The sequence below is a fragment of the Phaethon aethereus genome, assembly GCF_964289735.1.
Source record: "Phaethon aethereus genome assembly, chromosome: 3".
NCBI classification, from domain to species: domain Eukaryota; kingdom Metazoa; phylum Chordata; class Aves; order Phaethontiformes; family Phaethontidae; genus Phaethon; species Phaethon aethereus.
Genome location: NC_138576.1, coordinates 118,727,394 through 118,786,006, shown reverse-complemented (window position 1 = coordinate 118,786,006; position 58,613 = coordinate 118,727,394). Strand labels below are relative to the sequence as shown.

General features: G+C 45.9%; 1 protein-coding gene across 1 annotated transcript; it reads right to left on the bottom strand.

Moving 5' to 3' along the window:
• Nucleotides 1–1,485: 1,485 nt before the first annotated feature.
• On the bottom strand, nt 1,486–27,016 carry UGP2 (UDP-glucose pyrophosphorylase 2; the record flags this gene model as incomplete). The annotated part of the gene is made up of 11 exons (XM_081998625.1): nt 1,486–1,593; nt 2,569–2,673; nt 3,111–3,353; nt 3,541–3,738; nt 4,822–5,119; nt 5,789–5,922; nt 7,382–7,567; nt 20,519–20,626; nt 21,198–21,325; nt 26,203–26,268; nt 26,998–27,016. The coding sequence occupies 11 exons, from the start codon at nt 27,014–27,016 to the stop codon at nt 1,486–1,488; spliced, it is 1,593 nt and encodes a 530-aa protein (XP_081854751.1).
• Between the last annotated feature and the right edge of the window lie 31,597 nt (nt 27,017–58,613).

Below are 58,613 nucleotides of genomic sequence, written 5' to 3'. Positions count from 1 at the left end.
TGAAGATAGTAAAAAGACTGGTGTGGGGAGGCTCCCTGCAGCTCCCCAACCCTGGACTAGGCATGGCCCTGACAGCAGGGTCAGGAGGGGGAGGCTTTCAGGACTCTGCCACTTGCTCCACCACTTCAAAGACAGAGGGGGACACAGAAAACAGAGCAGGAAGAATTTTAAAGTTTTTAGGCTGCTTATAAAAGCTTGCACTGTTGAGGGAGGTGCAACTGAAATTAATTTATTTGAGAGTTTTTAATACTACCTTTTAAGGCTGGATGCTGCCAGTACTAAGTAAAAGTGCCTGTGTACTTCACCTGACACCTCTTTACCTACCCATAGTCCGAGTGCCTGACCCTGTGCCGATGATGTACGATGGAACGGTCTGCAGTATGTGCGTGTGCCTATGGTTTCTTCAGACAGGCATGCTTATCTGTTAGCACAACAGCTGTCATTAACTGTCAGTCAAAATAAAGCTATAAAATCACACTTGTTTTTAAAGACCAACTTCTTTAATGATACATACCAGTGTTATAACTAAGCTTATAAAATAAAGTTGTCTGCATGTAAATACAAGAGAAACATTAAGAAATCAAAAGTGATCAGGACAGGGATTTCAATTCCTGTACAAATTTAGAAATTATTCAAGAGAAGATAAATTAACATACAGGGTGGTGACAATATGAACATGGGTGTAGTCAACGTGATCCATTTATTGAAAAAAGAGGGCAGATCAAGGATTAAGATATCAACAGGAGATCCAGTCTTAAATGGGATGTGAAAAGCAAACACCACACCAGTGGATACTGAGGCATTTTTCTCAAGTATTAGATTCTTTGGGTGAGTTTGGAACATCAATGCTTCCCACTCTCACAATACAGAAATGGAGGTATTGACAGCCTTACCCCAGTATCTTGACATACAATTGGGATAGGACATCCCACCTGTGGTTTGCAGGGGTTAGAGAGGGCTACAGGTCAGGGTGTTTGTGAGCACATGAGATACAGGGTGGTTTTAACAGCCCATTTAGCAGTAGTGAAACTTTTGGTTTTCAACTGTGCCTGCCACTTATACTTCATAAAAAGTCCCAGGAGTAGCTAACTCTGTTGTCCCATGTGTATCGCTTCACAGCTTTATTTCTGCAGTTACAAGCAATTCAAAACTACTAAATGTTAGAGGCGAGCCTCTAACTTCTTATCAAAGAAGATCTGTCCATCTTAACCGCAAGACAAACAGTATTGCACTTCAAGGTTATATTAACTGAGTTACAGAATCTCTTTAAGGACTGAAGCATCACTTACGCGCATCCATTGCGCTATGTGTCTGCTTAAAAAGATAAGCAAGAGAAATTAATTAAATTAATACTGCAGGGTACTGTGAAGATGGACAAAGCATAGGCCCTCTCTGTACTTATATTTCTAATGCTTAAAAGGTTCTTCCGTTACGAGGCTGGTTTAGCCCAGCAGCCTATAGAACCGACCGTGCCCTTTCACTGACTCAGTGGTCCAGGATCCGAAGATTGCCAGATACGATTTTGTTCTCTAGCAGGGCTCCAGCTGGGATGTCAATTCTGTCGCCATGGTTTGCAATGATGATAACTGTTCCCTGGATTTACAGAAAAGAAAACAAGTGATTAGAAACTTTGTATTAACTGTTGACTGACTTAGAAGGAGCTAGAGTAGCGTTGTCTGGAGGACCAGGTAGGTGTCAGTGGTAACACAGCTAGAGCCTGGAGGCATCCAGTTGTACTGTTCCTGCATAGACTTTTTTCCTTCCCCACAACAAAGGTTTTAAACAAGCAATACTGGAAACATTGTAATTACCAGCATACTAGATACTATCAGCTTACAAGCAGGGTTGATGCCTTCTTTGAAGCTACATGCTTGCTGTAAGCACTCCTATCATGTCTGCTTGCTTTTAGGTGGAAAAAAGTCACCCACATCAGTATGTCATGGCACAGCTCACCATTATATCTGTAAGGCAAATAAATAAATACACAGAAAGGGCTGGGAACAGACACATGCATGTGAGCCTGCAGTCTGCTAACAGCCTAAGCCAGTCCCAACCTTGCACTGATGTGTGTCAGCAGCTAAACTGCCCTAGACGACGGGCAATGCTCTGCTAGGACTGGCCAGATCCAGAGGAAGAACTCAAGAGAGAAACTAACTGGCTCAGCTTCAACATTTACTAAATAAATCAAGAACCCCAAACTGATGAGAAGGTGCCTGTGGCTGTAACACCAGCCTGGGAGGGGAGGTGGTATGTGCCTTGTAGAGCTAAGGGACAAAGACGTAAGCATTCCTTTGAACGCAGAGCCATGAGGTCTGTGGTGTTTTCAGGGCGCATAGATAAACCTCATCTCTCACGGCGACTATACAGAGAAGCAGCTGTAGCGGTAACACTCCTTCACAGGGGTCACTGTTCAGTCTTGGCCTCTGCAATCCTTGTACCAGTTAGTTACTTAATTCCTAGGAGTGCTTCCGTGGACTGGGCATAAAGGCACTGACTTCAGCAGGATCAATTACCAAGGAGCAGAGATCAGTCACATTTATTGTAGAAGCAACCCAATTACACACTCACCTTTAATGAAACATTCTTCCCGAATGTAACATCACCTGAAACCGTGAGATGATCCAGCTCCAGCATATCTGGAATACTTTCAAACCTCCGCAGGTAATCTTGAACCTTTTGGAGAGAGGAAAGAACAGATTCAGTTTAAAAATTGGTTTGTGGATTAAGATAAGTGTGGGAGCTTCTTAAGAACTACCTTCAGGGACCTTTCTAGAATCTACATCTGACAATGTAAGGGTTGCTACTTTGAAAGCAACGTGGTATTGTCATTTCTTCAGTGATAACTTTGAGAAGTACTAAGGGCAGAGCTTTAGAGAGCACACACAACCTGATTCACCTTCCGTTTCCTCAACAGACAGCATAAAACAGCAGTACGACATTATGTGCACATGTTAAATAGTTTGTATTCTAACAGTTCTTTACGAAGAGTAAAAGGGAATGCCCAGGTGGGCAGAGGTAGATAAAGTAAACCTCACTTTTATCTCATTTATAGTTTGGTTTTATCTCTTTGAATAAAAATACAGTCCATAGCAATAATTATAGGAGTTTACCTTTGTGAAAGAACTTCCCAGTTTGACAAGAGGCACTGTTGGAAATTCACGCTTCTCGCTCATCGTTAGAGATCCAGCATTAAGGCTGTACAAATTAGACATCACAAGCAAGAGATCTGACGTGGTCTTAACAGGCAGAAAACGACTACGAGGTACGTTTATCCCCAGCGAGTTCTCAAAACTCTTAATAGCAGCACCAACTGCGGTCTCCAACTGGATAACATTCAAGCCTCCATCCAGAGTCTGGAAGAGAAAACTCACATAAACACAACCAGCAGGTAATGGCACTCAGAACTAGAGATGAGTGCAAGTCAGAGCTCTGCAGTTACTGACAGACTGGCTCCTTTTTGAAGGCAGCAGTCCGTTTAGTTACCTAGAAACAAACAGTTCTTTTGAGTCCATTTCCTCTAAAATCTTCCTAGCTGATTACCTTTGGGTTAACAATGATCTCCATGTCAATAGCGTTTTTCTCTTGCAGCCTTTTAATCGCTGAGAGCGCAATCCATAAATTGTTGGTATTGAATATTTTGAATTTTGACACGGACTTGAACTCATCCACATGTGCTTTTGGGACCTGAGCTATCTCCACCAGCCTCAGCTTGTTTTCGTATTGCGTGAGCGTGCCACCCTGCAAGGGTCAAAGAAGAAGTTTTAAGTCCTGTTCATGAGATGCCAGAGAACCCCCTCCTCACCCCAGACGGATGCACTGCTTTGTTGGCATTTAAAGTTGAACCTCAGAGAAAACATGTTGCTTGTGTTCAGCTACCAGGTTACTAATTATAGAGTATGTTTAAAGTACAGTCAGAACTGTCAAACGATCATGTTTCAGCACTGCCAGACAGTTAATTATTTTAATGAACGTTGAGAATCTTTTGCAAGTGCTGCTGTTGTCAAAAATCACCTTCAGCAGTGCTTTGCTAGGTTACAGAGCAAAAACATAAATTAAATCTAGTAGTTCTGTATTTGTGGCACTTACTGGAGAAACAAGTGGTACTTCAGTAACCCGGACTGTATTCTTATAGTGCATTTCTGGGGTTTTATAGGAGTAAGTCAGAGCTTTCTTAGTATCTAATGAATACAGAGAAAATCACATTTCCTCCCTATGCTCATATTTAAAAGAATAGAGGCAAAGTACAGTTACATGACAAAATTACCACACGCTAAAAATATTTGATAAACATCTGACAAGCTGTCAAACCTGGACTTTGTACAAAATGGAGCGTTCAGGGCCGGAGCAGACCGGCAGCCACACCAAGCTCAGCTGTGCAATGCACACCTCGACAGCTGATTAAGTGGCTTAGGCACTTTTCAGTCAGTAGAGATACAACCAACTGCTATATCCCACGCCTCAGAGCTCTGCTTTAACCATCCCCAAGCATCTCCCCTGCATAAGTAAGTGACACTTTGGAGAAGGTACGGGTTTGTGACCTGCAACCCGCAGAAATCATTGGCGTTTTCAGTCAAGCCTAGGCTGTCCTTATCTCCTGGTTGCCCAGAACTTAGATCCAATTTGTTCCATGAATTAGAACTTCATAAACTTGCTGATTTTGTGCAGCTCAAATTAGATCACAGCTGATGTGTTAAATGGTGCCTAAAATAGCTATAAGATTAAATGTATGTCTGAATTCATGCATGCAGAAGAGACAAGAGGCTGAGATTTTCACCAGCATGCCAAGCGTTTGGACAGACTTGCACAACTACCTCCTCTTACCTTCACATCCGCCCTGGTTTTGTTTGTTACTTCCATGACAAATTCACAGCGTTTTCCATTGGGTGGGTTCATAAGATGGTTAAGAATGTAAAGGTCCACAGTGGCACCCAAGTTATCTATATTGGATACAAAAATATATTCCTTCCCCTCTCCGATAAGGTTATCCAGCAGACCAGAGTTATAGAAACTGGCGTAGATATCTCCGTGCCCTGGGGGATACCAGCACTCCGTATTCTCTCCTGAGTAAGATACATCCTTGGCTATTGGCAGCAGAGTTTCCTTGTTAATTCTAGGATATCTGGGAAGACAATGGGCTTTGTTAAGTTCTCACCCATGTCGGACTAGCATAAAGAAAACCAAAATACAATAGTAAAGGTGCAACTACATGGGCTTTTTCATACAGCTTTTGAAGGTATGCTTTCTAGATTAGTGCAAGTACTCTGAATTGAAAGACCCATCCGAATACTGAACTATCACTGAGAAGCTACAGAATGCAGTCTCTCATTCAAGGATTTAAAGCCACAGTTTTCAGACCACGCTGTAATACAGCTTTCCTCTGACATGCAGGTTCAGAGCACACCAAGCACGCCTCCGACATCGTCAGCCACTTTAGATTAGACTTTGTTCTTGATAAGGAAGCCATGTTCTGTTTTCCCTCCAGAGCCCAGGTACCCTAAAAGCAAATGCAGGAATCAAGTGGCCAGCATCCAGTGCACCATTATCCATACGCTTCTTCGAAACTGCGTCCCCCAGGCACTCCTCTCCCTAATTTTAACACATTGCCGTGAACTCTGCTTTAACACCCTGATGTTTCAGTCTTTCAAGAGGCCCAAAATAGAGACTGAACATGGGTACAGAAGACTCTATTGCTACCTCAGCATCTCAAACTAAAAACCCACACCATTTGGAATATGGAGAAATGCAAACTAGTTTTTCCTTTCACCCCAAGTGGAGAAGTTTTTGATACCTGCTTTGATTAAAAGTATATATCTTCACACGGCTGTGACTGTATTTCTGCAAGATTTTCTTTGTGTCGTCATCAGTGTTGAAGGAATTCATGAGAACAAGAGGAACATCAGTGTTGTAGGATTTGTTTAAATGCTGAGATGGGAAAGAAATGGTAAATTCAGTGTGTATTATTAGCTTTAACTCCTGACACTTAAGAATTTGGGAGAAAGAAATTAATTAAAACAGACTGGAAATAATAAATGCATGAGATGAGAGATGCGCTTATGCTGACAGAAAAGATAATAAATCAGGTAAAGGAAAACAAATCCTTGTAAGTAGTGAAGATAAGGCCCACAGCAATTAACATATAACTAATCTTTTTTTTTAAACCTGCATCGAGATTTGAAATTTGAAAAGCAGGACACCACAAAATGATTATTTTAAATTTTAGGCTACTTTTGATTACAAAAGGCATGTTCTCCCTCAAATTATCAAAGTCTGCCAGGGTGAAGTTTCAAAACCTTCTCTGCACAGAAGCACTTTTGAGCCTTCTTGGCAGGCTACAAGATGGACAATAGTATCAAAAGTACATAATGAATGAAATGCCACCATGTTAATTATTTGGGAATCTATAGAATAGAGCCGAAATACGCAAGACCATTTCCATGTGCACAGCACAGTAAAGGCAAAAATCAGCAAACATGGCAGCATTCCACCAAAAATAGAGTGTGCAGAAAAAAAAGATACTTCAGTGAGTTTTATGTTTTGGGTATCTAATTGCCCTCCTCTGCTGGGGAGTGTTTGGGATCATTACCCTCTGGTGGAGTCAGAGACTTCCACAATGACCCTTTCGAGAAAGCGCCCACACCACCAAAGGGTTAGGACTGCATTAGTTGTCTATAAACTTAAGTCTGCTATAGAACTGTCTAACATACACGGAAGAGTCACTCCAAACAAACACCACACGGAGGCAAGAATTGTTGGAGCTCTAGAAACTATGGAACAGGCACACTCGCTTTCCTACTCTAATGACCATCTTAATTATCTGCCATAACAGGAATATTCTGCATTAAAAACATATGCTGGAATGCCCTCTTCTAACACCCGCAGCTGTTATTTTCTTTACTTTTCTTTCTTCAGAGGAAAATGCCAGCAATCACTTCCAGCATGAGAGTTTTAATGCGACACGGAACTTGGAGCTGCTTGTGAAGAGCTTTGTTCTTAATGCACATAAAAAAGGCTATTAAAAAGTTAAACTTAAACTTGCACCTGGAGGAGTCGGAAACAAGCCCAGGAGCTAGCCATGCCAGGCCAGCTCTACAATTTGATTGCTCATGTTTCTGGACACAATCACCACTGTCTGCCGTGGTGTGCACAGGCTGAATTACACTTGTGATAACGTGTGTGGAGTGAACGGAGTTCAATCGCCGATTGCTCCGTCCCTTTCCTGCCTATTCTTTCCAAAGCAATTCTCTGCGTCACCACTAGCACTGTGACCAGACCTCATTTCCCTCTCCTCTTCCTTTTGGCAAGGACTGTGATCTCTCTTAAAGGGTCATACAGGAGAAAGAAAAAGAAAGAAAGAAAGAAAGAAAAGCCCATCAAAAGTTACCTCAATCTGCTGAACTGTCAGATCCAAGAAAGTGTTCTCGTTCCGCACCCCGATAAGACTTTTTGGGCCTTTACAACCCATGCTTGTGCCCAAGCCGCCATTTAGTTTCACAACCACCAGCTTGTTCAAGACAGAAGCAATGTTATCGGGCAGACCTCTGGCCTTTATCTTCTCATAGGGCTGGATCTGTAAAAAGAAACAAAAAACCCCAGCAGTCAGATATTTGGAAGGAAATTACTTTCTCCTAAAAACCTTCAAAACTTAAAATTTGGCAATAATACCCACATTTATTGATATGATTTATGACAGTAAAGAACATTTGCAAAATGAGTCTACAATAATCTGATTTGTCACAATACAAATAACCCAATTTGTTACTACAATAACCTCTTTTGTCGAGAAGTTCTACAGACTGTGACACCGGTCACAAAGCTTCACCCAGATGAAAAGATGTCTCTCTCTGCTCTTCCAGGCAGGGGGAACTGACTTGACAGTGAAGAGGGGTAAGGAAAAAATCAGGGCAGCTATGCCGCGTACCACAACCCTCCTCTTGTCCTGCGAGGAGAGGGGGTCTCCTTGTGAGCCATCTAACTCACTTCCCCAGTAAGATGATCCCCTCCAGTCAGGGCACAATTTCAGAACACAGGCCCTGCATGCAGGACACCAAACTTCTCTTCCCTGAACAGCTTAAAATCGCAGTGAACCTTTTTTGATACTTTGCTCTGAGGTTGTCAGAGGCAACATTCTTGGCAAAAGGTTGGTTCTTGCACTCAGTCTAAACAAATTTTTATTCCAACTACTAGTCCAATGTAATAATTCATCTCTCCCAATACCATGCTACGAAGTGGAAGAAAGTTCCTAGTTCTTATCCTGCTATTTTCAGGATGTGTTCATCCAGCTCACATTAAACCTTGCAGAAAGTCTTCTACCTTGGTGACAGCTATATCCTACAGGTTTAAAAAACAGAGTATGAGCTACATTTGGGGCTAGTGATGGAGACCAAAATCAGGCTTGTAGTGACAGTGTGCCTTGCATTAGGCATTGCTTGCACCCTAATCCAAAGCACCTAAGTCAAAGAAACAAAGGTAACAATGCAACGGTAGGTATCATGCCACAACTGTTAGGGCAAAATCAATACAATTACCTTTTAGCCTGCCCTTCTAGAGATTTTCTTTTGAAGAAGAAAAGCCTTAGTGTTTCACTGCTGTGTGTATTCTAGCAGCAAGAAAATTATTTTAGTTCTGATAAGAGGTGTGTGAAATCCACAGCTGATTTACAAAAACAAATACATACAGAGCAGTTTTCAGAACTGTGTTTGCTTTGGGCAAGTCAGGCTGGGGTTCAAATGGAAATTCGCATTGCACTGGAATAAGAGTCATATTTCTTACTCAGATGTGTGGGGGCAGAGAGGAGAGTTTGCGCAATTCCAGCATTCCAGTACGCCACAAGCAGCAGATTAGAGCAGATCCCTCACATTAAGGAAATTCTGCCTTATGCAGGATCTGGAAAGCTTATGATACATATTTAAAGATAAGATCACTCCACAAGTTACAGCATAATGACTAACTAAACTCCGATTACTCAAACAGTGGAAACTGGCCCAGGAAGAACATCTCGACGTAACTGCTTAAACTCACTCTGTTTAGAAAAGTTTCCCAATGCCTAAGATACGTACTCCAAAAAAGCAAGTGATTAACTTAACTTGAAAGCCCTACTTTCTCACTAAAATGTTTTTAACTCATATGAAAACATTAAGAATAGCACCAGATTCCTTGTTGAAACACTCTAGCTGTTGAACATTAAAAATATATGTCAATGTTGTGACTTAATTTTTGGTTCAGTGGGCAGTGTTAGTGGGGAACAAGAAAAATTTTGATACTTTTATGATATGTACCCATCAAAACAAAGACATGCACCTAAAATAATGAGGCTTGACGGGTAAGCCTAGTAATTACTTTCTCTTAATGCAATTTTTAAAAGCTACATTCTGCAAAAATGCCAGGAACCTCACTGCTTGTTTCTAGCAGGTACTGAGTGTTCAGGTACCAACAGACTATACTGTTCCCAGGAGAAGAGGTAACATCCAGACTTGCTTGTGACTCTGTACTAAGATTTAACCAACACATTAAAGGTAGAAATGTTTATACCTACATGCTCTTAACCAAGCTCTTGCATTCCTACCTACCAAGTAAGTTCAGACTTACCTGTACTTCTCCATGTTTCAAAAGCAGGAGAAGTCCCCTATGCCAAAAAACCCCAAGGCAGTGTATGCAGCTAAGGGGCTTCAGGAGTAATGCACAGATAATCCTAAACATAAAGTTATCATCGCATTCAAGGTAAATACAATTTAGCTTGTAAAAGTAAGAATGAAAAGGAAAACCTTATGTATTTAAGCTAAGCCACAGTTGCAGACATGGTAGTTAATTTTTTTTATCTCACTCTTTCAGTAGGCTAGAACGTGGATTTATCATGGCTCAAGCAGCAAGCAGTTACACAACCACTGCCACAGTCATCTGCTAATAATAAGGTCTCCCTAGAGAAAGGAATTAACTGATTAAACAAAACAGGTGATGTTGGCATGCTATTTCCCATTTAATCTCAGAGAATGTTAGCCACAGAAACAACATGCCATTTCAGTCATTGACAAGCACACAGATTTGTCAGTAAAATCTGCATGGATCAATAACAGACAAGGGAGTGGAAATTTGCCAGCCAAGGCTTTAACTCGAATGCTAACCTTCGGACAACCAGAACTAAATTCCCTGGAAATTCACCTACATCACCACAACTTGATTCACACATCTCAGATGTTTCAAACAAGATTTCAGGGGGGTCTCAAGCAGTTTGACAGACAGTGTCTCAGTTTCACCTTTGTATCATAAGATTATGAAATAAAACACAACACTTAGACAATAACGTGACAACAATTCACTCAAGTGACCCATGTAAAAAGTATACTAAATCAGAATGATTTCTCTGGATTTTACTACCTTGAACTGAGAATTAAAATCAGGCTCCTTCCTTGTTAACTAGCTGGTTAAAAACAGGTCTCCAAGATCCCTTCATTAAAAAGGCTGACAGCTTTAAATGCATGGCTTAACTGATAACTTCACAACTTGTTGTGAATAATTTATGCAAATCCCTATTATAGACCAAATATGTTACTGAAAGGTATCTTAGTTGGACCACTTTGCTAGGGAAGCAATATGGTGAAGTCTTCCCATTCCAGCTTTCTCATGTGAGGGTGTGAGAGCACCCTAGAATGCTAGGCAAAAAGGTTCTTTATCTAGCAGTATCAAGAAATTAAACAACTGTTCTAATCACAAACACATCTTTACAATTAGTCACACAGTGCCTAGGGATAATGGGATTGTGCTATATATTACTCCAAGAAACACAAGCAGGGTTTGAAATATTGTGAGCAGAAGGGAAATATTTGTCCATTTTTGCCTTGCTTTTTTCTCTCTCTGTGCTCTCTCCCACATTTCCTGGTTATGGTCTCTGACCAACTGCAGCCTTTCTCCACTCTCACTTTTCTACCCCAAAACCTGGCGCAGCTTCCTGCCTCCAGGTTATAAATTCTGCTCAATTGCATCATCCAAAGATGACAGAAGGTTGAAATAAGAAAGGCAAGAGACACCTGAGGTTGGTAAGAGGGAAGAAGGTGGAAGCTAGAAATGAATGGAGTCCCAGGGCAGAGGGACAAAACACCCTATACCAGACCTGAAATAACAGGAAATAAAACACAAAGCCAAATTGCCTTTTCCGGTACAAAACTCTATTACAGAGCTCGGGCATGAGGCTTTGCAGAACAGGTATGCCCAGTAACACAAATGTAAAAAAACCCAGTACATCTTATCAAAACATTCCTCCCCATATTTTAAATTAACAGCAGCATTTTGGAAGCATCTCCACAGTCCTACATCAGCAAAGGCTTCAAAGATGCATAACCCAGCATAAGCAAAATTGGGAGCAGCCAAACGTGGGTCCAGAGCAGTTCAGGTGTGACAGAGCTCCGGGATAAAAGCCCCACCATGGTGCAGCCTCGATGCCTAACCTTCCTTGAAGGAAACAGCCTGGCAGCATGTGCTGGTTTTGCCTGGGATAGAGTTAATTTTCTTCATAGTAGCTGGTATGGGGCTGTTTTTGATTTATGCTGAAAACAGTGTTGATAATTCAAGGATGTTTTTAGTTGTTGCTAAGCAGTCAAGGACTGTTTAGCTTCTCATGTGGGCCTGCCAGCAAGTAGGCTGGGGGTGCACAAGAAGCTGGGAAGGGACACAGCCGGGACAGCTGATCCCAACTGACCGAAGGGATATTCCAGACCTTACGACATCATGCTCAGTACATAAAACCAGGGAAAGAAGAAGGAAGCGGGGGGACATTCGGAGTAATGGCGTTTGTCTTCCCAAGTAACCGTTACTCGTGATGGAGCCCAGCTTTCCTTCCTGAACACCTGCCTGCCGACGCAAAGTAGTGAATGAATGCCTTGTTTTGCTTTGCTTGTGTGCGCAGCTATTGCTTTATTTATTAAACTGTCTTTCTCTCAAGCCACGAGTTTTCTCCCTTTTACTCTTCTGATTCTCTCCTCCACCCCACCAGCGGGGAGTGAGCAGGCAGCTGGGTGGTGCTTGGCTGCTGGCTGGGGTTAAACCATAACACAGGGCTGTGGTGAGATCTGGCTCCAGGTCTGCCCCATGCCAAGCCTGCTCTGCCATGCTCCGCAGTGCTGCACCATGGAGAGCAGGCACCAGTTCCTAACCACAAGCTCCTCCAGCAGCATCTGCCCTTAGTTCTCTCTGAGGTAATGCTTTTAAGAGATTTATTTTTTTGTTATTTGGGTTTGTGCCTGTAAAGTTGGGAGCTCAGCATCCCAGGAGATCTACAAAATGAGCGTGTTTGGGTGTTTAGGCAGCAATCTGTTGTTGTGCCTCTTTTTAACGCAGAGGATTCATTCATAAAGTCTAAACAACCCACAAATTATTTTTAAAAAGTTTAAGTGTACTCAGACTTTTGCTAATTAAACAGCAACATCTGCACTCATATGAAGTTGTATTGTTACATGGGGAAGATGTAAAACATCTTGAAACAAACCAGTAGCTATTGATTTCCTTGTTTTTCAAGTTGCATGTTCTCAGCATCAAAGATGCACAACACACTGGCCTCGATGTTTCCTGCTCCTTAAAGGGGTGAAGAGGGAATAGAATCAGGACCAAGCACTTCTACAGGGCTTGTATTCTTTCCTCCCCCTGACCAGAAGTGGTGGAGGAGGATGACCAGAAAAGTCCAATCAACAACAGCAGCTTAGTAAGGAAGACTAGCTGTAAGGTACGAAACTGGACCTATCCACCTGTGAGGTCTGAAGGAAATACCCCTCCTGGCTCTTCTCCATCTAGTGATGGCAGGAGACTACATTTCTCTAGGCATTCTCAAATACCGTTCTTCCTCCTCTGAAAGCGGAGCTTGCCCTCCATGGCCCTGAGCTGCGTTCACATCATGCAAAGTTTACTAAGCTACTAATACTTGTCACTTGTATCTATCCTGGTTTCCAGTGCAATTCTGCCACATCATAAACTGTTGAAAGAATACCAGGATGAGAAGGTTACTAAGTTGGGGCAGCTGTAGCAACCTAGATAAATATCGTGTTGAAGCCACTTCCTAAATACTCACATCTACCGATCTCAAAAAGGACCATTTCAGATTGCCCACACAAGCACTTTATGTTACAGAGGAACACTACGGCCCTTCATCAGGAAACTTATGACTGGCAATAGAGTTATTCAGCTAAATTAAGACAGAGAAAGCTTTCAAGTCTGCAGAGTTGTTTTATTTATAACTTAGCTGAGAAGCTTATTTCTTCCAGGAAGCAAGATGCAAAGAACTAGGAGACTAATATTTGGGGGGTTGGGGGGAGGACACACAAACAGAACATACACACACAGGGCTTACCATATATGCATGTGCTGTGTGTACACGCACAAGCTTGCTCTTTGAATTAGAGAAGGCGCTCTCAAAAATATTAAGAGATTACAGTAAATAAGTACTACAGAAGTCAGCTGTTTTGGGTATGGGGAAGTAAGAAAACAGATTATACATACAGTACTCTTCCTTAGTTGGACAAAAAGGCCAGATTATGAAGTCTGCTCAAAGTGAAGCTTGTATGGCAATCTTCACAACAAACAAATAAAAACTTCATCGCTCATGTAACCATGCCTCAAGGGACTGCCAATCAGCTACAGCTGACCTAAAAATATCACTAAACAATGGAGGTTTATGGAGCTTGTCACCAATAAACCCAAAGTTCCTGCATGGCATGCCCTCCATAAAACAGAAGCAACTGACCTAAGCAAAACACTGCACAAAGACAGCAGCAACAACAGCTCTAGCAATTAGTTATCAGCAAGCAGTTCTGCAACCGAAAAGAGGCACATGCTAGACTGGTCTTTGCGTCAGCGATGCCTTAGCCTCCCCAGATGTCTCTGTTCATGCAACAGCACATCAGCACGACTGAAATAACACATACCAAAGCCAGGGCAGCAGCACTGGCTGTATCTACCAGAAAGTCATCTTTTAAAACAGCATCCACCGTACATTTCTGTGTGAAGACTTCAATGCTCCCTAACAGGACCGTGTAGCAAATAAGATGACTTCATCTGTTCCCACAGATCATTGCCTCAGGCAGTCCAGAGCAGGATGGTTGCTGCATTGGTATTACAGTGCCATGCACACTCACTGCCATGAACATTTTCTGAGGCTGTTAGGAATTAAGCAGGTGTGAGGAAGAAAATGTGGTGGTCACAGAGGCCAGTTAACACCTGGATCAAAACCACAGCTTCAAGCTGAGCTGCAGCAACAGGTTAGCATGTCAGATGTGGCCATCTACTCATTGCAGATCCAGAGGATAGAACAAGTCAAAGGAACCTTTAACAGAACGGGACTTTTTTCATTTGAGATTTATTGCTAAGTGAAAGCTGGGGAAGGATGGAGAAAGGAAGGATACAAAGACTTGCACTATTCTGGTTCCAACTGGAAACTGTACCATTTACACCCGTCATGCCAAGCTCTCACAAAGAGAATTTAGACCTTAAGCACTACCCTACAACAGCTATGGCAATGCCAGAACAAGAATAACAGAGGCACATTCTATAAGCTTGAGGTAAAATTATTTTCATGCAGGAGGACAAAGTCCTCTGCATCTCATGCATCCCTTTCCTTTCTTTTAGCCTTCCTTTCTATTAAAAAGATGACTACATATAAGAAAATCCTTTAGCAATCTTCCAGATACTATGCAAGGATCTTTGATATAAGCAGGTTTGCAGAACGTTAAAATGCAAAAATCAAACAGAACTGAAGCTTTCTTGATCTAGTGCAATCCCTCTCTTATTCCAAATGCATACCTGTTCGGGAATACCATCTGTTCATAGTTTATTCTATCCACAGTTCATTTATTCTGCTGTATTTTCAAAAGGAAACATGCAGAATAAATGAGAGAGGCAGGACATGGATACAGCATTTCAGTGTTGCAGGATGCATCTGAACAAACTATAGAAGGTAAAAGATCCTGAAAATTACCAGCATGGATTTCTCAGAAATGCAGGGAGCTGATACAACACAAGGGGCCATGAATGTAAGAACTGATGGCAGATATCCAAGTGCACACTGAGAAGCATTAACAAACATGCACACATTCTCTCAGTTCTTATCTGAGGAGATGGCTGCCCAAACTACTACGCACTTTTTTTACTCTGTAACTACACTGATCCTTATGATCCCTGTACCCACAGACCCTTACCTCCCAAAGGTTAACACTGAAATTAGTTACTGAAGGTTCAGGGTAGCTACATTGCTGTCAATATAAGACTGCTCCCTCAAAAAAACACAGTGCTGCCATTTCACAGAGGACATAAACGGGAACTTCATTCCAATGTTCCTTGAACTTTTCAGGAATAGAAGTGTGCAAAAAGCAGAATCTTGCTGGTTTTGTCAACAACAGAGATTGTGTTCAGGCTGGGTAGACACCTTGAAAAACAACTGTTCTTCTCATTAGCAAAGAGATGATAAACACCAATTTTAATGTACTGAAGGTACATCAGAAAGGTTAATGAACAATTCACTACCACCAGGATCTGCAGAGATTTACACTCTGTGCTGGGTACAGTTTGTGAGAGAAACGTGACTGGATGCTCACTCCCTGCCATCACTTCCCATCCACTCTAAGGTCAATATCACTCCATATGAGATTGCAAACGGATTTAAAACATCTAGGTTTAAGCTTTAGTTGGGTGGAATACAAGTCATACTCCACAATGTTCAGACGCTGTCTGAACAGCCAAAAAAATTTCAACTTTCAAGTCTCCTACTTTCTTCTTGCATCACTTACAATATAGCCCTCCAAAAAGAAGAAAGTCTGGCACTAAATTCTGGGCCAGACTGACTCAAAAACTTTTGCTAAAGTGCCAACTACCTTTTTATGCCTTCACTATCATGCCTGAAACTAGCTTATGCAGAAAGCGCAGAGTAAAATCCTGATGAGGTTAATGGTTCCATCCAGGCCCTCCATCAATGATTTAGTTCATTAGGTGTTGCATTAGCTACAACACAAAATTTATAACTCAGCGTTGCTAAACTTCTCAGTTTCTTTTGGCACAGGCCTTGGAAATGACAACTTGGCAATGAAGCTTTGGATCTTGAAGGGTCTTTAATTTGGAGAATAACAAATGTCAAGAACTCAAATTCAAGCAGGATCCTTGCAGCATCAGGACTGCTGGATGCCAGTGCTATCACCTAGCAGTTCCAGTCATGTGTAGGCACTAATATGCAGAACTACCTCATCACCTATAAGCATACACAAGCACAAGAAGTACTCCACAGTAATAGAAATCAATTCTTGCTCTAAGGGTTTGGAACAGTGGACTTGACAAGCAAGTGCTGATGGGGAAATACTTCAGGAATAAAACCAGGCAGGAATGACATGGCTTACAGACGCATGACTACAGTGTTACTCATTTGAGACATGTCTCAAAACTGTGGTTTGGGATTGTTCTAAAATGACGTATCTAGCTTCTTTTGGTTTTGCAGACATTGTCACAGAAATGATTTTCAGAACAGTTTGCATGAGGCAATGTTGGTAGTTTGACTAACAGATTTCAGAAGCATACTCCTACTGCAGGAAGGTTTGGAAGAGTTTGTCAGAGAGAGATTAAATGAGTATCAGGGCTGTCATCATGGGTAGACTGGAAAGGAATACACCCATATTAGTCAATATGTACTTTCAGAACAACAAGGAAATATTTACTCAGCACCAAGGGACAGTTTTAGAAATAGCACCAAGTGAACCCTTAAAACCTGTTTCCAGAGTTGAATATTAGGAAGACATTTTGCTTTTGAGTAACAGCATGACATTCTTTTCCTTCATGATAAAGTTCATTGAGATGACAGCTTGAGCTGCAGACAAGAATCCAGCCACTGAGGACACAAACCCTCTAATAGCTAAGCTCCTTTCACACTCACTTTTCTTTGGATGCTCTCTCTACATCCCAAGAGGTTTTGCATTGCTATTCTGAGGTTAACTTGATCACTGCAGTTCCCTCAGAGGCCTCCCAGCAGGACTTTGCTATTGATTCCAACTCAAACAGATCACTGCGATCTACATCAACAGGATTAAATTAGCTCTGCCATGTCCACATTTTTTACCTCGTCTCTTGTCATCCAGCACTCTAAGTATACTTTCTTCTCTGAAGACTGTAACAGTAATGGGTCCTAACTATGCCTGCTATCATTGTAAGCCTTTGAACACATGGAAGCAAAGCATCTGGAAGGAAAAAACAAGTCAGAAGTTTACCAATATAGTGTGAAATGGGTTCAATCTTCTGTTACCTTTGCCTGGAGCTAACAATTTGCTTACCCATCGGTATTAGTTGTTACACTGAAAACATGGAGGTCAGTGATGAAATCTCCCATTACAGAAAAAAATTAAGAAATATTACATAGCAATCGTTTCTGTTTCAATTTACTGACAGGAGTCTTTACTTGTCAGTAGATGCTTCAGGAAAGAAAAAAAACTACATTCAAAGAACAAGTACAATGGATAACACATTAGATGACCCATGGAAAGCTGATCAGAAGTTCTGCTCCTGCATAGCACAGTCCCATGGCATTGGGCAAAAGCCTGAAACACCTTTCCCACCTAACCTGAAACTCAGAAGTACCTCATGTAAAATAGAAAATTAAAAGACAAAGCCTATAAATGCAATAAACTATTCATGAACTTTTTTAAACTGTTAAGAAAGAAAAAAACCACAACCAATGTTGGCACATTTTTGGGTGCTTTTATTTTTTATATAAATATGGATACACACACATACACGCATGCACATATATACCTAAACAGATATTTCATGCTCTACTAGGTATCAGCTGAAGATTACACATGCCAGAATTCTCAGTGCTTTGGACTGATCAACCAGCAAACCAATTCTCCAAAACAATCACAGGCAAATAAATTCACACTGGCGAGAGTAGGTCGTTGCTTTCTAGGCCATGATACTTGTAGTGCAAGATTCTCAAAAGCAGCCAAGCACCCCACCACCTCATAAAACAAGTTTGTCTGAACGGGCAATTATACATCACTTGCAAGATTACCCACAAACTTTCCAAACAAGCCTTGTGTGTACCATTCTCTGTGCTGTTCTAACAAGTCCAGGAGGAGAATACACTATGAGTTCTTATAGCTAGGAAAAGAAAAAACTCAACCAGAGCTGCACAAAAGCACACAGAGGAAATGTGCACATATTCACAGACAGATACCTATCCCAAAAAACTCAGTACAGCAGTCATTATTCTGAAGCCCTTCTAAAATTATCACTCTTTACCCCTTCTAAAAGTTCCTACTGTTCTCACCTATACTAGTTACACTGATAATTCTGGAATTCTGGTCTTAAATAAATCAATTTTTATCTAATAATTCCACAACTTATACCCCCCAGCAAAGAATAATTTGGCAGAAGTTAAACTGCAGGTCACCTGAAAAACATTTCATGTAAGACACCTTTCATTTTCCATGGTATGTCCCCTACATAACTGACATATTAAAAAGGTGGTGGAGGCAGGATAAATACAAGCAGCATTTGAGGTTGGCAGGGAAATCGAATTCTCATGGTCCGAAACAAAAAAAACCCAAACCTCAAGAACATTAAGTTTGCTCTTAGTTTTTAAAAGCACTCAACCCACCTCCTGTCAGATCAGGAAGTCTCTAATTATCAACTTATCCAAGGAATCCCAAAGAAAGAGATATTTATTATGAAGTGAAGAAAGTATGCAAGGATGTTTCTTTGTGGGTATTTTTCACTAACTTTCTTCTGGGACATTTATCAAGTATGATTATTTGAATTGGAGTTTGTGCTAGGAAGCAAAATTCCCTCCAAGATCATGCATGCATCTCACCTAAGCCAAAGTCACCCTATTTTGCAGGAGTCTTACCATTCCGGGTTCCCCCCCCTCCCCGGCTTTTGGTCAAAAGGTGCTACATAGCTAAGGGACCCAGTTGAGAATGAGCCAGTGCAGGCCATAAGGAAGATGAGAGATCCTCTTTCTAATCTTGCCCTCCTTCCAGCCCTCTGTGATCTTAAGTTAGACCTTCGTCTAACTTTTTTTTTTTAACAGCTTGCCTTGCCTGCAAATGTCCCATCAGTCTATTTCAGTGTCTGATCATAACCCTCCTGTTTGACTTTTGCTTCCCGCCCAATACCCACTCATTTTCAGTCCTTTACAGAACTTGAAAGTTTTTCTGCTGAAGGTGTGCAAGACTAAAAATACACAACAGCTCTCCCTCACCACAAAGCAGCCCATTCACTCGCATCAAATTGCTGTCATTTAATCCCAGGTTTTATCTTGACAGAGAACAGTTTATTCCTTTCATTGTTGCAATGACCTTTTTACATATTTAAAAGACTTACCGCTCCCCAGAGTCTCATCTCCTCTAGACTAAAAGCAACCCCCTTTTCTTCAGCCTTCCTTGTAAGTCATCTTATCTACAACTCCAATTTCTCACCTTGAAAAAAGTTAAGGCGGATTTTTCTCCCCAAAGCAACACTTCATTCAGTGTTGCAGTACAGAAGAGAGACATCACATGTTTTTGAAGTTAAAAGAAAACACTCAATCTTGGCAAAACCCTAGACTTGCTCTAAAACAGCATCATTCTTCAACACTTTAGAAAGCAGCACTGCATCTGTTCTGGAAGTAACTGGACAGCCTGCCTTTCACTTGCAAACAGAGCCTCGATTGAATCGCCCCAGAGAGGCCAAGAGAAATCACAAATGTGTGAGGACACCGGAGTCCTGCAATACGCCAAGTTCACTACACTGAGAAAAGCAAGAATCCGTAGCACAACTACACTGTTAGTTATGCAAGAGTCGAAAGACAGCCTAGGGCCACAGATGAATCAATAAAATGAGGTTAGGTTTAATAGGAAGTGTTTATTTCAGTACTACACAGAGCTGAAAAAATATTTAGTGCTTTTTCAGCAGCACCTCAAGTGGCAGGTTATAAGTTACAACAACATAGATGATATTAGAATATTGTACTCAAAAAACTCCCACAGTCAACTACTTGTTTCAGATTCCTCACTTTTACTGAGCTGCTGTAGATTACAGAAGTTGGTAAATGAGCTATATAACCCATCCCACTTGCCATATGTCCCTTTCAAATTATTTAGCAGAATGGATTGCTGCTGGAAACAGTCTCATTTGAGATGTGCAACCTTCTTTTATGGGCAAGAGGGAAAGTGGATCAACAAGGGTCCTACCTACTTCCTCTCTAACCCCAGTTATCATTTACTTCAAAGAAGGTACCAAATGGGAAGATGGCATCTGTCCCATTTTGTTCTCCTGCTCAAAGAACAGCTAACAAAATAACACCAAAGAACTTGATATGTATGTTAAGCAGGATCTGAAGGTCTAGAACACATACAACATATGTCAATAAATAATTACTTTTCAGTTAGAGCCCAAAGTGCTGTCCTACGTGATTTTACAGAACCACAGCAATTGTATCCATGCTATGGGTGACTACATCATTTGCTACAAGTAGCAATTTATCAGTTTTGTGTTCCTTACAGACTGTCACTTCATCGCAACTTACAGAATCTTCTGGAGGTCTCTGAATCTTCCCCCAATCCACAGATGGTCCCTTTTCTTGTAGGAATCTATGAAATAACTTCTTAAATCCTTCCAGGTCCTTTTTAGCGTGCTACAAAGAAGAAATGCATTAGTTAATGCTGGTATTCAAGGCACATCTATTCAATCATGGAAGCACTTCTACAAACTTGAGGTACAATCTATTAACAAGAGTAATTTTATCAGCATGGAAGTAGACACATGCTAAAATTTACGTAAAATTCTAAAAGGTACCAAAAGCTAAATTGCCACTAAAATTCAATGTAGAGTAGAGATTGGTAGAATCCAATCAACTTGGATAGCTAAAAGACAAGACTTTAGTCAAAACCATAACCATTAGAAATTGGCCCAATCTTTAGGACAACAGCTTTACCCTCCCTTACTGTAATCCGTTAAAGATTACATAGAACCTTTAATAACTAAAGATGATTAAGCACTTAATAACAACTCTGTCACCCAGTTCATATGGAACTGAAAGTCTCCTGCTGACGTTGTATCCAGGCTACTCTTCCACACAGGATCAGAGCATGTCCTAAAAATAAGGATCGTAGTATTCTGTGATTTCTCTCCCTGTATGATATTTGCCTCAATTTCCTGCATCTAATTTCTCATGTTTTGAGTTACATCCACAGCACGCTCCTTACCTCTAGCTCATTTGAAGGTGCGGTCGCAAGTATCTTATCAAGTTCTACTTTCATTGAATACTCCAGCTCTTGTCGAATGACTTCCTGAAACTGTGAAGTGCCAGCTTGAGACATTGCTTTGCTGAAATCTTAAATAAAAATAAAAACACGGGTTAAAGGAAAAAACAGAAAATTAGCTTATTTAGACTACAAATAGCTTTCAATTGTCTTTTAAAAATTAATAAACTCATATAACCTAGTCTTATGTTATTACTGTGCTAGCACTGCAGGAACCTAAATTTTTTGTTCTTAGTAACTTGGAGAATAGACCTTATATTGGGGACACAGAACACAGAACAACCATCCTTCTCTCAAAACTCAAAGAAGTCCCCAAAGACCAATGATCCATCTCAAAAGGTGTCCAAAAATCCAGCAGTACACTTTTTTGCTAGAGAGCCAAAGAATTCACATCCTCCTGCATCAACATACTTTAGCAAGTACAAGTGTGAAAAACCTTTTCACTAAAAAAATTCTTTTATGTAGAACATTGTGATTGAGGGTATCCTTCTGTTTACACAAGCAAATAAAAACATATGCTTTAATTACATATACAGTGCACTTTCACACGATCTTCAGTTTGTTCCAGTAAGTATTCCCTTACTTTATTGTATGAATATTTTCACACTACAGCATGCATTTCAGTTACTAAGCAACCTAGAAAATTAGTCTGTCTCTCACTTCAGCATTTGTTTTGCTTTTGAAAGTGATAAGCTCCAGAAACGTGAAAAAGAATAAATACACAAGTGTTCTATACAGTAAAGTCCACATCGCGGAATGAAACAGCAGATAACATGACTGTTTTCCAACAGAAAGCATTTGAAGCGAATGCGTTCTCAAAAGACATTCTGAGTATGTTCTCCAAAGACCTCAGTTAATTTAATTTCTGCCAAATCCCTTCAGTAATCACTTCTCTGTAACACAGAGAGTGATGTATTGCCAAATATAGCTGGATTTTAGAAACACCCTGAATACTAGTGCAAAAAGGGACAGGAGGAAACTTTGTAAGTGAGCAGAGTGATACTGCCAGAAAATATTCTTAGAAGAGGAACCTGCATTTAAAGTTTCTTATTTAGAACAGGCGTTAAAAGGCTTTTCTATTGAGAACATCTAGGAAAGCAAGAGGCAGTCCATTTTAATACAATTTTGGGTTTATTTTACTTTTTTAAGCAAAGTATTCCACAGCCTCAGACTCAGTGACAGTATCTAATCCTTGCTTTGAAGCCCACAGAAGCCATTTTCCTGACTGCACTGTTTTGCAGGTAGGGGAGGAAAAAAAAAAAAAAAAAAAAAGACAGACAAGTGCTGCAGTGCACATACTGTGTGTGGTGCAACACAGGGGAAATGCCAGCTCAAGATGAACAGTACAATGCACAATAGGTTCTTTTTTTAATGAAACGCTCCATTTAGTAGTAAAAACAGGTAATAGTTGAAAGCCTGTTAGGCGTATCTTTCCAGGTCAAATATGTAAAAACACAGACAGCTCTTCACTAGGAAGCACCTCCTCCTACAGAAAAATGAGGAGGTCTATACCGACTTAATGCTTTCGTACCAAACTGCTACAAGTACTGTCTTTTCATTCACACATTGTGGGGTGATGCATACTGAAATACTGTTTAAACTTCTAGAGAAACAACTGCTAGGAAATACTTTCATACGTTTGTAATCCTCCCTGCAACATGTTGTAATACACGACTTCTGTTACAGCAACAACAGTGGCCATTTCTCACAGTTCATCAGCCGGTAAAACATTTGAACCGCCCAATATGATGCAACGCATCTCTCAAGAAACTCGACAAATATCAAGTATTCAACAGAGACTGTCATTCACACTGTTAAGCACACTGAGGCTAAGTAAGGCAGAGCCAGCTAGCAACCTTCCCAGGCTGCCAAGTAAGTAGGAAAATCTTGTTCGCTCATATTAGCCAAAAGACTTCTATCTTCCAGATAAAAGCATTTAGAGATTAACTAACATCACAAACAAATCAAAAGAAAAAGGCATCGTAAATGTAAATGCGCGATAATGTCCTAGTTTGTTGGTTTTTTTAACTAATACTATAAATTTTCCACAACCTAATGAGCAAGTGCTAAACACAGTTGATCACCAACATCCTCACAAAGAAGCAAAGCAAACCTGTTGCCTTTTCCAAACACCAAGTGTCAAGCACGCAGACCGGCCAGCTAGATGGGATACTTCCCACCAAAACCCAGACTGTCAAAGCTACCAGCACAGTCGGCTGCACCCTTCACTGGCAACAGAGAGTACTTAGGCTTTACATTGACCATTCAACAACTACTGCAACCACTCAGTCTCATCCAGATTCAACATGCCAGGGCACAGTTGCTTGGAGAGAGCATTATTAGTGCTATTAGTACTATTATTATTTTGGGGAGAGAGAAAGGGCATGGCTGGAGTCCATGAAAACATGAGTTTTGCCTGGTGTAGGAAAAGTATCTATACTGCATGCGTGAGAATTTGAATACTGTAACTAAGCAGCCAAGACAAACAGCAACTCAAAGCTTTTTGGCTTTTAATGTACCATTACAAGGCAGAGGCTTTTAAGCATTTACCTTAAGAGATGTCCACCAGGATTTGGACTGGATGGGTATCTATGGCACTCTAAAGGCTCTCCAAAGCAAGATCACAAGAACTGCATTGGTGCATCTGCTCCAAACATAAACGATCTCGGCACTAGTTGTTCCCATCTTGCTACCCCTCAGTTTTTGGCAAGAAGCTGGTTTTTATAGACCTCAGCCTATCGCTAGCAGAAAAACAACTGCAGTCCTTTAACATGAGCTACTGTTAAATTTAAGAGCCGGGGTGAAGGTTTATTTCCCTTTTCACCCTAGCAGCAACAAGGAAGCCGAAACGCCAGTGCAACTGTGTATCTGAAAGCAGTTACTTCCTACACACAAGTAAAATTTCCTAAGGCTATAATGAAGAGTAGTTATTGTGCCTCTAAAAATCAGATGGGAGGCAGAGGTGTTGGATAAATTGCAGGAAAAGACTTCCAAGGGTAAACTCCCAAATTATTTTTACCAGAAATGCCTCTTCCAAGCTATTTCGCAACCAATGCCTCACATTTCAGACTAAGCCCACTTTTAGGGGATCAGTATTCTTGAACACTCATCTGAAAAGGGTGGGATAAGGTAGTTGAAGACTCTTGAGGGACCAGCCCACACAGGAAATTAGCACAGAACAGAAGAGCATGACTAAATAGTTGAGGCTTCATAAAACACTGGGCTTTGCAAAAATGACCACCCAGGATATCTTATTTTAACGTCTTCAGCAGAAAGTGCTTCCTCAAGTAGCAGAGAAAGGACAGCTCTTCAATCAAGTTCGCGGCACCGTCTGACGCGTGGAGAGTTTTACGCAAAGCCTCCTGCCCCCACTGTTATTTCTAGCATGGTTTTGGGCTCTGCTGTCACTGCTAACCTGCCCCCTGCCCTCACGGCATGAACTACAGCATGTGGCAGAGTATCTGCAGGTTTATGACACGTAACTGACATATGAAAATGCAAAATACAATAAATCAGATCAAGCTAATAAAAAGGAGGTATTCTTACACTACTAGAAACAAAATAAAAGACAGATGTCCTCAGGTAAACTGCACAAAAACAGAACAGCAGGGACCCCTTACCTAGGGGTCCGTGTGTATTTCCTTTCTGCCGTCCCACCTCTCATTCTACATTAAAAGCAGAGAATGTGTTAAGATTGATTAGTTTTGTTCATCAATTCACTCAGAAGAGAACTTCACTGCCTTGGTACTCGGTATACAAGGACCCAGCACAGGAGGGAGTTGTGGGACAAGTCAAACAAGAAGTCAAGTCCCTTCTCTTATGAAAAAATTGTGAATCTTTTGAGCTGAGGGTTATGAATTGTAATTACTTTTGCAATCCAAGTAAGTATACAGAAAGACCTACAGCAGAAAATTATTTAGGTCTCCTTGGAGCCAGACTACTTGAATAAAAATCAAGAAGGGTGGCCAGTAAGTTAAAACATGCAGCTGAACTTTAAATGCTCTATCCTTGAACTCTGCTGAGGGCACAGTGAATGCCTTAGCTTCCACCAACTCTGCTGAAAGTTCAAGGCAATTTTTATCCCTGACGAGGACAAAAATCTCTTTAAATACGCACACGATAATGCGCAACACTAATAAATATTACTTCATTTCATTTTTAGAACTGAACATACCCACTCAGCCTTTTACAAACATTTTTCTTTTCCTACTACGAGAGGCAAAATTTGTCAACGTATGTTGGACTGAAGCATACGTGAAGTGAAACCTATACGCTCGCTCTCTCTTTAACAGATAAGCACGTTAGCCTGAGCTAACGCAGAAGCTTGTGGCTCTGGAAGCCGTACTTGCCAGCTGTGCACACCAAGAGTTTAAATGTTACGGTCAGACACAGCTGGATTTCTCAGTCCAGCAGCTGATCCTCACGCTAAAAATATCACTTGACATTGGCAACATTTTATTTAGTACTACTGGCTTGATAGAAGAGCACTGCAATGGTAGATAGTTTTTTTTTTTAAAGCTTTTAGGATTGTCAAATCCTTGGTCACATTTTTAAAACTGGTTATGATCTTTACATAGGTTTCTTTACCTTTCAGTTTCATAAATAACACCACTTGCCTGCAAGATGGCTCCTTTCAGCAGTAGGCTGAGATAAGCCAATTCCATTTAAAAAGAACAATTCAGAACGTATTTTCTTGATGCATTTCACAGCAAGAAGGGGCTTATCTTGATAACTTTCAGAGAGGCCAGCTGAGCCGAAACACTTCTCCCCCTTACGGCTCTCTGCGTTTTACCCAGGTGCCACGGGACGTTCGCAGACAGTTGATGCATTTACACAGCAAGTGTTGCACAGTCCCAGACACCCACTGGGCGAGCGACAGTGATTTCCCAATGCCTGCGAAGGCCCTCAGTCTCCTGCAGCATCCAAGTTCGTACAGCAAAAGACCTACTTGTGTTCTTTCTACAGGCAGTGTTACATTTGTTGATAGGCCTGCGTGGATTTATGTTCAGGAAACCTGCAGGCACAGATATCATTACAGAAAGCACACATGCACCATTAGGAATATCAGAAAGGAGGAAAAGAAAACTGACACAGCAATGCACCAAAGTAATTTTTCTTCCTGAAATGACCTCTTGTGGGCTGGTTCCCTGTTTCGCAATAAAGGAATCTGAAACTCAGACCACGTACACACACATGCTCACACATGCAGAGAGCAAAGGAGAGTGCTGGAGCCTATCGGGATCAAAAAAAGCCAAAATACGTGCAAGCCTCTGAAAAAAAAAATGTGGACCCTCGACCTCAGTCCTCTTCCTCCCCCAACTTAGCAGAGAGGGGGGGATTTGTGTTTGCGAGATCCCCCTGTACACTCCAGACCGCGCCTGTCCATCAGCCGTGGGTAGGAGCCCTGCCGCTACAACCGCACGGTTTCACTGTATGCCTGTAACCGCAGGAGAGAGCCGCGACCCGCCGAGGTAAGCGAACCGAGCAGAGCAGAACCGGCGGAGGCCCCGCTGCCAAATAACGAATAACGCTTTGAGGAAGGGAGCCCCTGCACATCGCAACTCGGCTGCCGATCGGGCCGCTGTACCTACCACTGCCTGCGCTCTACCGGGCTGCTGGAAAGAAGAGAAGAAAAGAAAAACAAAACAAAACAAAACAAAACAGCAGAGATCTATGTATACACAGCTGAAAAGTAAAAAAAAAAAAAAAAAAAAAAAAAAAATTACGAAGCACGTCAGCTTACCTTTCGCTAAAGACGACATTTTCGCGCTTTAATAAAATAAATACTTTGCTCTTATAAACACAGACTGAATTGGTTTGGTGTCTTTTTCACCCCGGGGCTGGGGAGGGAAAGGCCGGGAGGGCAGCCTGCCTCCCCGCGCCCTGCGGAGGCTGGCCGCGGCGGCGGGGAAGCGGGAGGGAGACCGACACCGGCCCCGGCCCCAGCCCCAGCCCCGCTGGGAGCAGCCCGCCCGCCGCGCTGGCCCCTCAGCCGAGCAGTCCCTCCCGGGCCGGCGAGCGGGAGGCAAACCCCGAGGAATTTAAATTTCATCAATGAAAGAGGCGGACCCGCCGCGCCCCGGGTTTCGCCACCCCCAACCCTCCCCGCCTCTCCCCTCCCCGCCGGGCTGGGCCTCCCGCCTCCCCGGGGCTCCCGCACGGCTCCTCCCTGCTCCCGGACAAGACGGGCCGGGCCGGGCCAGCACGGCCGCCCCCCGCTCCGCGTGCCCCGCGGGGCCGTTAGGCCTGAGGGCGGCCCCGCCTCTCCCTCAGGCGGCGGGGGGGACAGCCAGGGGCCCCTCCGCGGCCGCCGCCGCCGCCTCACGCCGTCCCGGGGAGGAGATGGCGGGGGGCGGCGGCCCCGCCGTACCCACCTCGTCGCTGCCGGCACCGCGGGGGGCGGGGAGGGGCGGGGCGGCGGCGCGGAGACCCGCGTGCCGCACGCGCCCCCGCCCACCTGCCCTCCCCCTCCGGCGAGGGCGGAGTCCCGCCGCCTTCCCGGCGAGCCCCTCGCGGCGGCGGAAGTGGGCGGGGCGGCGGGGCGGGAAGGTCGCGCGGCCGCGCGCGGGACGGGGTGCAGGCCGGCGGGTGGGCGGGAACGCGCGGGGGCGTGGTGGCGGCGCGGCTCCCCGCGCAAAGCAGCCCCACGCGGCACCGGGTCCCTCGGGTGGCGCGGGCGCCGGCGGCCCTCCTTCCCGCGGCCAGCGCAGGGCGGGCACCGGCGAGCGCCTTCCGCGGGGAATGGTGGCAGACTGCGTGGGGCGCCGGAACACGGGAGCGTGCAGCGGGGGTGATAGCGAGGGTCCTCTCCGGAGAAAGCCGTGGTTGTAATTCGCCCCGCTGCTCTCCTGAGGGCCGTCAGCCCCGCGGGGGACGCGTGGAAATAAACCGCGATGGCTGGACGTCGGCGGTTCGCGGGTGGGAGCCGCGAGAAACGGGGCGTGACGCCAAGGCTAAAGGAAGTGCAGTGCGAGATGTCTGTAGTATTTCTGATGCGTCGAGTTCATCGTGAATTTAAGCACCTCCACCCATGGCTGAAAGACCTTTCGGGCCCCGATGCCCCGAGCCATCTGACGCCCGGGGCACCGGGTGGAGCATCCTTGGCGAAGGCGAGAGCATTGCTTCTGTAATTTCCCTCTTTCTTTATTATTTTCCCCGTTTTTGCTTGCACATGCTTCCCAGCAGCGGCTGGGCTTTCCCCTTCAAGGTGCTGGCACCCAAGAATGGCAGAAAAGCCTGTGCCCCTGCCCACCCTAAACAATCCCTGGCACCCCACAGCTGAACAGCAACACCTTTTTTTTTTTTTTTCTTTTTTCTTTTCTTTTTTCTTTTTTCTTTTTTCTTTTTTTTCTTTTTTCTTTTTTCTTTTTTTCTTTTTTCTTTTTTTTCTTTTTTCTTTTTTTTCTTTTTTCTTTTTTTTCTTTTTTCTTTTTTTTCTTTTTTCTTTTTTTTCTTTTTTCTTTTTTTTCTTTTTTCTTTTTTTTCTTTTTTCTTTTTTTTCTTTTTTCTTTTTTTTCTTTTTTCTTTTTTTTCTTTTTTCTTTTTTTTCTTTTGTAATGGGCGAGTGGGAGCCAGGAGCGCAGAGTCCAGCAGCCCAAAAGGGCTGGGAGCCGATTCCAACTCTTTCTAGACTCGAGGAAGGGAAACGGATCTGGCAAACACCAGGATCGGCAGCTTTGCCGGCAGGTGTTAAGGTGCGATAGGGCCGGGAGCCAGAGCATTGTCCCCGCAGCAGCGTCTGCAGGAGGGAAATGCCTCCTGTGCCGCCCTGCAGACTGACGTGTTGGCACAAGCCCACCTTCACTGGTTGCGTGGGTCAGTGCGCCCGGCTTTGCTGTGTTTTGGGGAGGCAGCAGCACTCCTTCCCTCCCGACAGCTCTATATGGACTTTATATATATATATATATGCTTGTATATAAAAATAATGATGGATGAATCATTCAGTGCAGCTCTTTACACCAATAATAAGGAAACCAAAACGTACCTGGACAGCCACTTATATCCACACTGAGCTGAACTGAAAACAAGACCGGTACCCCGCTGACACCAGGAGAGGGGGATGGGAATTGGCGGGGTACTGCTGAACCCTACTTTTAGGAGGTGGATGGGTGGCAGACACGGGCAGCCTTCCCTGAGACGGGCAGGGTGGGCTTCGCCTGCTTCACCTGGCTGAAGCTCCCTGTAGGGTCTTGTGGGAAAAGCCAGGCAACCCCCAGGATAAACCAGTCAGTTCATTTTGGGGTGAGACAACTCCCATCTGGGTCTGCCCATTTCTGCCTCTCGGCTTTAAAGAAAACCAGAAATGCAGAGACCTAAATTGCTCCGTTCATTTTGTATCCTGATCCACTCGACCTGGGAGCATCCCCTTGCGCTTTGTAACACCAGACGGGTGCAGCAGCTCGCTGCACGCTGCCTTCACCACACCAAGGAAGATGCTCCTCTTCTGCCCCAGATCCACCAGCAGGAAAGTCCTGGATTCCCTCCAGGACTTCAGCCAAGTCCTGATCCTTCTCTCCAGACATTGATGGGAGCTTGCTATTATCTTAAATGAAAAAGCAGCCCCACTCCTGTGCTTGCACTGTTAATTAAAACGCTTTGCTTTAAACCCAGAACTCCATTCCTACAGCTCAGCGCTGCTATGATCCCGCATCCAACACTTGCAAGCCAAAAACACAAGCTAGATGATCTCCAGGTTGTACCAAAACAACTTTTTCACAGTCATCCTTTCAAAGGACAATTACAGGTGTTACTTACAGGGTAATAAGCAGGGATAACTTTTTATCTGCTTGCAATGAAACTCATTCCAGTGACCTGTCTCGCTGTGGTAGAACCAGGAAGAAAACCTTCCCTCCCTCCCTGAGTTTTATGGAAGCAAGGGAAAAATCAAGGCTTGGCATGGATGGTGTTGGTCAGGTCACTGCGTCGCTTAGGATGGGGGTAACTAGAACCAACCCATCCAAAACCAGCCAATTTTGGTAAAACTCTGAGCTCCCAGAGCTCTGACGGCATCTTCTTAGGAAGATTAGGGAAATGAAGCCGATGGGGCTGTCTGTCTCCCTGCCCCCAGTGATTCCTCCCAACTCCTTCGGCAAGCATCAGCTGAAGGACAGACAGAAGACAGGCTGCACAGCACATGTCTTTGGCCTTATTTAAACAAAAAAAAAAACTAGTTGCCCGGGAGCTAGATTAAAATGGGAGACAGAAGTTTTTCTTGCAGGACACACTCAAGCTGATGGATACAGCCTCCTGATGCCACTGCTCCCAAAAACACCAACTGGGGACACGCACAGAGTGATGTGCCGGCAGCCCGTTGTCTGCACTGATGTTTCAGGTTAAGTAGCCATAGAAACGGTGACAACAGGAGGTCAAAATGGCCCGAACAAAAAATAAGCTTTTGGTCCCACCGTGCTTGATGTCACCATCTCACCCAGGGGGTTCAGCATCTTCCAGGAAGAGCGGGCTGGACCGCATCACAAACCTGAAAATGAGCAAGAATGGGAAAAAGGCACCAAACCCAAAGAGCTGCCTGGTTTTTATGTCTCATAAATAAAATGCCTTGTAAATATGCCTCATAAATAAAATAAATACAGTAATAGTGATTTCCTTTGGTTTCATCACCCAAGAAACTGATGTCAATGCGAGATGCTGCCAAAAGAGCTGGTCCTGTCCTCCCCTGACTCCAGCCCTTCTCCCCACCCTGCTTTTTGGCTCAACACTGGTGGTTTTTGGCTGCGACAGTCACCTTTCAGATGGGGTTCATTCTGGCATGGTGGGAAGGGGAGGTGAGAAAGCTGTTCTGGGTACCCAGCATCATCCCTTCACCTTCCTCTCATTTATTTCTTCCTTGGCTCTCCCTGTGTAAGTTTCCTACCGAGGACATTTATTTTCCCTCCATCAACCGTCTGTATTTCAGCCACTTAATTTCTTGCCAATTAACTGCCTCAACCGAGCTGAGCAGGATCTGCAGATTATGGAAACCTGGGTGTTTATGGGGGAAAAGACACAGCGGAAATGCCGGGGAAACATGGCCAAGAGGCACTTGGAAAGCCAAGGTGTGAACATTCTAATTTACTGACAAGGGAATAGGAGAAAAAAAACTTCTTTTTTGTTGTTGCTGTTCTCCAAACAATATAAATAGTAATGCAGATGCTTTATGGCCATTTCTCTGTTAAGCTGAAAGGTGATGCCCCAGCTAAGTTTCTTTTTTTCCCCTGCGTGGTAAAGCAGCACCCCCAGTCCCATCGCGCCGGGCAGGAGGGGACCCCTTCCCCACCATGCCTAAGCCCTGCTCCCCAGGAACCCCTCCGAGGCCATTTCAGAGCAGGGGCTTGAGCCGAATTTGTGGCATAAGGGTAGAGCCGGAACAACCCGAGGGCTTGGCTCCACCAAGGGAAAGTCCTGGCTGCCCTGGCAGGGCCTTGGTGTGCACCCAAGGCTGAGAAAAGAGGGGTGAAGGTTGCAGCATTTAATACTTTTCCTAATTGTATAGGTCAGCCCTTCCTCTGAAATGATCTACCCTCAGTTTTGTTTCCACTGGGTCTTGCTCTTAGTAAAAGCGCTGTTTAATATTCCTGGATATGTATGTGTGTGTATATAAAGAAATATATATGATTATATATATCCTATATATTTTTATACATTGTATAAAGATATGTTTATATATTTATCTATAACATAAATATACATATATAAAACCAGGAATTTTTTAATATATATAATTATATTATATACATATAATCCCAGGTGATGCGTCCGGGAATCCAGCAAAGCAGACAAGCTACGTGTGTATATATATTTTATATAAGCATATATTTATATATTCATCATATAAATCTATATTATTGATCTAATTATACATTCTATATAATTTTTCATTTTTATATAGTAAATACATTCATCTGTAATATGATGTGTGCATATAAATATTTAATGTATAAGAATCTATACAATATCTACAATATATGTAATCGCAACTAGTCATACATTATTTGAATAGAATTTTAATTATTATTGTCTTTAAATCAGGGTTTTGGCAGGAAGAGACAGCGAGTGGCTGAGCGACGGCAAAAATCAACCCCTGCGCCGCCTCGGCTGGGGCGCCCGGGGCGCGCTCCGCCTGAGCTCCGCCGCCTCCTGCTTGTCCAGCGAGGGCAAACACCCGCCCGACGGATTCCCGGGTTGCTCTGGAGACTCGTTTCCTGTGACCAACACCCAGTCGCAATATTTCATAACGGGAAGAGGCTCATCGGGATAGAACCGTCGGCCCCACTCCCGTTTCCCCTTCAGGCTGCCTCTGCTGGCTGGGGAGCCGCCGAGTTAAAACGCTACGTGCTCAGGCGTCGGCCCAGGAGGACGTAAAGCATCGCATTAATAAATTTAATAGCCCCAAACAGATCAACGCTTCCAAATCGCGTCATTAAAAAATATCCCTCTGAGGCAGCGGTGCATGGTACCCCAGGGCTCTGACGTGGGGTGCAGAAACCTGCGACTTAACATTCTTCGGAAATCTTTCCCGGGCATTTAAAAAGGTATAAAAATCCACGACCTATGGCCAGCAGCGTACGGCTGCTCCAGCAGTGAACCAGGTGGAGCTGTGCGAGGGCTGTGCGAGCTGGGCGTGGGCAGGGACACGCCGTGGGCAGGGCTGAGCATCCCCGGCAAACTGCCGAGGCGCTTCAGCCAATCCTCGTCCGGGCTTTTCCTCTCCGTTTTTTAAAATTAAATTAATTTTTTTTTTTAAAGTAAAATACATTAATTAAAATTAAATTAAATTTATTTTTAATTCTATGGCTTTATCTCGCTTTCTTTTACACGCTTAAAGCACGGAAGTGCAGCACAGCTTTGGGGCAAGAGCTGAAAGCCACTGGATCAGAAAGGAGCCCAGTCACACCGAGAAATCCCCCGTTAACCACCGCAGCGGGGACCGTCCGAAGGCTGCGGGCGCTCCCGCTCAGAGCTGCAGCGCTCTTCAGCGCCGTTTTTGTAACGTAGCGACCCGGGAGCGCAGCAGAGGCAGCAGGGGCAGGGTCTCCCCGTTTTGGGGGGGGGGTGGGGGGGTGGTGCTCGGTGGTGGTGGGATTGGCTGGAGCTTGCTCAGGCTGCGGCGGGGGGACGGGGTGTTATTCCCACCGCTGTGGTTAATGGCGACTCAGGTGTCGGGCGGGCTCCGGGGGACGCGGCCGCGGCAGCTCGTGGCACCGTGCTCTTCCGTGCAGGGCTGGAAGCCGAGCGGCGGGGAGGCGGGAGGGGAGGGGAGCGGCGCGTTACGGCTGCGGCGGGGTGAATGCCTCCCCCGTTCGCCCTCGCGCGCTCGAGGCCGGACCCGGGACACCTCAGAGGAGGTGGCTGTGGTTGGACATCTGTAATAGGGTCAGGCCGGTCCCCTGCAACCAAGGGCGTGGTGGACCTTGGCGTGGGGACGTCGTGCTGGCGCTGCGGGGCCTGACGTGGGTCTGGAAGCGATAGCAGTGCCTTGTGTCTGCAAAGGATGGGGCTGAGCCACTGGGTGGTGAGTCTGATCATCCCTCGCTGCCCTGTTGAGGTTGGCTGGGGGTGCTAGCACCAAAACGTCCTCCTCTGAGGTTGTAGGTGAAGCCCGGAGGGCGAGGAGGCTCTGGCTAGAGAGGTGCAACAGGGCAGCAAAACAGAGAGGAGGAGCGGAGGAGGCCATCACCTCCTCACCCCGTGTCCATGCTTGACTGGCCTGCAGGTTCTCCCTCCATGCCAGCAGACCCACTCCGGAAGCAAAGAGGTACAGCAAGGAGCGCAAACCTCAGCGCTCACCCAGAATGAGGAATTACACAGCTATGCTACTAAGCACAGCTCGTCCTGGAGCCCCGGGTAGCCTGACACCCTGGGCATGGCACCCTGTGGGCCAACACAACCACGTCCATGAGGTTGCAGTGGCCTCGTGGGTCCCCTACATAATGAGTGATTATACGAGCCCCAGTAGACCACTGTCACAACCTACAGCTTGTCCTTTCTAGTGATGAACTATCCAGGGCCCTGTTTGGGCCTATTGGCTTAATCAAGTCAGCACAGAAATTTTGATTAAAGTCCTAGCCCAGAGGACTAGGCCTAGGGCTAGCCCTGCTGGTGAGTTTGCCCATAGGTTTGGTGAAACATCTCAGGAGGATTTTGGTGACTGACCAGCTGACAGAGGCGAGGGGAGAGAAAGGGTTACCCAGTCCTCCCTTACTCCACCTGGCCAAGCCAAACGTGAAGAGACGTTTGACTGGCAAGTAATTACGTCTTAAATGTTGAACCTGCAGAAAGAAAGGACATACACTGGGGCATGGTGAACTTGGCCATGAAAAAACGAACACATTGGTTAAGAACAAAGTTAAAGGAGTCATTATAACTTTTCCGGTTTCTCCAGAACAGACCATGGGTTTTTCCTGAAGAGTCATTGATCTTGCAGAACAGAGGCTGGTGGGGGCCTCTGGAGCTGGGACCTTTGGAGTTCCCTCCTCCAAGCCCTGGTAGATCAGGCTGCTCAAGGCCAAAGTTTGCATCTCCGAGGACACAGATGCCACAGCCTCGCTGAGCTGCAGTGTTGGATCACCCTCATGAAGAACACATTTTTTCCTAATGTCCAACTGGTATTTCTCATCTTCCACTTTCTGCCCATTGTCCCTCATCCTTCCCCTGTGCAACCTCCAAGAAGAGCCTGGCTCTATCTCCATCTCCACTACGGCATTTGCCTTTGCAGGGCTTTGTGAGGTCCCTGCTGGGCTATTTCTTTGGGCTGAAGTTGTCTGATCTCCTCTCTGGATAGCTCCTATTCTCATTCTTGTGGGAGTTACTGAAACTACCGAGGCATTTTAATACAAAATAACAGATTATGACAACAGGAAATGCTGTCAAGTAGTTAAGAGATAGATGCCTAAATACAGTAGTTTATGCTTCATGCAATGAGATTCACAAAATTGTAGTATAAAATTCACAGAAAAATTCACAGAAATTCACATAATTTTAGGTCGATGTGAGGAAAAGACTCGTAACATTGAATCTGAACGAGAAGAAAAATATGCAATCTTCTCACAGAGGCAGACAGAAGCAGAGGCTTAAGGTGAAGGGGAAGGATAATCCTTGCTTACAAGGAAATATAAGCACAAATTAGAATGGTAAATTTATCTATGGTAAAAACATCCATCTCCTATCCCCAACCACCACAAAAAAAATTAATCTGGATGTATACTTACTTAACAACCACTTCTGTATCTACTTCTTCTGTCTGCAATATCATATTAACCACGCACTGTCAAATTTAGAGAGGAAAAAAAAACAAAACAAAAAAAATTCCTAGCTTCCTGCTAACTGCTGCCAAGTTTCATAACACACACAATAATCCTCAAGTTAAATAAGGAAAAGAAAGAGATAGAAAAGACATAATCACATCGTCTAACAACGTGTTTGTCTAGCAGCCCAAACCTGCGCAGCAGCCCTGCCCTCCAGTGTGCTGGGGACCGTGCCCTGGGCTTCTGCGTCAGCCCCAGCTCTGCACAGTTGGCTTCCCACCAAATGCCCCGTCCAGAGACATGACCTTTTTTTCCAAATTTGCATATTTTTAAATTTTTTTTTTTTTTGCATGGTTACCCAAGCAGCTAGTTTCTGAGGAAAAACAAAAGCCTGTGCTCACAAGCCCATGCGCAGCAGCAGCACGATGGAGTTTTTCCCAGAGAGGGAATGGCGTCCTTCAGCCAACTCCTAGTCCTGCAATGCTGCAAAACCAACCAGAAGACCAACCCCAGTGTGTCCAAGTGACCCCTTTTTCCCCCTGAAATGAATAAAATAAACCCAGTTGCATTTTATTTCTTGCAATGGTCATGCCAAGCCAGTACCTTACTGACAGGTCACCACCCTCCTTCCCTGGCACGTGCAGGATTATATACACCACAGTTGAGGTAAGGAAGCAAATATCACGCATTCTCAAGCATAAAACAGGTTTTCCAGGCCGCCTGATCTTTTCTGGGCCCCTGTGGTTTGACTGAAAGAAGCTTGTCCCATGGTGGTGGTGCTGCCAAGCACCCAGGGGATGGAGCAGCCCAAAGGGCCAGCGCTGAGCTCCCTGTTTTCAGCTGCGCCATGTCCTCAGTGCGGCCTTTGGGGGAGCCAGCTGGGAGATGCTGGTCCCACTGGTTTGCTTTGGGCTGCAGTGGGCTGCAGCTTGGGGTGACAGGATCAGGAAGATCCAACAGAAAGACACAACCCAAGCTGCTGCATCCCAAAACTTCATCAGCACTGTGAAGCTTCGCGACAGCCGAACGCCTCTCCACGGCTGCTGCTTATAGACATAACACATGGTGTAAATACCGCCTTCGTGAGGTCACACTGCACTAATTTCACAGCAGAGGAATGAGGCGTCCTTGCAGAGATTTGGCAGGCTTTTGCTGGACCAAAAGTCAGGACGGCTTCAAGCCAGGAGCCGTGGCTTAACAAGGATGTCCTGCCCCTGGGAGACATCTGCAAAGATCCCCAGGATCCCTTCGGGTGCTTATATTTAAGGAGATGTAGGAGGAAGGCAAGAAATGCCAGCTGCTAACCCATTTCAAACACTAGCATTGTTATCGTTGACTTACTGCTTTCATTTTGGTTTAGTTTTAGATCTGCTGGTTTTGGGCATGTTCTCTGAAAATGAAGTCTGTAGTAGAAAGGAGAAGATCACGTATTTATTGGACAAATGAGCACGTTTCTCTCCTCTTCTGTGTCTTGCATTTTTAGCCAAATTGTCCATTGCCAGGCAAGCTCCCTGGAGTCCCTGGGACACACTCACGAGGATTTTTGTGGTGGGACAGTGATTCGCCACAAACCCTGCCCTGCTCTTTTCCCCCTTCTCTGATGGAAATCGGTGTATTTCGTCCTTTTAGTTCTCACCTACTCCACACTGGATTTCCCTGCTCTGTTTCCACTGAAACAATCCTGTTTCACAGACTGTCCCTAGACAGAGTGCTTAGTAAATCCTTTTAATTCAGGCTGTGTTTCCATCCCTTAGTTACAGAGGAACAAAAGACTTCAGCTGGAACGCCTGCTAAAATGTTTTCTTCACGGTACTAAATAGTCATGGAGAAGCCAGATGAAAAGTCAGCAGACAATTTATTTCTAGTACCCGCACTGCATATTGCCACCATAATCTCATTTTGGTGGCAAATGTGGAGTCTCAGATGTGTTTGGACAACTTGTCACGGCTGCTCAGGACTTGCCGATCGCCGCACAAACTTCCTCGGAGCACCATCAGCTGCCGTCCTTTCCACCCAAGCTCGGGGTGGAGTGGGTTAAAATTTGCCCACAGTACTGTTCTTTAGATATTGGATGATAAATCTGTTGGATGATAAATCTGTCTGTTGATTATAAATCGCGTTTACTGTGTTTTAGCCGTTTCCAAGGAGATGCTTACTGAAGCACAACCCATGCCTTCGGCAAGGTCCTGGAAGCTTCCTGAGGGCAATCATGGTCCCTCCTGGTGGGTCAGGCAGTGGCTGTAGGACACAGCACTGGCAGAGAAAAGGACTTCAGAGGGGCCAGCAAGCAGCTTCATGCCACAGAGGGAGTCTCTTCTCCAAACCAAAGCCATACATGAGGCCTACAGTGAAAATGCATGAGGCTGAGCCATGGTTACACCTCGAACTGTCTTGAGAAGACATGACCGCATCTCCCCAGAGAAGGGATTTTCCATTTCTTGATCAGAAGTAGTGACTCCAAGGCTTGTGAGTCCCTCCCATGCTTGTCTGGGCTGCCGGCACACGAGGCAGCAAGGGAGGGGACGACGTCTGCACCCTGTTTGCCAAGCAGTGTCATGTCTGGGAGGGCATCAGCACTGCTGGAGGAGGCTCGGAGGGGAGCGGTGCAATATTTTTCCCATTAATCATTTACCGCACAGTGATGTTTTCTTCAGCAGAAGTGGATGGTCCCAGTGCAGCCATGTTTTGGTTTTCCGCAGGACTCCCGAGTGATTTGCTGCCTAACGTAGCATGTGAGCAAGAGGCACTAAAACCCAGCCAGGCGCCGATTAGCTTCGTGCTCCAGTCGGCATCCTCCTTGGCGGGGGAAGCCTGTCTCCAGCAGATCTTCCTCATCTGGCCGCAGCAGACCTCTGGCAGCTTGTAAGCATTGCAAGTGTTCTCCCCAAAGCCATCTACACTTCTGTGGCCCAAATTTGGGAGTGGATGTCCACGAGGAAGTCCTTACAGAGGCTGTATTTGCCAGGGTAGCAATGAGGGCTAAATCCCGAGGTCCTGGCTAAGCTTCTTACCCAGCAGTGAAATTGTGCTTTGACTGCAGTCATGAAGAATGAAACATTACAAACATAAAGCCAGATCTTTCTGTTCCTGGTACATTTTCATGGAGGCTCCTAAAATTTTCTGTCATGATCAAGTTGCCGTTGTGGTAGAATCATGAAATAATTTAGGTTGGAAAAGATCATCAAGTCCAACCATTAACATAATACTTCCAAGTCCACCACTAAACCATGTCCCTGAGTGTCATGTCTACATGTCTTAAATACCTCCAGAGATGGTGACTCAACCACTTCCCTGGGCAGCTTGTTCCAATGTTTGATAATCCTGCCAGCGAAGAAATTTTTCCTAATATCCAATCTAAACCTGCCCTGGTGTAGGCACACAAGCACAGAAGAAGTATTCCTTGCCCCAAAAAGCCCCTCGTCAAGGTAAGCGCAGTCAATGATTGCTAAGGATCACCGCTCAGCACCTCAGAAATAGAAGGCAGGTCTCTGAACATGCAAAGCCAGACCTGAAACAGGGTCTCTGAACGTATGACTTCTGGACAACGTGGGGCCGGTGAGCAGCCTGAGCAGACAACCTCATGCCGGGCATCAGAGAGAGCCAGAGCTACCGAAGGACAGAAAACCTGGGGTGTCTCTGACACCTTGGGCTGCGCTTATATAGCGCGATGTGCTCAAAGAGCTGTGTTTTGCCCCATCAACAGCTGCTAAAAGCCAACAGCATTTGCTGTTCTGCAGTTGGGTCCTGATCATATGAAAGGGGTCGCTTCAAATCCAGGCTTCCCACCTCAACCACACCTGATCTGTCTGGGAGCACTTTCTTCCCCTGCCCCACCCCAATTTCCTTAAGCTATGTGGTGAACAAGAGTGAGTTTAATCTTCTACTACCTAGCTTCGCCAGATAAATCCAGAAACCAGAAATGTTTACAGGCTTATCGAGGGCAATAAATGTTCCCTGCTCAAGTTGAAAAGGCTTTTGCAGGAGTTTGGCTGTACTGGTGGAGCTTTACAACACGGGCAGTTTCTGCCTCCTGGGTCCCTGAGCTTTAGCTGTGGGAAACGACCTCGCACGCCACCAAGATCAGGCTCTGGAGAGACTGCAGCAGGACTGCTGCACCACAGGGCAGCGGGGAGCAGACGGGAGCGAGAGGCTCCCACTGAATACAAATTGCAGTGAGGAGCCAAATCCTGCAGCTTTCAGTAAAAAAGCTTGGAAACCGATTCGTTAGGAAGGGCAAACCACAGGGTTTGTGAGGTTGCCAGCTGGAAGCCTCAACTAAGGAAAGCAAAGGTTGATTTACTGCAGCGGTGAACGTGCTGGGCCACACTCCTGTGTTAGTGGCGAGGGGACAATGCTGTTGTCTTTGTCAGACACACAGATTTGACCTGGTGCTGGGCCAGGCAGCTGCTGCTGAATGCATTCTGTACAGGCTACGTCTAGTACGACCAAGCCAGCCTGATCTTTGGCATCTCTTGTCCATGCATCGCCACACACAGCTTTAAGGCAGGGCTTGCCATTCTGCCCCTTCGGGCAGTTTGGGAATGCAGCGAGGTGCTGCGGTTCCCCCGGCCTGCCAGGATCCACACGCCAGATCCTTCGGAGAGCTCATCCCTGAAGAAAGAGAGGTCCCAAAAGCCAGCATGGCAAATCAAGAGCCGGTTAAAGCAGCCTGCAGGGCTGCTGGAGCACCACCCCATGCTCCTGTTTGGCCAGGGTCCCTCTTTTAGGGGTCTCTCATGAGAACTGCAGTTATAACAAGTGCATTATTTATGGGAAATCACCGAATCATTAAGGTTGGAAAAATCATTAAGGTTGGAAAAGACCTTCAAGATCATCAAGACCAACCACCAACCCGACACAACCAATGTCCTGAAGTGCCACGTCCACACGTTTTTTGAACACCTCCAGTGATGGTGATTCCACCACCTCCCTGGGCAGCCTGTTCCAATGCCTGACCACTCTCTCTATAAAGAAATTTTTCCTAATACCCAGTCTAAACCTCCCCTGGTGCAACTTGAGGCCATTTCCTCCTGTCCTATCACTAGTTACTTGTGAGAAGAGACCAACACCCATGTCGCCACAACCCCCTTTCAGGTAGTTGTAGAGAGTGATAAGGTCTCCCCTCAGCCTCCTCTTCTCCAGACTGAACAACCCCAGTTCCCTCAGCTGCTCCTCATAAGACTTGTGCTCCAGACCCCTCACCAGCTTCGTCGCCCTTCTCTGGACATGCTCCAGCACCTCAACATCTTTCTTATATTGAGGGGCCCAAAACTGTACCCAACACAGTATTCGAGGTGTGGCCTCACCAGTGCCGAGTACAGGGGTACAATCGAGTGTGCAGCCCCCCAGGCCCCCTGCAGCCCCGCACAGTCCCCTGTGGATGTTTTACATGGTGCTGCAGGACCGAAGCTGCAAGGTCTGAGTACAGCAACACCTTTGCTGTCGCAGATCCTTTTTTACCTGCTCGGCATAGGACCCAGCAGCAGAGGACCTTGCATTAAAATGCTAAAGGCATTTGTTAAATGGGCATTAAAATGCTAAATACCAAAGTGACCACCACCTCAAGGATTGTGCTGTACTTTATCAGTTGCTTGGATCTCTCCCAGCATCCCCATCACTATGTGTTGGTTGCAGCCCTGTGGAACAGGGGATTTCACCCAAATGGCTGGGAGGTGGGGACACAATCAGGAAATAAGCACAGGACTTTTTTCCTGGAGGCAGAAGTTTGGCGTAGATCGGCTCATGAATTCAACTGGAGACGCAGAGTAAATTTTACCTTTTTTAGAGGCCTGGAAGATTGGAAGCTCCCATAAACTTTATTGAGATACTTCTGCAAAACCATTAGTAGAAGCTGTTGAAAAGCAAATTGTAGCCATTTATGGGGACTTAAACTCCAGCAGCTACTCACTCAACGAGAGCTGGCAAAGCAGCCTTCCCTTCAAATGTCATAATCCGCTTTGTCAAGAACTTCCTCCTTTCTGTTGTCAGGTTTTAATTAAATTTGCCCAGGATGGGCATATTTTCCTTCCCAAGCCACGTCTCTGTGGACCAGCCCAGAGCTGCATTCAGCCAGGCAGGGAGCCTGGATCACCGGCTCGGCGCTGGGCACCAGAGTTCCCCAAGGAAAATTGTGATCCTCAGCAAACCAAGATCTCACCTGGTGTGTCCCAAAGGGCGACATAACAGGGGGCCTCCAGGAAGCCCAACCGCTCGGCAATTGGATCTTTTAAAGCTGTTTTAGAGAGATTCCTGATCTGGTCAGAAGAAAGGCGGATATGGCTTTTGAACATATCAAATGTCTTTTTAATGCCATTAATGAAACCTGGGGAGAGGGTAAATTTCTCAGCTGCTCAGCTCTCCTATTAAAAAAAGGCACAATACGTCTCAGCCTTTCCCAGATAAGAGAGCAACTCCAGTGTGTCACCCTTCACCTTCAAGCTTTGTCTAAGAGGGCTGAGTCATTACTGCAGCTAATTAGAGACTTCAAGCTGTTTATGAGGATTGCAGTAAGTGGAGTTACAAAATCTCTGGGCCTGATACTCCTTAATACAAAAGCCACTTTACACTGACCCAGCCTTAAAATACCCCGGGAAGATGTAAAGTGCTCTTAGAGCAAATGGGATGAGTCCATCTGCGTTTGGAGGGACCAGCACACATCACAGAACACCAGCATCTGAGGCTGATGGGACTCTCAAAAGCCCCATCTGCCCTCAAGTGATGTGAAAGCATCTTTCTGGTCACAGAGAGACAGGTCTTTCACAACAGATAAAAATAATCATAAAAAAAAATATTCAGGCAACTACCTGAAGAGCTGACTGATATCGATCCAATAAAAGCAGAACAAAACCTTGCTGAGTCCATTTGCGGGTGCCTCTAGGGGTACCTAAGACCTTAATAAGTCAGTAAAACTCCCTTCCAGGTCGATTCTCCCAGCACTTCCATAGCTGGACATTCCCTAAACTTCAGGCCTACTTTAAACTTGATACAAACCTGAAAAGAAGAGCTCAACTGTTCTATATTAGTGATACAGAGAAAGGAAAAGAGCTTAAATAAATTAACCTGAAATACCTCAAAGCAATAGATATCAGCCCACTGGCCACAAAATAACTTTTGAACCAAAAGCATCAGGTGGGCACGATGGTCTCGTGGCCTGGAGGTGACCATTTGGGGACAAGGTGGCTGGTGCACAGCCCAAACAGGGAAGAAACCACCCTCCCTAAAACGGAGAGGACCCTGTCAGCCCCAGCAGCCCAAGAGCTGCAACATCCCCACCTGTAGGGTCCTCCCAGGAGCTGCCGGTGGTGTGTCTCAGGGCAGAGGACTGCACATGCACGGCCGTAATCTTGGCAGAGAAAGGAAGTTGAGAAGGGGACCCTTATCTCTGGGCTAAACACAGCTCCAAAAATATGACAATGGTCATGAGACCCACAATCCCGGTCACCCAGCGTAAGGTTACTGCCGTGGTGACATTTGGGTTACAGCCTCATCTGTCACAGCTTTCAGTCAGCAAATAGGTGCAGCCAAGGGTTTAGGTTTGCCTGCGAGTAAAATAACGCAGGAAGATCATTTTGGAGGTGAGTGCGCTCCATCCAACCCCGGCAGGTCCCCAAGCCTGTGGGGCAGAGAGGGAGTGAGGCAGCTTGCGCGTTTGCACTCATGGGAGCGACACATCTATTCACCGTCGGTGCCGCAAGGTCCTGGGTACCAGCATCTGGGTGCGCTCGGGAGTTTATGTGGAGAAGCCAAAATACTACAGGTTCGCTCCCACTCACTTCCCAGGGCAGATCTGCAGAGGCGGTGCTGCTGCGCGAAGGTAACCTGTGATACGTGAAAGAACATGAAAATCCAGCCAAACCAGTATGCCCAGCTGGCAGTATCGGGGAGAACTGCTCGACCCTGGCTGGTGGAAACTGGGACTCTATTTCCTTCAGCCCAGGCCTCCTGCCCTTCCCCAGCACCAGCGCTTTGGGCTAGTGCAGAAAACCTCTGCGGTTACCTTTGCTCATCAGCAGATTAGAGATTTCAGGAAGAACCTTTCTCCTGCAAGGGAAGGTTTTCTGGGGAACACGTACGAGCTGTGGGATAACACAGTGGCAGCCCCACACCTAGCGAGTTAGTGGAGGGGCTGGGATGAGTGTGGATCCCTCCATCAACAAGACAGCTAGAGCTGGGATTGCTGCTGCGGCTCTTTTAGGAAAAATTATGGGTTAAGTAGGATGAGGAACTGAGAAGCAACCTGTTTCTGCATGGGCAATAGATGCTTGTGTATAAATAAATATATGTATGTATGTATACAAGCATTTTCTGATTTAAAGACAGGAACACGTCTGCATAGCTCTGCAATCTCATATTAAAACAAATAAAAAAATGTAAAGATTTCTTCACGTCCTGACACCTTCCTGCTGCCCTCACCTGTCTAAATGTCTGATGCAGAAGAGATGCTGCACCAGGATACAGAGAGGCAGAGCAGGGCAAAGGACTGGTACAGCTGGAGCTCAAAACACTTTTGGATCTACTACTTGATCACAGCCAGTATAAAAAAAAAAAAAAAAAAAAAAGAAAAAAGCATATGGTCCAACCTTCCCAAAATCATTTTGTTGGCATGCGGTTTCCCACTTTCATTCTTCCCTCACTTTGCCTTCTAGGACTTTCTCTGCAGAGATTTCCCACCCTTAACCTGCTTTTTCTCCAACCACTGTCTTCTGTCATGATTTCCACCCCCCCCCCCCCACTTTCCTTCTGTTTTCCCAAGGTAGCTCCATCCTTCTCAGCTGCAAAGGAGGCAAGTCCTGAACCCATCCCTTGTCCCAGGTGCAAGAGGAGCATTTTGGACCATGAGCAGCTCAGGGGGCACTTCCAGACATGCTGTAGCTTTTCTATGAAGGCTGTCACTAGCAAGCTGGACCTCAGCTCAGGAGATCTACTCCTCTGCTTTATGAACAGCAGCGTGCTTGGCTTTCAATGCCAACCCTGTTGTGTCAGGTTGTGGGCTCTGGTCTCTGTGTTTGCCACAGCTACAGTCCCCTGGGAAGCACAATGTTTTGGGGAAGAGCGGAAAAGCCTCCCTCATTGTCCTTGTGCTGGCTGGATTGCACCCCACAGGGGACAGAAGCTATACCAGTCTCTACAGCACGGCATCTCAAAATCAGAGAAATACCAGAGCTGCAAAGCTGCCATCTCAATTCAAATCCATGCTTTTCCCACACATGGGGTGCTCAGAGCCTGATTTGAGGTTTCTTCTAAAATAAGGACTCAGTTGCTTATTTGTGATCCAGCTCCTCCGAACTTCAGGAGTGTTTAGATGGCTTGGAGACTCTGCACCAAACCAAAAGCGGAGACATCTAGTCATGTGTGAGTTAGCAAGCAGAAAACATGAAACACAATTTAAAATATCAGGGCTGTATCTGCCACTGTTGTAAATCCTGCAGTTGTGCTGCAATTACATCAGCAGCACAGGGTATGGATCACTCATGACTTCAGCTCATCCCTTCAGAACATCCCAGTCCACAGCTTGTCTGGTGGCCTTCCTTCGAGGCAGCTTGGATGCAGTTGGAGGCTAAAAGAGTTTAAGAGTGTGGATACAACCTGCTCTTTGCCTGTTGGCCCCCGGTGCCAAAAAACATCTCAAATGCATGTTCCCAACTTGGATAGAACAATTATGAAGCCATAAGTAAAAGAGCGACAGAAACATTCCAGCGGATTCACAGGGTGGACTGTTCAGTGCATGAGGAATTGGTTGGACGGTCGCATCCAGAGGGGAGGGGTCAATGGCTCAATGTCCAGATGGACATCAGTGATGAGTGGTGTCCCTCAAGGGTCTGTACTGGGACCAGTATATATATCTTCATCAATGACATAGACATAGATCTAGTGCACCCTCAGCAAGTTTGCAGATGATGCCAAGCTGAATGATGCGGTTGACACACCTGAAGGACAGGATGCCATCCAGAGGGACCCAGACAAGCTTGAGGAATGGGCCCGTGTGAACCTCGTGAGGTTTAACTAGGCCAAGTGCAGGGTCCTACACCTGGGTTGGGGCAACCCCCACTATCAGTACAGGCTGGGGAATTAAGGGATCGAGAGCAGTCCTGCCGAGAAGGACTCGGGGGTACTGGTGGATGAAAAGAGGGACATGAGCCGGCAATGTGCGCTCGCAGCCCACAAGGCCAGCTATATCAGGGCTGCATCCAAAGAAGCGTGGCCAGCAGGTGATTCTGGGAGGTGATTCTGCCCCTCTACTCCACTCTAGTGAGACCCCACCTGGAGTCCTGTGTCCAGCTCTGGAGCCCTCAGCACAGGACAGACATGGACCTGTTGGAGCAGGTCCAGAGGAGGCCACCAAAATGCTCAGAGGGATGGAACACCTCTCCTCTGAGGACAGGCTGAGAGAGTTGGGGTTGTTCAGTCTGGAGAAGAGAAGGCTCCAGGGAGACCTTATTGCAGCCTTCCAGTACTTAAAGGGGGCCTGTAAGAAAGATGAGGACAGACTTCATAGCAGGGCCTATAGCAATAGGACAAGGGGTAATGGTTTTAAACTAAAAGTGGGTAAATTCAGACTAGATCTAAGGAAGAAATTTTTCACATTGAGGGTGGTGAAACACTGGCACAGTTTTCCCAGTGAAGTGGTGGATGTCCCATCCCTGGAAACACTCAAGGTCAGGTTTGTCGGGGTTCTGAGCACCCTGATCTAGTTGTAGATGTCCCTGCTCATTGCAGGGGGGTTGGACTAGATGACCTTTAAAGGTCCCTCCCAGCCTAAAGATTCTTTGATTCACATTTCCCAAAGGGAGAAGATGCAGGCTGCCAGCTCACCTGCCAAGAGAAGGTGTTTGCAGGAGGAACCACTCCATCAGCCCAGTCTGGACCCAAAATCCCTAGATGGAAAGGTCTGAAACCTCTACCCTGGACTCAGCCTGGTTTTTACACCAGCAAGTGACTGCATAGGTGTCCAGGCACGTTCCCAAGCACAGGATCTTGATCCCCTCTGTGGGTAAATCATTAGCAGCATAGCCCCAGCAGTGTTTAGGCCAAGCCAACCAGCCCTGTCCCAAGCCATTCCCCAGCACCTCTTCTTAGCTCTGCAATGGGTAAAGAGGTGTCTGAGCAGAATGGAGATCTTGCACGCAGAAAGAGCCTTTGGTGCAGGCACCTAAAGAGAAAGGCAGACCTGACCAAGACTGCCACAGAGAGAGAAACGTGTTTTAAAAATACTCACCTGCAAGTGCCAAGGCAAAGCAGAAGCAAAGTGAGAAAAAGAGGCATTTTTCCTCTCTGTCTCCTTGGCAGGGCTTCAAGGGGAATTGGGTCACACATCCCATACGCACCAGAAGCTGGTGGGACGCCAGCAGCCAGGCACTGCAGCATAACACCTCAAAGAAACCCTTTTACTTAGGCTACAGCCTGCAGCAGCCCTGCCCGCCTGATATTTTAGGGTCAAATAGCTCGTTACCGCAAACGAGCCGGTGAGCCTACAGCTTGCTTGGTTTTGTACCTTTGCGTCTGCTCCCGCAAGTGCCCCAGCAGCCGGCTGAGCCGCCGCGGAGGAGCCGGTGTGGAGGAAAACCAAGCAAAACGTTGCCCTAATAAACCCTGTATATAGCAGAGCTGCCCTTGTGAATGCACAAAACCGATACTAAACCGGCAGGGAAAAAATATTTACGGTTGCTAGGCAAATTAATGTTCCAGCATCAACAGCAAATATAAATTAGCTCCGGGCGCACACGTGGGAGCGCGGGGCATGGGTGCTTAAGAACTAGATGCCAGGCGAGACAGTAAGGCGTGGTGGGAGGGGAAGTTAATGCCCCGTTGTTAGAAGAAGCGGGCTGGGGAGGGAGGGATGCTGGCGAGGGAGGGATTTGGCAGCGCGTCGCTCCCGCTAAATCTTTCCCGTATGTGTTTTGGGGGGGGAGCTCTGGCGAGCCGAACGTCTCTGTGCCTTTTTTCAAACTCTCAGTAAGGTAATGGCTTGTAATTCCTCCTGCACGGCTTTCCGCGTCTTCCGTTTTGCTCTCCCGGAGCAGACCCCGGCTGTGTCCCCCGTGGCCTTTTGAGGCCAAGCTGGTCACGCGACGAGGTGCTTAAAAAGCACCGAAAATAGCAGGGGCTATTGGAAAGGCAGCTCTGTGCCGGGAAGGCTGCAGACGGACCTCGGGAAGGGAGGGAAAGTGGCGTCACAGTCCCTGCATTGACGGCACCGCGTGCTGAGCGCGCTTTTCGTCGCTCAGTGCTGCGGGAAGAGGCAGGAGGGTTGCTGAGACCTTCCTCATCCCGGTCCCACCGGCTGCAGGGGCGCTGGTCTTCTTGTAGCCCTTCCAGAGCGGGCAGGAGAAGCCAATTCTGCGGGTCTGGTTTTTTTTTCCACTTAAAAATATATCATTGTTGAACTCAGCAGCATGCTAGGACTTCAGTGGATATTTTCAGTGGCTGTGAGTCGTCCTGTGGTTAAATAATAAACACGGCAATAAAACACCAGTACATCTTCCTAGTACGGGAGATGGATTGTCTATTGTCATCAGTTCCTAAGAAGTGCTATTCTTATATGCGGTCCCTGTCCTCTTTTTTTTATCCAGTTGTCTGTTCCCCAAATGCCTTACTGGTATGCTAAATTTTTGTCATTAACTCTTACCGTATATTGTTCTTTTGAAAGCAGTTGTTGTCAACTTTTTGTGAAGTTTTACCTGAGAAGTGAAAATTAGATGGCCAGTGCTATTCAGTTAAAGAGATTTCATTTCCTAATCCTCTGAACAAGGCAAGCAACTTTACTCATATGAGCAACTGCTTGCACTGAACCTGTGTCCTACTATAAAAGTGAATCCTTTATAATTAATTCTGTCCATAACCATTTGTCATCTAAATGTTAAGTGGCATAACACAAGGAAAAAAACTGTGAACACCGAGGGGAATTTAAGTTTTAAAATGCTGTAGTTTTAAAAACTCTTCGTTGCCTTTCTGAATTGTACATTTCCTACCAATAATTCTACCAGGAATTTTTTCCTGTTAAATACAATATTTTTTCCAAGACTGACTTGTAAATCCAGACTATAATGAGACCCACTGAGAGACTTGCCATTTCCATGGGAAATTAGGGGACTAAGCACGTCCAGATTTAGAAGTACCCACAGAAAACTGCAAGAGACACTAACCAAAATCTGCTCTGCAGAGGGGCACATCCAGCTTGTGTTAAAGAACCGTGCTCTGCTACTGAGGAGCAGCAATTCCTGCAGAGGTAAATGAACCCGTCCATGGTGTCCTGGGTCCCGGTTCAACAACAGCCCGTGTGTTTGGCCGTGCAAAGACAGAATTTGGCCTTCCACTACCGTCACATGAAAACCGATTTTAATATGATAAATGTGGTGATGCAAAACCCAGCTGGAGCGTGACTCGTGTTTAATTTTCCTAGTATAACTCAGCAAACCTCTATCCACGAGGCTCCACGTGACTTTTTTCATTAAACTGTACAGCATGTACCAAGCCCCCTGTCTCTAAGATGACATTTCAAACGCCCGTAGAGGAGGGACAGTTGTCAGGGCCGTGACTAAAATAGATCCTTGTTTGTTGGCGTGACTTTTACTCGGCTCCCAGGAGATGTGGCAGTGAGCCTTGTCACTTCTCTCAAAATAAGATATGCGCCGGACAGATGTGCACGTAACATCCCGCTGGATGCCGACAGCTCCAGACCCGCTCTTGCTTGCACCCATCCTAGCTGGGCTAGTGGTTGCCTCCGACCACCTCTCCATCACACACGCATGAGAAACCTGGGCTGCATGCAGGAGTCTCAGATGGGTTGGCAGAGCCCTGCCACCCACCAGGGAGCAAACCAAAAGATCTCCTGGTACCACCTAAGGCAAAGCCTGGGGGTTTTGCGGGAGAGTCAAGAGCAATAATTTGAGGTCCTAAGACTGCATTTCACAGAATCACACAGAATCATTAAGGTTGGAAAAGACCTTTAAGATCATCAAGTCCAACCGTTAACCCAACACCACCATGCCCACTAAACCATGTCCTGAAGTGTCATGTCCACACGTTTTTTGAACACTTCCAGTGATGGTGACTCCACCACCTCCCTGGGCAGCCTGTTCCAATGCCTGACCACCTTCTCAGTGAAGAAATTTTTCCTAATATCCAATCTAAACCTCCCCTGGCGCAACTTGAGGCCATTTCCTCTTGTCCTATCACTAGTTACTTGGGAGAAGAGACCAACACCCACCCCACCACAACCCCCTTTCAGGTAGTTGTAGAGAACGGTAAGGTCTCCCCTCAGCCTCCTCTTCTCCAGACTGAACAACCCCAGTTCCCCCAGCTGCTCCTCATGAGACTTGTTCTCCAGACCCCTCACCAGCTTCGTTGCCCTTCATTTGCTTGTCCTTATGCAGTTTAGTAACTTTTGGGGGATCATAAGGATTTGTAGGAAACTGATGCCCCTCAGGGGTTGACGCCCCATAGTACGTCCATCGCTTCGCACAGCCCCGCAGACCTGGCGGTGAACTCAGCCCTGGCTAAAAATAGGGCTGAGCCGGCGCGGCTGAGACCGCGTAAGCAGCTCTAATGCCACACCTGCTAATCGCCGGCTCCCAGGCGAGACAGGCATGTAGAGCTGCCCTGCCAGGGTGGGTTTCCAGAGCTAACGCTGGAAAAGAAACCGTTTTCTGACGTTACTCTCCCAAACAGAGCAAAAGGGATAAGGGGTAGCAGCTGTGGCCGTGTGTCAGGTTAGACACCAAGACCTTGAAAGATGCTCACGTGCCGGTAGAGAGAAAGGACAGGAGTTTTGCAGGGGGGAGAGGGACGATAAAATTGTTTTGTGGCTTTCACCACCTTCTTGAAAAAGCCCTATAAGAAACTCCAGCAGCTATTCACTCAGTGAGAGCTGACCAAACAGCCTAGATCCCCCTAAAAGCGACATCCCATCCTGTAACCGCTTGTGTCCCACGCCACGGAGTGGCTCGTCCCTGCACAGTAAGCTTAAAACACAGACTTCATTGCCACCTTCATCCAGACATGCCTTTTCACTGAATTTTACTCTGACTTTGGCAGCCCCCCGATAGGGATGTGATAGCTGCCGTGACCCAGACCTCATTAGCTTGTGGTTGTCCGAGTGTCTCAAATCTCTTCTTTTGTATCTCGTCATGTATCCCAGCTGGTTCAACAGCTTCCTGGGAAAAGGAACAAGCTATAAAAATACCCACTCCTTTCTAACAATACATCTTCCACCTGTCATGCCCTCCTTCTCTAAATCCTCAAAAGTCAGGCCCGGTATTTTTGGCCGGGGTGCCAGCAGACGAGACCCGTGACTCAGTAGCACTTCTCCTCTGAAGGTGAGAGCTGACGAGGGCTGGGCGAACGCCAGCGCTGGAAACCGCGGCCGGCTCAGCCCCGGCTGATCCGCCTTTCCCAGATGGCCACGGATGACCGGGTCTGCCCATCACCTGGCAGCCCTGCAGAGTGAAAGGCCAGATGCAATAAATACAAAGCAGCTTAAATATTGCTGTAGAAATACATTAGGTGGTTAGGATGAGAAGGTTTTCTGCTCTTTGTAACCAGAAAAATCCCTGGTTTGTCTTCAAGTCCAGCTCGATATCAAGTGGAACTTGTTGCAGAAAAAGCAAAACCCGCTTTTTTAATGCTGCTTTGGTGACAACAGCTCCTAGGTTCACTCAGTTCATCTTATCAAAGGGACTTTGATAAGTTTAAGGTTTCGTCCTTGGTATCAGCGGGGCAGTGTGTGCACACTGTGAGTGCAGCACCGGCTCCTGGGCTCCCGCTTCTGCCATTGCATGTGCCAGAGGGCTGGCAAACTCCAGGCGATTAAATATTAACATTTACTGCAGTCCATCCACTTTGTTCTAGATCCAGCGCAAGGTCTTTCTCCCAGGAATGCGGTGGTTATGGTAAACGGGACGACGTGGCAGCTCTAGTTGTTACGCTCAGCACTGGCAGCGAATAAAGCCTTCAGTGAAGTTAATGCTGTCCTCCCATTGTGGGTAGGGTGAATAGCTACCTAAATAACATAACAACAGCTAATCTATCCTTCCAGCTCTGATTTAACTCTTTGAGATTGATTTGTATGCCTCTTTTAAGTACAGATCTTCTTTTTTGTCTGCTCTACGACTGCTTGGGAAAGGTTGCTATGTGCCTTTGAATGAAACTGTCCAGGGAGATAGACCCAAACCACTCCTATCTCCACTGGTGGCATGATTTCCCTTACGGCATTTATAATGTGCTTCACTAAAGCATCACTTGCGGTTTTATGTGTAGCAAATAAAATCTTGGGTCACCGTGAAAGAGTCACTTCTCAAATGAAGCAAATTTGGGACTGAGTCATAAAAAACAGAGGAGAAAGAAACGCTTAAAAAGGGGAAGGCTGCACCGACAATATTTGGCGCTGATAGATACTGGGTGCAATCACAGCTAAGGACTTTCTATCTACCTTCTTTATATTTCTCGGCTCTGTGGAAAATCAGTGACCGCTTCAACAGCTCAGCTTTAATGGTGATTATAGAGCTGTTCGAGGAGGATGTTAAAATAGTTGTTGAGGGAGACCGTACAGAATAGGACTGTGCAAATTCGCCTCCCAGCACCATCACATCTCCTGTGGCACAGCTAGACAGAGGTGGGTACGGTGTGGATTAATGATTTGCTTCCCCCCCCTCCCCAGTGTAATAAATCCCTGAAAACCTGCGCTCGTGTACAAAAGCTAACGCAAATGGGTTCGCCCCAGGGAGCCTGGAAGGGAAACAGTAGTTTGGCCAAACAATTCGTCTTTATAATATTGATTCTGTCAAAGCAGCATAAATGGAAGAAAAACCTTTAAGTCTAAGTACCAAAGTGCTGCCTCCATTTAATATAATGAGCACACATTTTCGGGAAACGTGGTACCCTGGGACCCACCTGCTTTCCAGACTTCTGGCAGGTCAGCTCATGGGCTCGGATGAAGCTGTTTAAATGACGGTGGCCTGAAAAATATCACAACCCTTTGCTTTTGCGTACCCAACTGCACAGCAGGATACGAGTCAGGAGAAAAGGTGAGGCGTGTCCCGATTGCTCCGAGTTCAGGTGTTCGAGGACATGAGCTGTCTAAGAAAAGCGCTGGCAGAAAATCATGTGGGAGCAGCACGGACGGCCTGATGCTATTTTTTTTCTCCAGCTTGGACTCTCGCCTCTCCTTGCACTGACTTTTTGCTGCAGGTGAGGGCTCGGCTGAATTTCCAAGCAAGCCACAGCTCCAGGGGTTGCTGCAGGACACACCATGCCTTCACTCCTTGGAGAAGGAGCCGTCTGGCCGCTGCTCACCTTCGGCGCCGCTCCACGTCCGGATGAAATTGGTCATTAGATACGGCCGGCTGACTGTTGAAACTATGCCCAGAAATGGAAGAAATGACTGTCCTCTGCCCCTCCAGGCCCTCACCTTGAGCTCTGCTGGGTCCCTGCTATGTCCAGAGAGGGATCCTGCTGCAAGCAAGGTCTGGGTGGGGACAGGGACAAGAGTCTTCTCCAGCACGGAGGGTCCCTGCAAGACCCCACTTGCTCCTGACTGAACCGAAAGAGTTGGCTCAGTGGTGATGAGAGGAACATCCTCTTTCATGGGATTTTTGGAAAATTTCGTAAGCCCTGTCCCAGCTCTGCACCCAGGGTCATTTCCAAGCACAGGCTCTCCTGCTGTCGCTGCCTTGGTCTTGATTTTTGACCTGCATGATTTCCTCCTAAGCCTTTCCTGCAGCCTCAGTTGCTGTCTTTTGCCCAGACTGCTTCACGGCAGTGGCAATCAGAGGTGTCTGAGCAACATTTTCCCCTCTGCCTCTGCTCCCACGCTGTGACTCCATGGCGGCAAGACAAGCTACCCCGCCCACCCCCCCCAGCCACGCCGGTTGCCATCTGTACTCTGCTTTTTTCCCCAGTTAATCTCCTTTGCCTCGCCAATGCCAAAGCAAACACAGCAGAGGCTCTGCGTGGCACAAACACTTCTCCCGCCACGTGCTCTCGCAGCTGCCTCCTCACAGCCTCTGCTGGAGCTTGGTGGCCCGCCAGCTTGTTCAAAGACACGCCGGGCGGGACGGGGCTGCCGCTCACCTCAGACCTGCCGGAGCAGTGGGTTGGGTCGTAAGATGGATACCATCCACCCGACACCTCCACACACCAACCTCTTCTCCATCCTAATTCCGCCTCCCACTGGCGTCTTCTGTCCCATCTCCTCACCTGCTTTCTCCTTACCACAGGGCTAAGCCACCCTTCCTTCTCCATTGCCCTAAATTATCTCTATTTCTGCCCATATTCCCCTTCTCCCAGACTCAGTAGCTTTTGTGATTACCCCTCAGACCAGCCTGGCTCTCTTCCCGGTTCTCCCATTTCCACTTAATCAGCTCCTCCTAAGTTGAGATGACCTCCTTATCCTCCTGGCCAGGTTGTCTTTCTACCCATGTCACATATTTCCTTTTTGTTGTTCCCTCTCTCTGGGGTTCAGTCACTGGTCTTGTGAGCTTCAGGATACTGGTCTCTTTGACCCATCTGCTTATTTTCTCCTGTCTCTTGAAATTCATACCGTTAATCACTGTTCATGACTAGCTTCCTTCACTTCGCTTTCAAAAAGTAGGTTAATCTATGCTAGAGTCAAAAACACACCTTCTGTTGAGAGAAAAAAAAAAAGGAAAGTGCTTTTCTTATTAAGTACACACAAAAAAGATTATTCTCAACCCATTCTAAAATGGAAAAAGAACAGATCTTTCATCTGAAGCAAACAGAAGATGATGGCACGCAGTGACAAAAAGAAAAGGAAGGATGCTAAAACCGAAATGAGTGATCTCGTTACAGATAAGTTGTCTGGACAGCATCTACCTCCTGGACAGGCAAAAGGTATCTTAAGATGAAGCTCGTGAACTAACCAGGGGGAGATGAAAACTTGTCATGATGAAAAATACCGGGTGCTATCAATAGCATATAATGGACTGAAAATAAGGGTGAGAAGCGGCATTGGTTTTGCGCCTGTCCCTGCTTTTATCACGGTCCATAACCAAACCCCAGTCAAAATCAATAGCAAAAGTGGTTGGGAAACCACAAGACAGCTTTGATCAGGTTGCATCTCTGTGGCTTTGATTTTCAGTTTGAGGTCAGTCAAACTGCACTTCTTGACCTTTTTCAGTTCAACCTTCTTAAAAAAATATCCAGGAGCCCCTTTGTGCCATGAGACCCCAATGTTTACATTCCCAGATAAATTTTTGAAAAAAGCCAAGGTAAACTTTGAGTAATCATTTATTACTTCTTTTACTGCTCTTCTGTTTGTTTAACTGTATGCCTGAGGCATGAGGTTATACGTGAATGGATTTTTTTGCAGTCACTTCCCCGACCTCTCCCTCCTACCTCTGCAGCTCAGCAGTGCTGCCCACGTCACGAGCCGAGGAGCACCACGTAGAAGCACTGTGAGTCAGACGCCCACTTATTTGCTCAGGTATCACTCCCATTGCCAAGAGAAATTTTACCCCGGGTAGGTGTGGGCCTCATCACCTGCTTTGTGGCCATAGCAGGAACCAGGTGGCTCATGACATGAAGAAAGGCTACAGCGTTTGCAACAAGGGTCCAGAACATGACAGCCCTTGTCTCACTGATGAAGTATTTGGGGATTTTGTGATTGGTATTTTTGATGAAGTTACCTAGTAAGGTAAATTTTGTAGGCAATATTTCTGACTTTTTTTCCCCACAGGATTCAACCAGTTTTTCCAAGATTATCTGCGCTAACAAACACGTCAATGAAGCATATTGCTTGGGTGCCTCAGGAGGGACAAATGTCAGCTCCCAGAGTTTTGGCGGTGTTATTGGTGGCTTGTAACAAGACAGCCTGGGATTTGGAAGAGGAGCTGCAGTAACCCTTCAACCATGGGGTATCTCTGTCCTCCCTACAACCAATATGGGATGGCAGTTACCCTGCGTACACTGTCCAGCTCCGCTCCCTGCATTCACTGAACACATCATCAGCGATTGCCATGCCAAAAGCCAAGATAAGAGGTTACTCCCCACTCGTCGCATGATCTCATCCAAGGCCATTATCCAGGTTAAAAGACCTGGTTGAAAGACCAAGGACAGGTCTTTCAGTGCAGGTTACTCTGAGCCATGTCTCAAAGCAGCTAACTTGTAGGTTTGTAGAGACGCTTCAGCAGATATTTGTTGGTTTGGTCTTTCCTTCTGTTGACTTCTCTAGTCTTCCAGAAAAGAATCAGCGCCGAAGAGCATCAGCATCAGCCAAACCATGTATTATATTTTAGAATAACAGCGTCATTCAGTTAACAGCTGTAAGAGTGGGAGGCCTGACAGTGGATTGTACAAGTGTAGAAATGTAAACATAGAAACTCTGAGCCACCTTTTTTTTTCACCACCCACCAAATATAAATTAAATCTCTGGGGTTTTCCTTCCATCATCAAAGGTTTCTCTGTGAACCAAAATGAAGCTTTTTTTTTTTCCATCCTTGGGTGAAAAGGAAAAGAAAAGAAAGGCTAGTTTCATATCACAGTGGAGTGGTACTTTCGGTTGTGTCTGTCAAGTAGCTCAGAGCTTCACAAAGAGCTATTGCTTCTGCTGTCCTTTGTGCCTGAGATGATTTGAACTTCTCAGGAAAATGCCCAGACTCCTGCATATCCTGGTTTGGGTCCCTCACTACAAGAAGGAGATTGAGTTGCTGGAGCGTGTCCAGAGAAGGGCAACGAAGCTGGTGAGGGGTCTGGAGAACAAGTCTTATGAGGAGCAGCTGAGGGAACTGGGGTTGTTCAGTTTGGAGAAGAGGAGGCTGAGGGGAGACCTTATCGCTCCCTGCAACTACCTGAAAGGGGGTTGTCGTAAGGTGGGTGTTAGTCTCTTCTCCCAGGTAACTAGCGATAGGACAGGAGGGGAAATGGCCTCAAGTTGTGCCAGGGGAGGTTTAGATTGGATGTTAGGAAAAAATTCTTCACTGAGTGGTCAAGCACTGGAACAGGCTGCCCAGGGAGGTGGTGGAATCACCATCATTGGAGGTGTTCAAAAAACGTGTAGATGTGGCACTTCAGAACATGGTTTAGTGGGCATGGTGGTGTGGGGTTGGTGGTTGGACTTGATGATCCTACAGGTCTTTTCCAACCTCAATGATTCTATGATTCTATATTTTGGGACACAAAGGGAACTTCTCTGAATCTCACCTTGTACAAGTAATCATAGAGCAGCAGAAACTGATACCCTCAAGACCCATTTGTTGTAATCTCCATGAGAAGTTAAGTAGACTTATGCCACCTTGTTACTCTCTGGATCAAAAGACCAGGAACTGAGATGGAAACTTTCTGCACCAAAATGATCACTTTTTGTGAAGTTACTGTTTGGCCAAAAAGCATCATTTCTCTAGATCACTTCTCTGCCTCCACCTGGCAGGCACCCTGAGATAACAGGGCAGTGGGAATAGGGAAGGACAAGGTAAATGACACTTCTGTTTTCTCCTGCACCTACATTGCACCTCCTCCAGCTAGGGATCCGAGGGAGACTGGGAAAGATTGGGTCTTTGTCTCTCCAAATGAAAGGGGAGCACCATTTCTACCATAAGCTAAAAAGTAAACATTCACCATTAGAAAAAAGTATGAAATACCAAGAGGCAGATCTTCACATCCAGCACTGCACGGTTGTGTCTTCTGCTGCAGCTGCCCTGTGGGGACACCTGGTGGTTCAAGTGGCACCTTTGATTTGGGTGCTGGTGGCTGGTTTCAGGGAGACAGCACCTCTTCCTTGCACTATGATCTGTGCAAAATATTTTAACTGCCAGTGTGCCAGCTGGGAGGTGAAAGATGAAGTCAAATTTGGAGGTCAGATCTAAAGCGGTCAAGTCTAATCTATAATTTCTATCAAATACCCACTCTTTTTGTAATTATTTTTTTAGCAGCTAAGGCTCATTTCAGACAAAAACCCAAAATGTTGCATGAGAGATTTCATCTCTCTGAGCAGTAATCACTTTTGGATCAATCCAACAGCCAGTAGATTGAGGAAGTGGTATTGCCCTTTACTTGGCACTCATTAGCTTACACATAGATACTGCATTCAGTTTTGGGGCTCCCAGCACAACAGTGATGTCGATAAACTGGAGACAGCTCAGAGGAGACCACCAAGATGGTGCATGAAGAGAGGCTGAGGGACTGAGGCTTGTTCATCTTGGAGAAGAGGAGGCTTCAGATGAACCTAAATGTGGTCTTCCAGCTCCTACAAGGAGGTTGCTGAGAAGACAGAGCCAGGCTCTTCACACTGGTGCACGGCAGATGGGATTACAGACATGAATTGAGAGAGGGGAGTCTCTCACTTGGTATTAGAGGAAAAAGAATCACAATGAGGTTAAGTACCTGAGCAGCTTGCACAGAAAGGCTGTCCAGCGTCCATCCTTGGTTTCAAGACCTGATGAGATAAAGCCCTGAGCAACCTGGTCTGATCTTGCTGTCAGCCTTGCTCTGAGCAGGGGTTAGATGAGGGACCTCCCGAGGTCCCTTTCGACACGAGTAGTTCTACAGCTACCTGGCAAATGGGCCCAGTGCTGGATAATAGTGCCATGAACCCATTATTTTCAAATTCTTGAGGTTTTAAAACACACATCTTTGGGAAACGGGCAATTAGGCCAGAGAGAATCACACCCAGACCAGGACATGGGCTCTTAACCGATGGAAACTTGAAAATGAAGTTAATTACTCCGATATCTGTCTGTTAAGCACTGAGGGGAAAATGTTATTTTTGCTTTCTTTTCCCCTTGCTGCATGTGTTTGAAACTCCTGCCCAGCTTGAAGCTATCCCAGGGCTCGTTTTGCCCTTCTGGAAGAACAACCCTTGGTACTCTTCCTGCAAAGCACATTCCCCTTCTTCAAGGGTTTACAGGCGGCACGAGGGCCTCCAGCACCAGCGATGCCTGTGCGAGTCTATGGACGTTTTTCCTCGCCCGCAGCTGTGCTTGCCACGTGTTCGTGGCAAAGGCTGGCGTCTGACACCGAAAGGTCCTGCTCCTCGCAGCGGACTCTGGCTTTCCTGAGACGGTAGAGCAACAGGAGCCATGTTCTGCAGTAGCGCCCTGGCTCTGTAAAATACCCGACAGCAATGGCACAAGTGTGTTGTTGCTGGCTGGCTGTGGGCAGGGGTGTGATA